A 72,089-nucleotide genomic window follows, 5' to 3' on the forward strand; every position below is an offset into this window, starting at 1 on the left:
ATAATCATCTCCTTTCTAGCTTAGTTTCAACAATTTGTCTCAACCAATTGCTCATTTACTTAACAGCCTGGGAAAATCCAAAGTAAATGAAGTGTAAATAAGTCATTGGAGCGGGTGAGGAAAGCATTGTGACTCTTTCTGCTCCACACTGGGACCTCAGTTTTGACTGAAGCATGATACAAAGGGAAGAAGTGATTCCACACCAAACGGTTGTCTTATACCCAATCATTTGAGAAGATGCACACAGCGAAGAGTCAAACACAACGGTTGTGGCCTCAACACGGCACACAGGTATACTGAGTTTCCTCCATGATTTGATTCTGGAGATTTTTAAAGCATTTTCTTTAATACACCTAACAATTCATGTTCCCATTAGAATGCTACGAAGCCTAATGGGGTTAGTTGTAGCTTTTATTGGGGGAGTTATGCTCTCACAAAATTATACAATTATTTTCAGTGTTGTCCTTTACCAATGCAAGTGATTTAGTGGTTTTCATTATGCTCAAATTAATATATAAATATGTGTATTGAAATTTTCTATGATATATTGTATTTTTATTTCTTATATGCTTTACCTATAACAAATGATAACTGGGGGCTGGAGAAATGGCTCAGTGGTTAAAAGCACTGACTGTTTTTCCAGAGGTCCTGAGTTCAACTCCCAGCACCCAAATGGTGGCTCACAATCATCTATAATGTGATCTAATGTGCCCTGTATACATAATAAAAAAAAAGATAACTGGGTGATAACAAAAATAGAAACAGAATAAACATTAGTTTGAAATAGTGTCAGTTTAGCAGGGTCACAGGACAGCATTCTGTGTTCAAATACAATTCTATATTGAGCTTTTACATAACTGAAATATAAACCTTTCATCTTCTGTAGGAGAAAACACATGGGTCGTTTAGTGAGGAGCAACCACAGGTGTTCTGCTATATGTCCCTTAATTCATGTCCCATTTTTTTTTTCAGTCACCCAATCTGAACAGCAGTGGCTGCCATTGGTATCCAGGTTCCTGATATCATCAATAGAAGAGAATCTCTTCAGAATCTGGCGGAAGGCCCCTCGTTCTTGGAATGAGTTTCAGGTTGTGCCCTCACAACTCTATTCCTTACATGTAAGTGTTTGCCACCCCTGCCCGGCTGAATAGGAACTGAACAAAGTTAAAAACTCCTTCATGCTGGAGCTACAGTGCCCAGTTTCCTCAGATTTATCAAAGAGGTGATCATAAGATCTTTCTGCTTCAGTGAGGTTCCTCTGGAAAAGTCAACTCTGAAGAAACCTGCTTGGGAGATGAGATAGCTAGGTCACCTGTGGGGTGACAAGACTGAAACCCTTTGGTGCTGTGGTTAACTTTGGAGCAGTGAATAGGGGATACAGCACCTACCTCAGAAAGGTCTGCTGCCTACAGACACAGGAGAGAAGCAAAAATACAGGCTTGCTTGGCTTCACAATTGCAGTGATGTTAATTAAATGTTTTGTAATGTGATGTTAACACCCAGCACTGTCTCAGCTGGCATTAAAGAATTTCTTTTGTTCTTTAATAAATTCAGCTGTTGTTCAAGAATTAGAATCTGAATAATATATGCCCCTCAACCTTCCTTATTTTTGAAAATAACCAATATATACATTGTAGATTTGATTTGTATGTTTTGAGCATTTCATGTGGACAGTTATAAAATATTTAGCCCTTTTAACTTGCTTCTTTTAGTTAGCATAATACTTTGTGGGACTCGTCTTCATTTCTTTCTTTCTTTTGGTTTGTGTGTTTGTTTGTTTTTCAAGACAGGGTCTCTCTGTGTAGCCTTGGCTGTCGTGGACTTGCTTTGTAGACCAGGCTGGCCTCGAACTCACAGAGATCTGCCTGCCTTTGCCTCCCCGAGATTCCACACCCAGATTTCATCTTCATTTCTTTATGTTGCTATGTAGCATCTCTTGGGCACGGCGGCTCATATCTGTAATCCCAGCAAACACAGAAGGAAGATAAACTCAAGGTCGAAGCCAGCCTGCTATACATACTGAGTTTCTGAAAAGTGCCCCCTAATGAGATCCTTTCTCAACACACACACACACACACACACACACACACACACACATACACACACACACACACCATTGTGTTGAGGCACCACCTACCTGTTCCTCCGTTGACAGGCATTGAGGTTGCTCTGCTGCTCAGCTCCTGCTAATGACTCTTACTCCACCAACTCTGTGACTTCTTATTTCCACGCTCCACGCTCCCGGGCTTTGCCCTCCCGCCTGAGTTCATGGCACCATCTCTCTGCCTTTCCTCATGCTGTTCTTTCTGGATTCCCTAATATTTTCTAATCTGGCCTCATTTATTTATGAATGGATCACCACCTTTTCTTCCATAAAGCCTTCTTTAACTGGACTGATTGCCCAAAGTCCATCCAGAACTTGTCTGTTTAGAACAGTTTATCAGTTTATCCTTCAACTTTGCATTGATTTAATCTGCATGAGAGAAAATATTACGTAAGTATAAATTGGGAGGAATATCAGATGATATATGACACTATTCTTAAATACATTAGAAACATTTACTTGAGTTATAGGATAAAATCTGTATCGTGCCAATACTTTTCCCTAAGGGCAAAGGTGTAGTGAAGCTTTTATTTTCTGAGAAAATATAATGTCAAATAAACCTAATGAAGAGGGGACATTGTTTAATCAAATATTCCTGTTTGCCTCAAAATGGAAAAATGTATACCTGTCTTTTTTCTTTATGTAGCCAACACGGCCTCACATGACTTAGCTGGGACAGACTGATTGAGGACGCTTGATTCCACAATAGAGCCCACCAGTGGCTTTAGCCTGACTCTGAGGGTCAGGTCACTTCCGCAGGCGCCATTTGCACTGTACTCTGCAATCACAGCTTGCTGAGTAGTCCTAAGAGCCCAGAAGGAAAGGACTATTCTGAGTGGGCAGGACTACTACTGTCCAGTTGTTGTGTGGCTTTCTCTGTGGAGCTGTAGCTAAATGTCTATTCATACCAGATACAGTGACATACCAAAGAACAAATCTGCCCGCGATGGGCTGGAATCAACACCGAGTTTGGGGGGATCACTAGAGAAGTGCAGGGGGACTTGGGCACCTGCATCACTGAAAAGCCCTCTGCCAGAGCATTTGAGAGGAAAACACAAACCTGAGACAGACGAGCTTGGACTGGGGTCTAGCTATAACATTCCCTGTTCTTCACTTTGGTTGCAGGAGGCAATGGAGGTGCTAAAAGCCGCTGAGAAGATGCGCTCTAGGATTCAGAGGTAATAGCTGCATGCAACTTGAAAGACAGCCAGAGCGTTTGTGAAACAGGCAGGCAGAGCAGTGTGAGCAGAGGTGCACATGTGTGAGGCCAGGGTGAAACCTGTGCTTCCGGTCACTTGACTTGGATTATATAATTGCATGGGGCAGAGAATTAACTCAGTGGCAGAGTGTATATTTGCCTGTGTGAGGCCCTGATTTCATCCCCAAACACCACAAAAATAAAAGGAGAACATAGGTATTCACACAGTCCCTAAACTTCACAACTAGCCGCACAACACAGCCAGAAAATGACACATTTACCAAAAACTAAGATGATAACTTAGAAATTATGTGGTGTTTAAAAAAATTCATCTGTGTGAATAATTCCTTTAAAATATTTAGAATTGAACTTGAAAATTCCAACATAACTGTCACAACTGAAAAACAAGCAAGAGAAATGGAAGCACTTGGTGAAGAACTGTTAAGTGCAGAAGTCGACGTGGTAAGTCAGTTTCATTGGTGTTGTTCTTTCTCTAGTAGTATTCCATAGGAGTACACTATCGAGTATGAAGAGGCTCCTTGATAAAAATATTTGTTTTAATCATGTTGCAACTATTTATTAGTAGATATGAAAGTCCTTTGGCTTTATAGATGTCCAGCAAATTAATTAAGATGTACCATATCTAGCTTATTCTTTTGTCTGTTTGTTTGTTTGTTTTTTGAAACAGGGTTTCTCTGCACAGCCTTGGCTGTCATGGACTTGTTTTGTACACCAGACATTATTTTTATAATTTCTCACATGTATACATTGCACACTAGCTGCTCTCACCCTCACTTCTTTCCCACCCCTGTTGGCTCTTCTCCCTCCCCACAAATCTTCGCACATTGCAGTCTGTTCATTTGATTTGTGACCCAGTGAGACTAACCAGGACCGTAAGTTGGAGCCTTGTGGGTTCACAACTAAGGGCAGGGATTCTCTCTTTCCAGGGAGTCTCTCTCTCCAGGGATTCTCTCTTCTTAGCTCCTTCTTAGGTTTGTGGTTTTATGATTAAAATTTCTAAATTTATTTTGTTATTTTGGAATTATGATATTACGGCAGAAAGAACACAAGGTGATTTATGGCTGAGAACACAACTCAGTTTGCCTAGCTGTGCCAAGGTTGGCTTCCAAAGCACAGCACTCTACACCCACAGAAAACACACACACACACAGGACTTCAGAAGCTGTGCCTATACACACACACACACACACACACACACACACACACACACACACACACACACACACGGGACTTCCAAAACTGCCTAATGCTTGGTAGTGAGTTTCAGCATCTGTTTCCATCAGCTGCTGGGCGGTGCCTCTCAGAGGACAGTTATGCTATACTCCTGTCTGTAAACACAGCAGAGTATCATTAATGGTGTTAGGGGTTGGCTCTCTCCCATGGGTGAATCCCAGGCTGGGCCAGGCATTGGTTGGACATTCCCTCGGTGTCTACTACTGTATCTTTGTCTCTGCATATCTTGTTCAGGAAGTTGTCTCCTGTGCCAATGGGCTCAAGGATCATCCTCACTTTCTCTTCTAATTTAGTGTATCTTGTGTTATGTTAGGGTCTTTGATTTGCTTGGACTTCAGACTGTGCAGGGCAATAAATATTGACCTATTTGCATTTCTCTACATGCAGACATCCAGTTAGACCAGCACAATTTTTTTGAAGATGCTATCATTTTTACACTTTATGGATTTGGCTTCTTTGTCAAAATAAAGTGTCCATAGGTGTGTGGATTTATTTCTGGATCTTCAATTCGATTCCATTGATCCACCAGTCTGTTTCTATTCAAGTACCATGGAGATTTTATTACTGTTGCTCTATAGTACAGCTTGAGATCTGGGATGAAGACACCTCCAGAAGTTCTTTTATTATACAGGATTGTTTTAGCTATTCTGGGTTTTTTGTTTTGTTTTGTTTTTCCATATGAAGTTGAAAATTATTCTTTCAAGGTCTGTAAAGAATTGTGTTGGCATCCCATCTGCAAGCATAGCAGAGTGTCATTAATAGTGTTAATGGTTGGCTCTCTTGCATGGTATAGCCAGGCATTGGTCGGACATTCCTTCAATCTCTGCAATTTCTTTTCCCTACACATCTCATAGGAAGGGTAAATTTTGAGCTGAAGTTTTTGCAGGTGGGTTGGTGTTCCCTTCCCTCTACTAGGGATCCTTCCTAATTAGAAGGTGCCCTCTTTGGTCTCCATAACCTGTGCTAGTAGGTGTCTCAGCTAGAGTCACCCCCATATCCTTCCCAGAGCCTATCCTTTTCTTTAAGCATGTCCTCTGTCTATTCTATTTCCCCTTTTATTTGCTTAACTTCTGTTTTTGTTGACCTGCCCTTTGGTGAGAGTGGAGTGGTGACGTCTCCTACTATTAATGTGTGGGGATCAATGTGTTTTAAGCTTTATCAATGTTTCTTTTACAAATGTGGCCTTGCATTGGGGGCATAGATGTTCAGAACTGAGATGACATCTTGGTGGATTCTTCCTTTGATGAATATGAAGTGTTCTCTCTCATCTCTTTGGATTAATTTTGGTTGAAAGTCTATTTTATTAAATATTAGAATAGCTTACTCCAACTTGCTTCTTGGGTCCATTTGCTTAGAAAACCTTTTTTCCAGCCCTTTACTATCAGGTAATATCTATCTTTGTGGCTGAAGTGTGTTTTTTTGTATGCAGCAGAATGATGGGTCCTGCTTACACATCCATGCTGTTATTCTGTGTCTCCTTATTAGAGAGTTGAGTCCATTAGTATGGATAGATATTACCAGTACTGTTAGTTCCTTTTATTTTTCTGATGGTTGTGGAAATGTATTTGTGAGCTTGTATTCTTTTGGTTTTGCTGTAGTAAAGTTATTTATATCCTGTGGGGGTTGTTTGTGTGTGTGTGTGTGTGTGTGTGTGTGTGTGTGTGTGTGTGTGTGTGTAGTTAGCCTCCTCAGGTGGGAGTTTTCCTTCTAGTATCTTCTGTAGGGCTAGACTTGTACATAGCTATTGTTTATATTTGGTTCTGTCACAGAATATCTTTTTTTCTCCATCTTCGGTGATTGAAAGTTTTGCTGGGTATAGTAGTCTGGATTGACATCTGTGGTCTTTTAGGGTTTGCAAGACATCTGCCCATGCCCCTGTGGTTTTATGGTCTCTCCTGAGAAATCAGGTGTGATTCTGATAGGTTTGCCATTATATGTTACTTGGCCTTTTTCCATTGGCCCTTTCAATAATTTTCTTTAATTCTGTATATTTAGTGTTTTGATTATTATGTGACAGTAGGATTTTCTTTTCTTGTCCAATCTATTTGGTGTTCTGTAGGCCTCTTTTATGTTTATAGGCATCTCTTTTTAGGATTGGGTAAATTTTCTTCTATGATTTTGTTGAAAATATTTTCTGAGCCTTGGAACTGGGAAATTTCTCTTTCTTTTATTCCTATTATTCTTAGATTTCATCTCTTTGGATATTTTGTGTCAGGAGTTTTTTATATTTAACATTTTCTTTGATAGATGTACCACTTTCTTTGATTGTATCTTCTACATCTTAGATTCTTTCCTCCATGTCTGTATTCTGATGATGTAATGCTTACCTCTGTAGTTCCTATTTTCTTCCCTAAGTTTTTCACGTCCAGTATTTTCTCAGTTTATGGTTTCTTTATTGTTTCTATTTCTATTTTCATGTCTTGAACTGTTTTATTCATTTAGTTCACCTGTTTGTATTTTCTTGTATTTGTTTAAGGAATATATTCATTTCTTCTTTAGAGGCCCCTATTATCTTCATAAGCATAGATTTAAGGTAATTTTCTTATGTTTCAGTTTTGTTATGGTATCCAGGGATGCTTGCAGTGGGATTGTGCCCTGGTTTTTGTTGATTGTGTTCTTACATTGGCCTTTAGCCACCTGGTTGTTTCTGGTGTCTGCTGGATTTCTTGGGGTATGGGAAAAGCCCTGGGAAGGAGGTGGAAGTTCCTGGACTAGCCCTTCTTGGGATGGTGGGTATGGTTATGGACTGACTACTAGATCTCAGGAAATAGTTTGCCATTCTTCTCAGGTGGCTGTGTCCCAATTAGACCCAGAGGCAGGGGAATGAACTGGGAGTGTCTCCTCTATATGATCCTCAGGAACACAGAATTCCTTCAGGGGGACTCCCAGAGCCAGAAGCCCCACCATTCACTCACTTGCTCACGTCCCTGGTCTCTGAGCTCAAGTTGCCCAGACACCTAGTGCACTCTGTGCAGCCGTCTGGAGCCTCAGAGCCTTTCCAGGGATGGCGGGAATAGCTGGAAGGCCAAAGGCTAGGACCACTCATTCTGGCTCCCATGGTCTCTCTTCTCACTTGGGAAACACAGATAGTGGTGTTTTGGTGTCTACAGCACAGTCTGCTGTTGCTGTGGTAATGCTACTCAGATGTTGTGGGAACTGCAAGCCACCATCTTGGATCTGACTGCAGTCCAGCTAATCCAACAATGGTTGGCTGTGAAGAGAAAGTCTAAGAATCCGGTACTTGCTCAGTCCATGAGGCTGGATGTTTCAGCTGGTCTTCAGTTTACATTGGAGTGCTGAAGAAATAGGCTTTAGTGCCAGTGAAGTAATGGGTTTGCCATCAAGGAGAGAGCAAATAGGCAAAGAGCACAGTGTGGCATTTTTATGTACACATATCGTTATCCATTGTTGTTATTACTCCCAAAACCAGTATGTTGTTTTTAATTATATGTATTATTAGTATTATCAGTATGCCCATCTAGCAATCAATTAAGACAATGGTTATATTTTAAAATGACCTTAGTTAGCCTAGGGCAGGACAGACCATTAATCCTCTAAACTACTTCCCACAGTGGGGCAGGTGTGGGATCCCTGCCCCAATCCTTTGCCATCTGCTTCCAATAACTTCTTTCAAGCTACTTCCCATTCATAATCCCAAATACTTGCTAATGTTCTTCATTTGGGCCGAATTCTCCATTCACGCCGGCCATGAGCTTCTCCTCCATCTAACCCATGGCTGTCTCCTTCTTTCTCCTCTCAGGACCCACTCCTGTCTTCCTTCTCCTTTCTTCTTCCTCAGATTCCTCTCTCTCTCTCTCTCTCTCTCTCTCTCTCTCTCTCTCTCTCTCTCTCTCTCCTAGCCCTGGAATCTTAGCCATGCCTTTATTTCCTGCCCTGCCCAGGTGGGATGGCTTTTTATTAATTAGCATCAGAATACATCAGACCATCCCCCAACACCAATATTCTCCCAATGGCCCCTTCCTTCCTTTTGCCGGTCACCTTATTTTCCCCAGAGTTTCCCTTTTCAAAAATGTATATCCCATTTCCGGCATACTTACAGATGGTGAGTCATGGGTGTAAACTGAATAAATTAAGGTTCATAAAGTTCACAGAAGTTACATTCTGATCTGTAAAAATCCACCCGTGTAATTTGTTCTAGGTGGATGCAGCCCTGGAGCTAGCGCCGGGGAAGGCGAGGGAGGATGCTGATGCAACAACGCCCAGTCACTCGGGGCTGATGAAGCGCACAGCTGAGCTCTCTAAAATAAGAATGCAAGATGATTCTTACAAAGTGGAAGTGGAAAAATACAAGAAACTTTATCTAAAAGAACTAAGAAGTAACAACGCCTTACTTTCCCTTCTTCAAAATAGGTAAATGGGAGAAAATGCTAAAAGCAAACTGAGCTCAGTGCCTGTCACTAAAGCACAGTTCTCAGTGAACTGAGCTCCTGGATTTGTAGACTATGAGAGCCGGATAGACATTGTAATTCTGGGAAGTTATGTTGGCAAAAGAACTTCCTTTGAAATGTAGATTCAGGACACTTCTTACTCCTCCAGCCTTCACTATACGTCTTTTCTCCACCTTAGTATTCTCACCTAGTTGCTTTAATCTATTGATTTCTAGGTAAGTGTTGATGTCCTTAGTTACCACCGATTATAACTCGATTATCTGTGCTTTTATAACTATACGTATTACAAGCTTAACTACTTTGGAAGCTGTCAAGTGCTGCTGTCAAGGGCACATCCTGGCACAGGTAATTTAAGTTTCCTGTGATTTTCAGTATCACCGCTAGAGGGCGCAGTAGAGTCACTTCCCTTCTGCCTTTCTCTTTCCCAGAATGCATTGTTGGGAAACAGGAAAAGAGTAACCTTGAGTTGAAAGGAAGCGAAAGTTCCTGCTGGTTACCATAACTCCTTGCTCAGTGTGAATGGGAGTGTGTGCTGGACAGAAAGGGCAGCCCCACCTCACGGCCATGGTAAGGGTGTTCTGAGCTAACTGCCCAGGCTGTTTCCTTCAATTTCTTATTCTCTCTTCATCTGGCTTCCCTTGAACACCTCTCCCGCACCAATGGCTCAGTTTCTTCCACTTCGGTGCAATGTACAGATGACAGAAGCAAGTGCTTGTGGGTGTCTTTGAGGGATTTTAAGCAGAATTATTAAGTTGTTGAGAATTTCATTCATGTATACAATGTATTTTGACCATATTCATCTTCCACCCCTGACATATCCAAGATCCACGGCTACCGTCACCCCCAGCCGCAAATTACTGTCTGTTGTTGTTGTTGTTGTTGTTGTTGTTGTTGTTGTTGTTGTTCATTAGCTTTAGAAAAATTCTGGTGGAATGTTTGGGGTCAGTTATGTCTAGAATCATGTGATCTGCAAATAGGAATCCCTTGACAGCTTCCTTTCCTGTGTGTGTCCTTCTAATTTCCGTCTCGTGTCTTGTTGATCCGGCCAAGATAACAAGCACCACTGAGCAGGAGAGGCAACAGCAGGCACTCACAGCCTCCTCTTGCTCTGATCTTAGTGGGAGCGATTCAGGTTTTTCTCCGCTCGCTATGATTGTGGCTATTGGTTTGCCGTACTTAATTAGCCGTTATTATTTTTGCCCATGCTTTCTCCAACCATAGTCTCTCCAGAATTTTATCAGAAGAGGATGTTGGATTCTATGAAAGACCTTTAATGAATCTAATAAGATGACCATGTAGTTTGTGTCCTTGGATATATTTATGTGGTAAATTGCATTTATTGGTTACATATGTTGAGCCATCTCTGCATCCCTGGGGTGAGGCCTACTTGATCATGGTGACACTGGCCTATCATTCTCTTCTTTTGTTGGGGTCTTTACTTAGTTTGGCTGTCTGATTCCATAAAAAAGATTTGGAAGTGTTTCTTCCTTTCTTTATGGAAAAATAAATATGAGGAGTATAGGTACTAGTTTTTTAAAGGTATGATAGATTTCTGTGCTGAGTCCATCTGGTCCCAGGCTTTTGGCGAGAAGACACATTTTAAAATTTATTTTTATGTATATGAGTAGTTTTCTGGCATGTATGTATGTACAACACATGTATACCTGTTACCCATGGAGGGAAGGACCTGTGTCAGATGCCCTGGAACTGGAGTTACTATTGTGAGAGACCATGTGCATGCTGGGAACTGAACCAATGACTGCTATCAGAGCAAGTGCCCTTAATCTCCAGCCGTACTTGGGAGATTTTTAGTTACTACTTCTATGTCATTGGTGTGTTTTTATCTGCTTAAACTATTTACTTTATCTTGGTTTATCTATGATAGGTCAAATACATTGAGAAACCCATCCAGTTCTTTCAGAATTTTTCAATTTAATAGAATATAATGTTTAACTACATCTTCATGATTCTCTGAATTTCCTCTGTGTCTATTGCAGTCTTTTCCTTTCTCACCCCTAAAGATTGACTCTTCTCTTTGATTCTTTTGGTTAGGTTGGTTAAGTGTTTGTTAATTTTGTTTATCTTCTCATAGACCCAGGTCTTTGTTTCATTAATTATTTTTACTGTTTTTGGTTTATTTCTACTTTATTAATTTCTACCCCCATATTAGCTGTTTCCTGTAGTGGGCTGCCCTAGGGACTGGTTTGCTCTTTTCCCACTTCCTTAGTGTTTGTCTCCTGGTTGGCTGTTTACTGTCTCAGATTTTTAAATGTCGGCACTTAGAGCTGTGACTGTCCTTCTTAAGGTGGTTTATCATATCCCGCCAATCTGGGTATATTGTATTGATGCTAGTTTTTAAACCCTGTTTTATTTGGGGTATTTACTGCCTCTACCTCCCTTCTCACCTCAATCCCGTCCAATACCCCAACACTAGGTATGAACAAGGTATGAGAAAAAGAAGGTTAGTGGAGAGAGGGGATGTAGATCTCTTTACTTTCCCTGCATGTTCTGGTTGATTGAACTAACTCTCTAACACACTCTCTCTATCTGTCTCTCTCTGTCTCTCTCTCTGTGTCTCTGTCTCTGTCTTTCTCTCTCTCTGTCTCTCTCTTTCTTAACTGCCAATCCACCCCTTCTCTGAGATCTGGTATTTATACCCTTCAGAGTCCTCAGGATTAAGCTAAATGCAACTGGCAAGAGGCAGTTATAGCTGTGGACAAACTAAAATCCCACACTTGGGATTAAAACAAAAACACATTCACATAACATGACTGAGTTTTTAAAGAAACAAAAACTCCCATTACAATATTGTGTTTTCATTTTCATTTAATTCTAGGATCTTTGAATTTTTCTGCTTGGTTTCTTCAGTGGCCCACTCATGACTGAATGCTGTGTTTCTTGATCAACACGAGTTTGTGTGTGTTCTCTATTCTTTCTGTAGTTTCCCATGCTGTTGATTTATAGCTTCATGTCCTCATGACCAGGTAGAAAGTGAGACAGTGTTTCAATTTTCTTAAATTTGTTGAGTCTTGCTTCTGTCCTACTATGTGACTTATTTTCAGAGGAAGCTCCATGAGCTGCTGAGAAAAGTGTCTTTTTTGTGGGTGTATTTGGGTAGAATGTGCTATAGATGTCTTTTAGGTCCATTTTGTCTGTGATGTCATTTAATTCCTGTTTCTTTATTCGCTTTTTGAACAGATGATTCATCTAACTATGAACTGTGAGAATTGGCATCAGCACTGTTACTGTGTTGGGGTAATATCTGATAATGTTTGATTTACAAAATTGAATCTGGTGTGTTTGTATTTATAGATGTAATTTCCTCTTGCTGGATTATTCTCTTGATCAGGATGAAGGACTGTTATCCCTTTCTCTCTTCTGACAAGATTTTAAGGTTGTTTTTTTCTATATTAGAATGACACTTATTTCCTTGTTTCATTGATTTGGAATACAAAATCCTATGATATCTCTGATGGTAAGGCATGTTTCTCAGAGGCAGCAAAAATGAGGATTCTGTTTTTTATCCAATCATCTAGTTTGTGTCTTTTGATAGGTGAATTGAGAACACTGATATTCACAATTATTATTGGAAGGTGTCTTAGTTAGGGTTTCTATTGCCGTGATGAAACATCATGCCCCAAAATCAAGTCAGGGAGGAAAGTGTTTATTCATCTTTTACTTCCATACTGCTCTTCATTATCAAAGGAAGTCAGGACAGGAACTCAAGCAGGGCAGGAACCTGGAGGCAGGAGCTGATGCAGAGGCCATGGAGGAATTCTTCTTACTGGCTTGCTTCCCATGTCTTGCTCAGCCTGCTTTCTTATAGAACCCAGGACCACCAGCGCAGGAATGACACCACCCACCATGAGCTGGACCCTCCCCCCCATCAATCACTGATTACAAAGAGACCTGAAAGCTGGATCTTAGGGAACCATTTTTTCAATTAATGTTCTCAACTTGATTAAGGTCCCCTGACTCTAGTTTGTGTCACGTTGACATAAGACACACGTAAGTCAGCACAGATGTGCTGCATCTTGTAATTTTGCTGATTTTGCAGTTTAGGGGACTTTCTCCGCACTCTTGTTTGATTTGTGTCCATCATTTTTCTTTTCCTCTTACAGTCTTTTGAGTTGCTCATCTTCCTTTCACATTGAAGTATTCCTTCCAGCATCCTCTGTGGGGCTGCCTTGGTGGTCATGAGTTCCTCTAGCCTGCTTTTATCATGGAAAGTTTTTTTCTCCACCTTCAATCAGACAGATAGTTTTGTTGGGTATATTAGACAGGCAGTGGGATCTTTCAGGGTTTTAAGGGTGTCAATTCAAGGCTTTCATGGTTTGAATTGAAAACTCAGCAGTCATTTTGGTGATCCTTCCTTTGTTTTTGATTTGGGTCTTCTGTTTCGCAGTTTTGAACATACTTTCTTTGTTCTGTACATTTAGTGTTTTAACTATAATATAAGGCATGGAGTTTATTTTCTGGTTCTGTTTGAATGTTCTGTGTGCCTCTTTTTTTCTGGGTGGACTTCTCCTCCCTTTGATTTGAGATATTTTCTTCTGTAATTTTCTTAGAACTATTTCTATGATTTTTGCATAAAACTGTTCTTACATGGCTATACGTCATGGGTTATGCCTTTTCCTGAGGTGGTAAATGTCTTTGACCTATTGTGTTTTTCCTTTCCACCATCATTTAAGTTTGGGTTTTCTTTGGTATTCATATATAGGTATTAAATTATTTTTTAGTGTCATTCAACTGTTGATGCTCTTTTGGAAAATATCTGAGTCTTCTTTGAGTTTTTTTTTTAACCTTATCTACAATCATTCTTTTTTATTCTTTTTCTGGAATTTCATCTAAGTCATTTTTATTTGGAGTGTTGTTGATGTAAAGTTGCTAATTTTTTAAGTGTATTTTTACTTTTTATGCATGTAAGTGTTTTGCCTGAATGTATGTATGTGCATCACATGAGTGCCTGGTGCTCTTAGATGCCAGAAGAGAACATTGGATCCCCTGGAACTGGAGTTACATATTGCTGTAAACTGCCATATGGGTGCTGGGAATGAACCCTTGGTCCTCTGGAAGAGCAAAAAGCACTTTTAATCTCAGAGCTATCTTTGCACCCTAAGGCTGGTAATTTTTAGAGTAAGTGAATCATCTTGGTTTTTCATGTTATTTGTGGGTTTTCCTTGGGATCTGCCAGTCAAGATGACTTCTTTGTTGTTTCAATTCAGGCAACCCACTTCCTTCAGTGGATTTTTGTACAGTGTTCAGGAGTGTCTAGGTTGTAGTACAGTTGTGTTTATCTATTAGACTGGTGTTCCAGGCACCAGACTTTATGTCTAGCCTACCCCTGTAGCCGAGTACTATCTGCAGCAATAGTCACTGTTGCAGAATATGAAAACAGATACTTGTCAAGTCTGATTGGTTTAGGGAGTAAGCAGGCCAAGATAGCAAGCACTCTGTATGTTAATATGCTAGAATTAGTTGGGGGGAAAAGAAAAGAAAGCTGGAAATCACAAAGAGACTAAGTGATTGGTCTCACATCATGTTAGATGGGAAATAATTAATAAATTATTAATTAAATTAATAAATAATTAAGGCAAAGGGGAAAGTGGGTGAATATACAGTCAACAGTAGACTATACTGAGAGTATATATAACATAATATAGTAATAAATTTTAAAAAGTAAATTATTTTAAATATATGTATGTGTATTGTGTGTACACGTATATACATACACACACACACACACACACACACACACACACACACACACAGCAGGCCAGCCTCTGGGCCTTAGGAGATGTAATAGTAAGAAGAATAGGTATGGTCCCTCAGTCAAAGAATGGATAAAGAAACTGTGGTACATTTACATTATGGAATACTACTCAGCTATTAAAAACAAGGAAATCCTGAAATTTGGGGGCAAATGGATCGAACTAGAAATGATCATCCTGAGTAAGTTAACCCAGACCCAGAAAGACTTATTAAATGTGAACTTGATAAAAAAAAATCAAAGTTGATTCCTTCCATAGGCCATGGTTTTAACTGTTAAGTAACATATCATTGATCTGTCCTATATCAGTTGATTCATTGCTTGGTTCAAATTTTCCCTAAAAATAGACATACTATTTTTGTTTTCTTCTTGTCTTTGGGACAAGGTCTCACTCTGTAGATGAGGCTTGCCTGGAACTCATAATCTTCTTGTCTTCGCTTCTTAAGTGCTAGGATTATAGAAATGTCCTGTCGTGACTAGCTGTTTTTCCTGCTTATAACTGTATGTGGTTGGTGCCCTGCCACAGCTTTAGTGTTAATGCCCCATCTGACTCTAAGATACAAGTCACGTAAGAACCTTGTGGTCATTTGGGAGGATGTAAGACATACTCAGTGTTTACGTTTTTCAATCTGTGCAGGCCTTGCCAGAGTCCAGAGCGGTCCAGTGCAAATCTTGAGGAGGAGCTACAGTGGAGCACCTCGGCAGTGGTGGCTCTTGGAGGGCCCCACCCTCAAATGGCACATCTAACAAGAAGCTGCATGGAGCCACAGGGAAATGTGCCCCGCACGCCCAAAGGCCCAGAGGCCGGCTATGAATTCCCGGAAAATCCTAGAAGCTGGGTGAGCTACATCATCATTCTTCCTTTGGGTTTTAACTTCCTTATATCACTCAGTGCCTAATGTCGGTGAACTACTGAAGTATTTAGTTGACTTCTGCTTAGTAACACAATAATGTGCATAAGGAAAAGAGAAAATTTATAATTAAAAACTTTACTCCAACCCAGCAGCAGATCAAAGCAGATGCTGAGACTCACAGCCAAACACTCGGCAAAGCATGGGGAGTCTTGTGGAAAAGCAGGGGGAAGGATAGAAGTACCTGGGGGGTGGGAACAGGAGCTCCCCAAGAAGACCAACAGAGCCAACTAGCCATGGCCCAGAGGTGCTTACAAAGACTGAAGCACCAACCAAGGACCATGCACAGACTGGACCTAGGCCCCCTACACAGATGTAGCTGATGGGCAGCTCAGGCTTTGTGTGGGTCCCTTAGTAAGGGGAGCAGGGACTGTCTCGTCAGGCCACAGAGGAAGAGGATGCACTCAGTCTTTACCTGACTTGATGTGCTGGGGTAGGGTGCGCCTCTCCACTGCTCTCCAGAAGGGAGAGGAGGGAGCGGGCTATGACCAGGATGTAAACTGAATAAATAAATTAAATAATTAAATATACCAACAAAAAATTATCCCTGGCTCTCACTGTCCACTGATACTGCTCATCACTTGTGTTAATACTTGTAAAAAGGCTGGGCGTGGTGGCACATGCCTTTAAGCCCAGCACTTGGGAGGCAGAGGCAGGCGCATTGCTGTGAGTTCAAGGCCAGCCTGTTCTACAAAGCGAGTCCAGGACAGCTGAGTCTAACACAGAGAGACGCTGTCTCGAAAAACAAACAAACAAAATACTTGTAAATAGACGGACACTAATTAGCTTTCTTAAATTCTACACCCACATTAGGTGTTAGAAAATGGGCATGAATGGGGTTTCAGGACTCCTAAAATGTTGTAAGAAAGATAAGCAAGTCTCCTTAATAAAATAATAATAATAATAATAATAATAATAATAATAATAATAATAATAATAATAACAACTTTCTCCTAATTTCTTTCCGAAGTCTGAAGATAGGAAAAGAGTGAGGAGAGAACTGGTCGACTCCGTACGTTCTCTGCTCTGTGCTTTGCACCGAGAAGCAATGAGGACTAAAGAGTTAGAAACAGAGCTAACTGAGTAAGACTTTTATATTTCCCATCTCTTCAACCAGTATTTGACTTAACTATAACTTCATGAAAACCTAAATACAAATTCACACTGAAAGCCCAGCACTGTAATATAGACTTCAGGCATGCAAAGTGCACTGCAAACCCTTCTTTTTTTTTAATTAATTTATTTAGATTACAACTCAATTGTTATCCCACCACTTGTATCCTCCTGTTCCTCCCTCCCTCTCGCTTTCACCCTATTCCCCTCCCCTAGGTCTATGACCGAGGGGGACCTCCTCCCCCACTATATGGTCATAGGCTATCAAGTCTCATCTTGGTATCCTGCTTATTCTCTCTTTGAGTGCCACAAGGCCTCCCCACCAAGGGGAGGTAGTTAAATATGGAACACCAGAGTTCATATCAAAGTCAGTCTCTGCTCTCCACAGAACCGTGGAGAATGTCCTGTCCGTTGTGTAGATCAAATAGTCCTATCTCTCCTATAGAAACAGAATCAAACCCTTCTAAATGTCAAAATATTACATTTACACTGTAATAATTTTTAAGACAGGGAGAATAATGCCAACTGCACTCTTCCTCATCTACCTCAAATTTTGTTTTTATCATCCATTTCCTTTCCTTTATCCTAATAATACCATCGCCATGCCTGATGTCAAAGCACTTCAGAGCTCCAGCTTTGTTGACTGCCACACACTTCTCTTCCTTGAGCTGGCTCCACACCCAGTCTGCTGCCTTCTTCAGCATCTTGGGGTCTCTAACATAATCAAGCTTTCCCTTTCACAGTTTCATGCACTGGCCTCTCTGGGCCACCATGCAGGGACACCCCTGACACATGCCTGGCCTTAGCAGCTTTCCTCTGCTGTAGAAGGAGGTTCCATAATCCCTTTCTTGTATTCTTTACTCTAAAGCCAGAACCTTGTGACTGAACCTGCCAAGTTCTGCTTCTTGCTGGGGCTGAAACTTGGACCCCTCGCTCAATTGCATTTGCACCAGCTTTCTGTTGTTCATCGTTTCACACTGGTTTTTTTTTTTTTTTTTTTTTTTTTTGTCGAAGGCCAGCTTTGACATCACAAGGCAAATTGAGGTGGGGTGTAGAGTCAGCAACTGCTAACTCAGCAGACTTTTATCTGAGGAAATAAAGCTTGATTCACTGGGGTGATGTCTCCCTGTAACCACTGAAATACTCTTGTGACTTACTGGAGCCAGTACTCTCTATGGCCAGCGAAATAGAAAAAGTAAAGGGGGAAACAATCAAACACACACACACACACACACACACACACACACACGCGCGCGCGCGCGCACACACACACACACAATGGATGAAGCAAGCTTCAACAAGCTTCAACAACCTCACACACAAACACACACACACACACACACACACACACACACATACACACACACACACATTTTGTGGATCGAGCAAATCTCCAACCATTTTACATATATACATGCAAATTCGCACATTGGGTGGATGGAGCAAAGCTCCAACCAACTTTACATATATACGCATATACATACATATATATTGGGTGGATGAAGCAAACTTCTGCGAGCAAACACCAACAACTGTGCATATACACATATATACATGTACACATTTGGTGGATGAATCATTCTCTGCTCCAGCAGCAATGCCTGAAAAAGATCAAGCTCTAGTGTTGTAAGTGCCAATGATACCACCCAGTGAGAGGATAGACGCCCCCTAGATGTTTCACACAACCCACATATTATGAGGGATGTAGTGACAGTGAGGACAGCAAGCAGAACAAAGCTCCACGGCAGCATGAAGTCCTCAGGACGCATAGTCCCTGGGGCTCTGCCTCTCTGAGGCTCACCTGCAGCAGTTGTGCTAACCGGTGGGCTGAATTCCATGCATTCTAAAGCTGTTTTGATGTTCCTCCTGCATGACCCTCAACAGTTTTCAATTGGGTTATTTGTTTTCTTGGTGTTCAGGGTTTTGTTGTTGTTGTTGTTGTTGTTGTTGTTGTTGTTGTTGTTTTAACGTCCTTTGTATATTCTGGACACTAAGGCTTTGTTGCGCGCATAGCTGGTAAGCGTTCTTCCCATTCTGTGGGTTGACTGTTCACTTGGGCGACAGTGTTCTTTGCTATACTAAGTCTATAGTTTCACGGGGTTGCCTTTATTAATTGTTGGTCTTAATGGCTGCGCTATTGTAGTCTCTCTCAGAAAGTGCTTCCTTGTTCCAGTGAGTTCAAGAATATTCCCCACTTTCTCCAACGTCAGAGTCAGTGCCCAGTCTCATGTTCAGGTCCCTGGTCCATTTGGTGTTGAGTTTTGTGCCTGGTGAAAATGATTGAGTTTCATTCTTCTATGTGTAGCTATCCAGTTTGACGGGCACCATTTGTTGAAAACGATATCTTTTCTCCAGTTTCTTTTTTAGGGAAGGAAGATTTCTCTGTATAGCCTTGGCTGTCCTGGAACTCACTCTGTACGCCAGGTTGGCCTCGAACTCACAGAGATCTGCCTGCCTTTGCCTTGCCGAGTGCTGGGATGACAGGCGTGGGCCACCATGTCTGGCTCCTAATAGTTTTTAGCATCTATTAAAATCAAGCAGGTGGCTGTGGGACTGTGGGCTTATACATGGGTCCTCAGTTCTATTCCAGTGGTTGGGGTCTGTTGTTATGCCCAGTACCATGCTGTTTTTATTACTGTAGCTCTGTAGTATATACCTTGAAGTCGAGGATAGCAACACCTCTAACAGTTCTTGATCAATATATGCAGACACTGGATTAGTTGCTTGAGTCTGAGTGTGCACCTGAGGTGATGGTCTGGGGATGGCTTACCTGTCAGTGTGGTAGCTAGGGGACCTAAATCTTATCCCCAGAAGCCACTATGAAAGGAGAGAACTGACTCCCAAAACTCACCTCCTAACCGCCACATGTGCGTGCACCATAGTACATATGTTCCCCCAATAATAAATGGAATATTTTTAAAAATTAGAAAACTCTTCAAATCCATCCTTTTAAAAAAGGCATTTAACTGTACTTATACGTTGTATAAGGACTTAGAAGAAAAGGTGTGTACATGTTTGGTTACAGATGCATTTCTCTCAGGTGTTTTTGGTGTGCAGTTGAGTCCTCGGTCAGAGAACTTACAGCCATGGAAGGCTGAGCTGTGTGAGGGGCCCATACACAAAAGCGCATGCGTGTCATAAATACAGGGTGAGACAAACTCTTATGCTTCCACTGCACCTCAGGTATTTCCTGGGGCCTCTGCAGACCCACATGGCTGCATTTATATATATTCACTGAGTGCTTGAGTTTGTCTGCTGAGTGTAACTGACAATCTCCCCTGCCCTGCCCCACACTTAACTGTTCCTGTGCACAGTTTTGTTTCCTGTGTTTAGTCAGTATTGCGTTAGCAAAGACATGTAGATTTTTTTCAAAAAATAGTCAAAATTCTTCACTTACTCTTTCTCTGTGGACTTACTTCCTCCAAACCTCTTCTGTCTCACTTTCCATCTCTTTAGAGATCTCAAAGACGTTTTCTGTTTGTTTCCCACTATGAATGTTCTCGATACCTGTGCCTTGTGCTGGCACTGGGCTCAGACTGCTACTCAGAAGCACAGCCTCTAGCACTAAGCTACACCTCCCAACCTCTCTGTTGTTTTCTTGGGTGTACTTTCTTCTTATAGATTGTATTCTACGGTTACCAAACCATATTTTCAGACCCATTTTTGAAAACATTATATAGAACTATGCTTTTCTTCTTCACCCTGGCTACTGACTTCTGGGCTATAGCTAATATTTCATATTAAGTTAAAATTCAATGTTAACATACTGAAATTGATAGTAATCATTATAAAGTTCTGTATATAGTTATAATATTAACCACTTGTCTGCCTTGCATATCAATTGGCCTGGTCTTATATCAATACTTAGTACAAGCTAAGAGGAGGAAACCTCAAATGGAAAAAAAAATGCCCAATAAGATCCAGTTGTAATAGATGAGTCTATATGGCATTTTCTGAATCAGTGATTGATGGGGAAGGCCCGGCCCACTGTGGGTGGTGCCATCCCTGGGCTGGTGTCTCTGGATCCTGTACAAAACCAGACTGAGCAAGCCAGGAGGAGTAAGTCAGTAAGCAGCACCCCTCCATGGCCCCTGCATCAGCTCCTGCCTCCAGGTTCCTGCCCTGTTTGAGTTCCTCTCTTGGCTTCTTTTGATGGACTGTGATTCAAGACACACATTCGAAGAAAAACCTCTCCTCCCCAAGCTGCTTTGTTCACAGTGTTTCATCACAGCAATTGTAACCCTAACTAAAACATCAATTATCTAAGATTATAATTTAGTCCAATTGATTTCAAATTAAGTTACTTGAGTCAGGATTTCAATTTGCAGATGTTCCTCACATTTGATAGGGTATAATGTTAATTTAAACAATTACTAGGTATTTACTCTTTATTTAAAAAAAAAAAAACCCTCTCCTCCTCTACCTTCTTGCAGAATGAAGAAGATCTTTAATATGTCTCCAAAGAAAGGGCATGGGTGTGAAGGCAAAGGGCACCATCTTCGTGAAGTTTCAAAAGCCAATCAAGCTGAAATGAGAGTTCCAGTTACCATGTTAAGCCTTGAAGTAATCTGTCACCAGTTGTGGGATCAAAATCACTTAACCTTGGGAAAAAGAAATGTCTGAAAACTTCTAACAGCTTGAAGACTGAACTATAGTATTACATACATGGCATCAGAGAAACACGTGTCTTTTTTACTAGAAGGGCACAGGATTGATTTCTCATCTTAAAACTGGCTTGTGGGTAGAGGCAAGCAGTACACCATGGCACTGCTAAGAAGTGCAAGTAGGAAGTCATGGAGCTGTAGTTGACACAGCAGGGAATGTAAGCGCTGAGTTACAGAACTCAGTAGCTGCCAGTGCGCGCACAGTGAAGCCATCCTCACCTTCCCCCTTTTCCATAGTGCCTAATTTGAGGGGAATTCTGGAGACACATTGGCATCCTAGGAATTTACAGGGGGAGCCAGGCGTGGTGGCGCATATCTTTAATCCCAGCCCTCGGGAGCTAGAGGCAGGAGGATCTCTGAGTTTGAGGCCAGCCTGGTCTACAAAGCAAGTCCAGGACAGCCAGGACTACAAGAGAAACCTTGTCTTGAAAAGAAAGAAAGAAAGAAAGAAAGAAAGAAAGAAAGAAAGAAAGAAAGAAAGAAAGAAAAGAAAGAAAAGAATTGAATTTACAGCAGAAAGGTTCTGTGCAAAATCTTCTACGTAGTCCTAGAATGTTTTTGTGGGCATCTGGCTCTTCTCATCAGCATTGCCTCAAGATGTTTGCTCACCACTATGGGCTGGTGCTCGCTCGCTCTTCCCCCCCCCTCTCTGTTTTCCAGTCTCCTCTTTAAAGACCACTAACTTCTGTGCAGGAAGTGGCTTTTACTGAGTCATTTTCAAACCAGTCTTTCCCTTTTTCCTATTAAGTTGCTCGATTTAGTGGCTTCAGAGATTTGTTTCCTTTCTGCATCTGTGATTTGGGAAAATTTGGGGGAACAGTTTGTCTCTGTGCCCATCAGCTGAGGTTGGGGCAGCTTTATGTCTCCAGTTGCTGGGAACGTTGCTGTTATCCTGGGCTACCACTTCAGCTGGGGAGGCAGCTGGAACTCCTGTCCTGGGACGCCTGGATTGCAGTGTCACTTGGGTAGTAGTTGGAACCCCTCCCCCACCCCCAAGCCATCTCTGCAGCCCTTAGGAGCATAAGCCCTATCACAGTTGTTACTGATTTCAAATATTCAAAACTACAAATACTTATTATGCCCTTAACTTGTTCTCTGAGTTACTGGTGCAAATCAAGAGTATTCCGCACAGAGTGAGTTGCTGGATTCTGATTTTAAATAATACAACGCTTTCATTTGTTTTAGGGAGAAGCAGCTACTGAAGAAAACTTAGTGTGCATTCGAGAGAATCCAAGTGCATCCTTGACCCAGATGAAACTTGAAATGAAAAAGATCGAATCTGCCATCGCTGAAGTGAACACCCAAGAGTACTTGGTTAAAAAAGAGCTGGAAGTAATTAAGCAGCTCTATCGAGGAGAGTTAGCACAAATAGACAGCATGTCATTGGAACTGAGTGAGTAAGTGGAAAAGAGCCAGAACAAGCGATGCTCATGCCTTGCCACAAAAGCACCAACACCCAGAGAACGCGGCTCATGAGATCCATAGACTGTGAATGCTCACTGCACAGTGTAACTCTGCAAAATATGTGATAAATGAGCATCTTTTAAAATGCTAGTCCAGAAAAGTTTAGTCGATTTAATCTTTATTTATTCATGAAAGTCTCCAGGTAACAATTTGCATTATTATAAGTTATATTACTACCAGTTAAATTTCAGAGTTCCCATAAGTATAAACATCAAAGGTTTAATTGCTTGAGGAAGATTATAACTAAACCCAAGCCTTCAAGTCCTGGTGACCCTACTCTGGGCACATTTTGACAAGGGTAATTTAACTTTCCTGTGATTTCCATTGTTACCACTAGAGGGAGCCTGGAGAGTGGCTGCCACCTGGACTTGAGTTTTGTGCTGGGTGATATATATGAATCTATTTGCATTCTTCTACATGCAGATATCCAAGTAGACCAGCACCATTTGTTGAAGATGCTTTCTTTTTTCCATTGCATGGCTTTGGCTTCCTTGTCAAAACTCAAGTGTCTGTAGGTGTGTGAGTTTATTTCTGGATCTTTGATATGATTCCATTGATCACTTTGCTAGTTTTTATGCCAACAGCATGTGGTTTTTATTACTGTTTCTCTGTAGGACAGCTTGAAATCAGGGATGGTGATACCTCCAGAACCTCTTTTATTATACAGGATTGTTCTAGAGATCCTGAGGGTTTTTTTGTTTGTCATATGAGTTTGAGTATTATTCTCTCAAGATCTATAAAGAATTGTGTTGTGATTTTGATGGGAATTGTGTTGAATCTGTAGATGGCTTTTGGTAGGACGGCCATTATTACTATGTTAATCCCACGAATCCATGAGAATGGGAGATCTTTCCATCTTCTGATGCCTTCTTCAATTTCTTTCTTCAAAGATGTGAAGTTCTCATAGTACAGGTCTTTCACTTGCTTGTCTAGAGTTACACCAAGATATTTTGTATTACTTGTGGCTACTGTGAAGGCTGGTGTTTCCCTAATTTATTTCTCAGTCTGTTTATCATTTGTATATATGGGAACTACTGATTTTTTTTTTTAGTTAATTTTGTACCTGGCCATATTTCTGAAGGTGTTTGTCAGATGTAGGAGTTCCATGGTAGAATTTTTGAGGTCACTTACATATACATCATATCATCTGTGAATACCGATGCTTTGACTTCTTCCTTTCTAATTTGTATCTCCTTTGACCTCCTTTAGTTTTTACTTGTTTGTTTGTTTGTTTTGGGTTTTTTAAAACTGTTCTAGCTATGATTTCAAGTACTTGAATATATATTTAGAGAGTATATAGCCTTGTCTTGTCCCTAATTTTAATGCAATTGATTTGTTTCTCTCCATTTAATTTCATGTTGGCTATTAGCTTGCTGTATATTGCCTTTACTGTGTTGAGGTAGGTACCTTGTATTCCTGATATCTCCAAGAATTTTGTCATAAAGGAGTGTTAGATTTGGTCAAAAGCTTTTTCAGCAGCCAATGAAATGATCATGATGGGTTTTTTTTTCTTTCAATTTGTTTATATGTTGGGTTACATTGATGGGTTTTCATATGTTCAACCATCCCTGAATCTCTAGGATGAAGCCTACTTCATCATGGTGTTTTTGATGTATTCTTGGATTCAGTTTGTGAGTATTCTATTGAGTATTTTTGCATCAATGTTCATGAAGGAGATTAGTCTGAAATTCTTTCTTGGTTGAGTTTTTGTGTGATTTGGGTATCAGGGTGACTACGGCCTCATAAAATGAATTTGGCAGTGTTCTTTTTGTTTCTGTTTTGTGGACTAATTTAAGGAGTATTGGTATTAGCTCTTCTTTAAAGGTCTGATAGAATTCTGCACTAAAATCATCTGGCCCTGGATCTTTTGGGGACCAGAAACTTTAATGACTGCGTTTATTTCTTTAGGGGCTATAGGTCTTTTTAGGTTGTTGACCTGATTTTGATTTAAGTTTGGTACATAGTATCAAGAAAATGATCCATTTCGTTAGATTTTACAATTTTGTGGAGTAAAAGCTTCTGAAGTAAGACCTAATGATTCTTTGGATTTCCTCAGTGTCTATTGTTATGCCCACCCTTCTCCCCCCTCCACCACCACCACCGCACGTCATTTCTGATTTTGTTAATTTGGATATTCTTTCTCTGCCTTTTAGTTAACTTGGCTAAGGGTTTGTCTATATTGTTGATTTTCTCAAATAACTAGCTCTTGGTTTTGTTTATTCTTTGTATTGTTCTCTTTGTTTCTATTTTATTGATTTCATCCCTGAGTTTGATCATTTCCTGCCATGTATCCTCTTGCATATGTTTGCTTCCTTTTGTTCTAGAACTTTCATGTGTGCTCTTAAGTCACTAATATGAGATCTCACTAATTTCTTTATGAAGACACTTAGTACCATAAACTTTCCTCTTATCACTGCTTTCATTGTGCTTCATAAGTTTGGGTATGTTGTGCCTTCATTTTCATTAATTTCTTTATTTCTTGCTTGATCCAGTAGTCATTGAGTAGAGAGTTGTTCGGTTTCCATGACTTTGTAGGCTCTCTGCTATTTCTGTTGTTGTTGAAAACCATGATGGTCTGATAAGATACAAGGAGTTACATCAAACTTCTTCTGTCTGTTGAGAGTTGCAGTGTGACAGAGTATATGATCAATTTTGGAGAAGGTTACATGAGGTGCTGAAAAGAAGGTATATTCATTTGTGTTTGGGTTTAATGTTCTGTAAATATCTGTTAGGTCCACTTGTAAAATAATGTCTGTAAGTTCCATTATTTCTTTGTTTAGAAGACTTGTCCATTGGTATGAGTAAGATATTGCAGTCTCCCACTATTAATGTATGTGGTTCAATGTGTGATTTAAGGTTTAATTATTATTATTTTTTTTTTTTACAAATGAATGTGCCAGTACATTGGGGACATCATCTTGGTGGATTTTTCCTTTGATGAGTATGAAGTGTCCTTCCCCATCTCTTTTGATTAATTTTTGTTGAAAGTTTATTTTATTAGATATTAGAATGGTGGCTACAGCTTGCTTCTTGGGTGCATTTGCTTAGAAACCCTTTTTTTTACAGCCCTTTACTCCGAGGTAATATCTATCTTTGGTGTTGAGATATGTTTCTTGTATGCTGCAGTATGATGGGTCCTTGTTTTGCACCCTGCTGTAGAAAAGAAAATGGCTATTAATGTTTATTATTAATAGCTTATAATACAGTAGCTACTATTAACCCGCTACCATATCAATAAAAGATGCTGATAGAATGTTAAATAAGCATTATTTCACCTGGGGCTGTGCAGATATAAACCCGCTAAGCTACCTTATTACCTGCCACCCCCACATCCCATGCCATTGGCTTTAACCATTCCTACCTGGGATACTTCCCATCCATAATGCTGTAAACACTTGCTTATTCTTTTCATCTGGACTGCTTCTCTGCACCACCACCTCTGAGTAAATTCCTCCCCAGCCATGTGGTTCTCTCCATGCCAACCCATAGTGGCCCCACTTCCTCTTCTCCTCTTGTACCTATCTCTCTCCTTCCCATGATCCTTCTGTCCTTCAAGCCTTCGAACTTTAGCTCTGCCTCTCACTTCTGCCCTGCCCATGGGTAGGCCCTTTATTTAGCCAATCAGGGATAATTTGGAGGCAAGGCTACACGGCATTACTTGGGGCATGTGATAGTCTGCTCTTAAAAGGCAGTAAGCAGACTTGGGGAGCAGAATCATTAACAATTAATGCAAAGCACCAGACCATGCATTAACAGCATCCATTCTGGTAGTCTGTGTCTTTTTATTGGGGAATTGATTTCATTGATGTTCAGAGATATTAAGGACCAGGGGTTGTTAAATCCAGTTACTTTTCTGACAGTGGTGCACATGCTTCCCTTCTTTAGGTTTTGCTGATATGAAGCTTTTTATTTCCTGTGTTTTCTTGGATGTAGTTTACCTTGTTGGGTTGTTGTTTTCCTTCTAGTATCTTCTGTAAGGTTGGATTGGTTTTTCTTGAACATTGCACACACTTCCATGAAGTTGGAAAATATGGGTATTTTGTTTTGTTTTTAATCCAAACTAACCCTAAGTCTACTAGCCTCACTGCACAAGACAAGAAACTTGAAAAGCCACAAAAAGGTACTTTACCAATAATGAATTAGTTGATAGCCCAGAAAATGAACTCAAAAGAATGACAGTAAGTATGCTCAAAGAAATCAAAGAAAATTCTGAATGAATTTCAAGAATTTGCAAACAAATGGCTGAATAAAACAAGGAAGTCCATTCAGGATCTATAAGCAATAGAAACAGTGAAAAAATCCTCCAAAATGTTGGAAATGAGAATTTTTATGTTAAAAATAAGTTTCATGGAAACCTCACCAAAAACTTGTAACCAAGGAAGTTTAGAATATCAGGGCTTCTTCACAAAATCTAAGTCGAAGTGGATCAAAGACAGCAACATAAAACCAGACACACTGAGTCTGTTAGAGGAGAAAGTGGGGAAGAGCCTTGAACTCATTGGCTCAGGAGACAACTTCCTGAACAGAACACCAACAGCTCAGGCTCTAAGATCAACAATTAATAAATGGGACCTCATGAAACTGAAAAGCTTCTGTAAGGCAAAGGACACTAACAACAGAACAAAACGTCAGGCTACAGATCAGGAAAAGAACTTTACCAATCCCACATCCAGCAAAAGTTAATGTCTAAAATAAATAAAGGACTCAAGAAATTAAACAACAAACAAAACAATCCAACTAAACAATGGGGCTCAGAGTTAAACAGATCTTCCTGGTCTGGGCTGCCTCCCAGGAACACGTTGATATCTAAGGGCTATGCAGAACTGGCTCCATCCCTCACATGCAGGAGAGCTAGCCCCATCTCTCATGTGAGGGAGAGCTAGCCCCATCCCTCACATGCAGGGGAGGTAGCCCCATCCCTCACATGTGGGAGAGCTAGCCCTGAGGGCATGAAAGCAGGAAAGCTGATCCTGCCCCTGGCCAACTTCAGTACTAGGGAGAGCAGCTCCCTAACATTGCGGGAGTTGTGGGTGAGCTGGCCCCAGGATATGAGCATGGCAGATCTAGCCCCATTACTTCCGTGCAGTGGCGTGAATGAGGGAGAGATACCCTTTCTGCCCCTCTCCCCTCATCACTGGGAGACCAGGCTCTGAGATCAAAGCAGGCGAGCTATACCTGCCCTTTACCTGTTGTAGCACTTAGGAGAGCAGGCCCTGCACCTTTCCTGGACAACAGGGTAGAGCTGGCCCTGGGAGTGGGGGCAGCAGTTATTGCTGCCGAGCTACCACGTAGGGTGTAAAAGTGGGAGAGCCACTGGGCTAACCAGCTCAGATATCTCTCAGACCCAGATCCAGGCCTTTGAGTTGGCCCACCCCAACATGTATAGCATCAGTGAACTGCTGGAGTGCATGAAGGGGCCGGTCCTACAGATCCAAACTTCAGGATCTCCATGGCACAAGGCAACAGCAAGATATCTGAGAGGAGTCCCAGTGAGATTCCAGTATTGATAGAGTAGCAGAAGCCAGGGGCCTCATACCTGACCAATGAGTCATTGCAATGACTATATGAAGCAAAGAAGCGTGGACTAACAGGAATACCCACACAACTGCGGCACACTACAGTTTCACAATGAGATTTTTTTCCTCTGTTGTGGGGGAGGTTGTAAGGGTGTAGGGTAGTTATGAGGGGAAGGGGAGATGAGTGAGGTTGAGGTACATGATGTGAAATTCACAAAGAACCCATAAAAATTACATAGAAGGAGGAAAGGAAAGGAAAGAAAGAAAGAAAGAAAGAAAGAAAGAAAGAAAGAAAACACAGTACCCATTGATTTGTTGCCTCCAAGAACTGTTTTTTGCCCATCAGAGATGCTGTGTCCCTCAGAATAGTGATCCACACTGGCCTGGTAGTTTGAGGAGACCACATAATATGTGTCCCTTGCAATGGCAGGCACAGCTTGTGCCTTGAAGGCTCACAAAAGCCAAGTTAACATCTGGAGCCAAGACACTTCAGATAACAGAATACGCTCTGGTGTTTTAGATGAAAGTTGTTGTCTGTGCCCCTGTTAATGCTCTTTGTTGTAAGACAATCAACACCTCAGATGCAATAAAACATTTATGGGTAGATATTAGAGTAGAAGTTCCCAGTCATGCGAATAGAACCTCTGGCCCGTGGGGAGACCTAACATTCCACTGGGACATGTTCAGTTGATTAAGGGACCATCCCTAGGAAGGGATAGGCACAATAATCAGTGCTTTAATGAGATACTATGTTTTCCTTGTTGGAGTCCCCACCCCCACCACCCAGTGCAGAAGCTTCGGGGCTGCAGTCATGTAGGGTTGTACGTCTGCCCACTCCTCTGAGTCACTCAGAAAAGCTTAGCTTTTCTTCTTCCATTCTCTTTTCTAAGCATGCTTTCCTTAACAGTTCTCGCCTTCATTGGCTTCCTCCTTATTTCTCTAGTTCCACCTCCCCCACCTCCTCCACCCCCCCCAACCCCCCCACACACACACAGTGTGGCCGGTTGTGTGGCCTCCACACCAGCTTTAGTAGCAAGCCTCCTTCCTGTCCCTGTTCCACTCTCCTCTGGGCAGCGCTGACCTTCACAGCTTGCCTGCCCGATAGCTGTTTTTCTAAACTCTAATAAAATTGTCCTTGTGGTTTCATTTGAATCCAATTTTAACTTCTTCTATTAACGAGACTAAGAATCCCAAAGGGAGACCCCCAATTTCCCCCATATCGTAAGCTGGAAAAGACAGCTAAGCTCCTGAAGAGCCACTCGCCGTGGTGGAACATGTACAATGTGAGAATACAAAGTGCTGAGTTGGAGCCTGCAGTGCCTACTGGCCCCTTCCTACCTGATGTGCAGGCGTTTTTATTTCATAAGTAATGTCTGTTGGAAAGAAGCTTAAATCCTTCTGTGTGGCCACTGTCCTGAAGAAGGCATCAACAAATGATTTACACTCAGCGAGAGATCTTTGCTTGCATCATCATCTGAAGGCTTCCCTTTTAAGACTGCAGGTGATGGAACATAGTGGCCAGCTGGAGGACTTTTAAAGGCAGGCGCCAGGGGCTGACAGGGCAGGAGGTCTCCTCCCTTGCAGATTGGTGTGGGTTCCATTCCAATGAGAGAATCAGTGGTAGGAGTTCTACTTTCTTCTTTTACCATACAGTTGTTTTTTTCCCTCCCTCCACAAGATTATCTTTCCCAGATAATGGAACCTATTAGTAATATTTTGATCTTGGACTTGCCAGCCTCCAGAAGCATAGAAAATACATTCTTGTTTTTTATAAAGTATCCACTCTCAGGTATTCCACTGTAGTTGAGCAAAGGAACTAAAGCATCCTCCTTAAAAAAAAAAAAAAAAGGCAGGGAGATGAGCGATAGAGTGCAGCCATGTGAAGACCAATGACCCGAGTCCAGGAACCCATGATGGAAGAGGACCAACTCCTGAAAGTTGTCCCCTGATCTCCAGACTTGCTGTGACACAAGTATGCCATCATTTCATTCACACACATATACACACACACATACACACACACACACACACACACACACACACACACACACACACACACACACACACTGACAAATATTAAAAGCAAATTTTCTCTTCCTGGAAGGGGGTGGTGGGGATAGACTGACAGTCCCTGTGGCTTTGGCTGAGGGAGGTCTGGAAGGGATAAGGAAGGCAGCCTGTTCCCATTTTAGCCTATGGAACAGTGCTTTGGTCAGCCTTCCCCACTGACTAGTGACAGCGAGAGTAAACCCACTCTCTGGAAGCTAGTCAGCATGGCAGCCACAGAACTCTGGGAGTTGGCAAACCAGCGACTGCTATAACTTGGGTAATTCTGCTCTCAGAGCCCAAACCCAGGTTTTCCCTAAGTGCTACTCAGCTGGCGGGAACCCAAAGCCCCAAACACAAGACCAGCGCCTCATGGACAGTCACCTAGCTCTTGTTTCTCTGTGATTTCACCTTTGTTCCTTCGTTGGGCGGGATGTTGGCTACAACAGGGTTGAACCTTGGGAGGTGATGACGGACAGCACTGGGACTTGTGGCTGGCTTTGATAGAGTCTGTGAGCAGGCGTGTGGGACAGAGGCATAGAACTTTCCATGTTCGTTATACTTCCTATGCTTAGTTATTTGGGTCGTTAAAAAGTGAGACGGGCGATTCACCAGTGAACATACAAAGTCTGTAGTTCTGAAGGAACTGTTGAGGACCCTGTGAGGGTGCTGGTCATTTTCCTGCATAGCCACAAGGTGGCGCCAATGTTCCATCTTAAACATTACACCTTAGTTTTCATTTTCCACAAGATTATAATCTGTTGGGTGGTTTGATTACAATCTTCCCTAGAATAGAGATTATCGTAATTTCGTTCACAAGGAAATTAGAGTGTAACACTCAAAGCCAGAGACGGGCACATTTTGAGCCTTTCTCCCACCAGGTAACTTATTTTTACGAAAAAGAGGAGCCTCCTGATGGCAGTTCCCAGGGAGGCGGTAAGCAAAGGCAGTGACTCCTCCCAGTGCAGCATTTCTGGGTTCCGATGCCAAGATCAACAGTCGCCGCGGGTTGTTTCTAATTACTCTTGTATTACTTTTTCTCGATTATTCCATAAATGGATTTCAGATTTCTGAGAGTGTCTACAAAATGAAATTTGGCTGACCACCGTTCTCTGATCACGTTGTGATGTCGGTTTTAAAGCAACTTTGAGACCGACCATCGAATCCTGCTGTGTGCACCCTCAGCTTTGAGCTCAAACCCCTGCTGATTTGGGCTGAGGCCTGGAGTGGGGAGATGGCTCCGGATTAAGCATGTCTGCTATATTCCCCCCCACCCCCACCCCCGTGTTAATTTACAAGCGTTAGAACATCTGCTCAAGTGACTTCGGCCCGAAAATGGGTTTTCTTTTTTTCACTCAACTGAAAGGTCCGCAGGTATCCTGGCATCCGGGAGAGTGGGGCTCTGGGCTTGATATCCTTAGGGCTTGATGATTTTTCCCTGTGTCCCTCCTCTCCGCCTCCCACTGCCTTGGCTTTGTGTTCAAGCAGCTCATTAGATCTTCCAGGACTTCAAAGCTCTCTCTTCGAGGCCAGCAAATGACTGAAGAGGTTCTAGTCTCTGAGGAGACCAGTTACGGTCTCCTGGGGACCAACAACCGCTCATATACACAACCATGAGCCCAGCTCCTGGGCCAGGAGGATGTGCGGGGTCACGGTCCAAGGCCTTGGGGTGGTGAGAGAGTTCACCAAGCACAAAGGGTTGGAATAGAGAAGCACTCCAAGTTAAAATGGGGGGTGGGGGGTGGGCACTGCTATGAGAACTGGGGTGTCAAAGGATCTTGTTTCAGAAAACTTGACCGTAACCCTGAGCCTCAGAATGAAAAATACTAGATTCAACGAGCTGTTTATAATTCCAAAAAGACTATTTTAGTATTTGTAAAGCTCTGGAAAATGACAAAGCTAATAGGCACGTGGCTAACTGCATCTCTTGCCCTGATGCTGACTTGGGGGAACCTAGGGCCAAGGCTAAGAGGCAGGGTAGGGTTCTTCATTGTCCTCCCATGCTTCCCCAGCCTGTTCCCGGCCCTCACTGTTGAGAGCATAGCTCTCCAGTTCTTCATCAAGGACATTTCAGTGTTCCAGAACTTTCTTACAGGCCTCTGGCCACTGTTGTGCTTCCTGCAGCTGAAGTGCTTAATATTGCCTACCTAGCTTTCAGCACTTTAACTCAAAGAAAACCCTGATAATAGCGCCTAATCCTGTGTCTGCTGGTTATCAGGAACTGAGTGTGCCGATGTCTTCCTCAGCTCTGTGACAGATGTGAAAGGAATGGATGCATGCGGAAGTCGGAATCTGAGGCACACTGTAGGGGTGTGTCGGTGTTTCCTTTCCTCTGAACATTTTCTGATTCGGACCAAGGGGCCTGCTTGCCTGATCCATACTCTGAACATACTGCCATTCGTGACCAGTTCTGCAGCCTGTGGCAGCACAAGTGTGCCTGGGCGTCTCGAGCTTCCTGTGACCATGTACCTGAAGACCTCCTGTCCACTCTGTAGAGAGCGCCGGGGACAGCCTTTGCTGCTCAGAGGGGCAGTCTGCTGCAGAGGCGGATGCGACAGGGAACTGCAAACTGCAGCTTATTGAGATTCTAATTAGAGCAGAATGTGAAGAGGCCTATCCATGGTTCTGGGGAAGAGCCAGCAACTGAAGGGATGGACGAAGAGCTGACTCTCAGAGGAGTATGGCAGGTCTAATGAGGCGGTGGCTGAGTTAATTTGTAACATATTTGGTGAGACAGTGTGCGATGTCAAGTATCATCTATAATTTATCAAAGAGTCTGAGGAGGAGATCCGTGGCCTAAATATGTCCATGGGTCCTAATCGTTCGTGCAGATGTTTTCATGTACTCGGGTGTCTCACAAAGGCAGTGCACAGCACATAGAAAACTGCTCTGGGACGCACGCACGTGCATCCGCAGGCTTTACCAGCAGACAGACAAGTGGATAGTTTAAATGGGCTGATAAGAATCAAGTATGAAGTGGTTGGGCTGGGCATTCCGTGCCTAAGGACAAAGGTGTGAGTTGGCTGAGCCCCTGGACGTGAGAAGGCCAGCAAGTGAAGAGCTGGCCTTAGAGTTGCATTCTGTGGGAAACAGTTGATGTGGGGGAAGAAAAAAAGCTAGTTGGAGATGTTAGCATGCCCAAGGCAGGGGCTGAACTACCGGGGATACTTTCAAGACACTGGGCTTTGGTCTCGCGCTGTTTCCAGATTCTGGCTTGGCAACTTTCTGGGGCCTTGAAGAGATGAGTGAAATGGGGGCAGATGTCGTGGGCCACCTCAGTCGGGCTATCGCCACTGTGCTGTGTGGCTCTGAGTTGAGGGCAGATCTGTACCTGCTGCTGTTCTGGACTTGATCGTCACTGACTTCACTCTCACAAAGTGAGTTGAGTGTCCAGCGAGCAAGTGCTCATCGGATGACGCTCTCAGCAGGTGTCTAGAAGAATAAGAGAAAAGCTCTGGACCCTTGAATAAGGGCATCAGCTGCCAAGCCTGAAAGGCCTGAGTTCCATCCTCAAGACTCACATGGCAGGAGCAAACCAACTCCTGAGGGTTGACCTCCGACTTCCACAGATACACAACACATGTTACTAACACACACACACACACACACACACACACACACACACACACACACACACACACACTGTTCTCAAAATGCTTTTAAAAAGAAAAGAAAGAAATCTAAGGCGTGTGTGTGCCCTGGGCATCCCTCGGGAGCAGCCATGATGACCAGATGACCACATGACCACAGCATCATGCTGACTTTACCTAATACTTGTCTATTCAGCTTTAAATGACAACACTCCCACTGATGAGAGTCTGCATCCCCTTGAGAGAGCTTGAGAAAGAAGCGAACGATTTTGTTTTTCAGCATTAGCTCTCAAGGCTATAGAAGAACATCTTCATTTTTAAAGTTTATTTTATTCGTTCTTTTGGAAACCTGTACAGTGTACTCAGATCATCCTTTTCCCACCCTCATCTCCTCCCAGAGTCACCAGTTCACCCTGGCCCTGGGTTCTTTATCTGCACCTGCATCCTGCTATTCCTCACCATCTCCTTCCCTTTTTCGTAGTGATTGAGTGAAATCGGAGATCAATCCCCACCTCACCTAATACCTTGGATTTTGCTTTGCTTGTTTTCTCCAGCTGTGGCTCGATCCCAGGACACGGTAGATGTTAGGTCAGGCCGCATCCTAGCTCAGCTAGCCTGGACCAGGCATCATTTCCAGACTCTTCTCTTACAGATGAACTTCTAGACATTGTTTCTTTCGTGTGCTTCTTAGGCTAGTTTTATGTCAACTACACACAATCTAAAGTCATTTGGGAAGAAGGAAGCTCAATTTAAAAAAAAAAAACTACCCACTGGATTGGCCTATGGGTGAGGCTGTGGTGCATTCTCTTAATAGAAGATTGATGTGGGAGGGCACAGGTCACTCTGGTTGGTGTCAGCCTGGACTGGTCATCCTGGATGTTATACGAAAACAGATTGAAGCCAGGCACCTGTAATTCCAGCACTCAGAGAGGCAGAAACAGGCAGATCGATACAAGTTCAAGGTCAGCCTGGTCTACAAAGTGGGTTCAGGAGAGCCAAGGCTACCCAGAGAAACTCTGTCTCGAAAAACAAACAAACAAACAAAGAGCTTGAGCAACCCATGGAGAGCAAACTAGTTAGCAGTGGCCTCCGGCTCCATTCCTGTGTCCAGGTTCCCACCCTGACTTACCACCACAGTGGGCCGTGATGTGGACATGTGTGTGAGTGAAATCAGTCCTTTGCTCCACAGGCTGCATATGCGCATGGTGTTTTACCACAGCATAGACACCATGATTGAGACACCGTCGTCTTATTAGTGCTGTATCAGACACCCTGTCAGAAGCTTAAAGCAGCAGCATTTTGCTGTCTTACACTTCTAGAATCTGAAATCAGCATCACCAGAAAAAGAGAGAGAGAGAGAGAGAGAGAGAGAGAGAGAGAGAGAGAGAGAGAAAGAGAGAGAGAGAGAGATTTTGGTAGACCATATCCCTTTCAGACACTCCCTGAGAGATCAGTTTGCCTGGCTTCTCCAGCTTCTAAAGGCTAGCTGCTCTCCTCGGCCTTGGGCCATTCCTTTGTTCTCAAAGCTAGAGTGTCTTTCCTGCATCCCTTTCCTTGATCCTACATCATCTCCTGCCCCCTGATCTGCTTTGAGGAGTTTTGTGATTGCATGGGAGACACATGTTCCAGCTTCAGTTCTTTTGCCAAAAGGTTGTGTCAGGTTGACCGTTAGCCTGGCCAGCGCTCCAGAGCATTTGCTTATAGGAGGTCTGCTGATTAGTAACATGATTCCATCTGCAACTTTAATTTCCTAGATCACGTGACATACACTACAGGTTCCAGGAATGAAGGTGTAAGCATTATGGAGGGACCATCATTTTGCCTAATGCAGCTATACGTGTGGTCTTCGTGGGGTTTGTTTGGTTTGATTTGTTGTTTGGGTTTTGTTGTTGTTGTTGTTGTTTTAGTTTTGGGTTTGGTTTTGGTTTTGGCTTTGTTTGAGTTAGGGTTTCTCTGTGTAGCCTTGGCTGTCCTGGAACTCATTCTATAGGCCAGGCTGTCATCGAACTAAGAGATCTCCCTGCCTCGTGAGCTCTGAGATTAAAGGTGTGTGCCACTACCCTGCTGCTCTTCATGTTTATACTATACAAATTCATCTGAAATGTATTCAAGAATTTACCTACTCAGGAAATGTGAGAACTTGCCATGGAAATCTAAAATGTGGCCTGCAATTAGACTAATCATTCAAAATATTTTTCATTAAAATTTACAGTTGTGGTGTTTAGATCTAAACCATAAGCTACTCCTGTACCTTAAGTGGAAATACAGAACATCCATGTCAGCCCCTCTCTTAAGTGTAGGCGCAAACATACTCCACACTGGCCCTCCTTTCATTTCTGTTGCTGTGGTAAAATACTCTCACCAAAAGCAACTTAGGGGAGAGTTTATATGGCTTACAATTCCAAGTGACAGTCTGTCACTGGGGGAGTTCAGGACAGGCACTTCAAGCAGCTGGTCACATCCACAGTGAACAGCAGAGAGAAATGCGTGCATGGATGCTTATTTGTGTTCGGGCCCTTATAGATCAGCATCACCTGCCTAGGGAATGGCGCCACCCACAATAGGTGAGCCTTTTCAAATCAATCAACGTAACCAAGACAGTCAGTCTCCCACAGGCTAAGCTGATCTACACAGTCCCTCGCCGAGTCTCTCTTCCCAGGTGATTCTAGACTGTGTCAAGTTGACACAATTAAAACTGACCACCGCACCCTCCAAGTGCTTCCATTAGCTCTTCTTTGTTGCTAATCGCCTGACTTGAAGATTTCTCTCTTTGGCTAGTTGAGGGTGGCTTAGCCAGATAGAAGCAAATATCTATTGTTGACTGGTACCTTTCAAGATTTACTCTTTTCTTCTAGCCAATAGCAACAAGGACAAACTGAGAAAAACACATGTGAAGGTTGGGGCTTTGCCCAGGAAATGAGCTGCAAAAAGGGCTTTACTCTCAGACACCATCATGAGAATGACTTCATTGGAATTAGAATTTGGATAAGGAAATCATGCAGCTTTTTTTCTGAGGGAACACAGGGTGCCTTTGAACATTCTTAAAGCTCACCAGAAACTATAATCCTGTTATCACATTACACCAAGAAAACAAGACAGAGGTGTTGGACTGTGGCTTGCTTGGAAAATACTTATATGTGGGTCCTGTGAGATGGATCAATTGTAAAGGCACTTTGCCACAGACTCTGATAAGCTGAATTCAATTCCTGGGATCCACACAGTGGATGGACAGAACTGATTTCTGCCCTCCATATGTGTGCCATGGTAATGCACTATGCATACACAGGGAAGGAAGGAAGGAAGGAAGGAAGGAAGGAAGGAAGGAAGGAAGGAAGGAAACATTTGTATGTAGATGAAATAAGTCAACAATTAGGCAGAAAACTTGCAAAGATTATTGGAAAAGAGTACTGAAATTATAGATAATACTTGTTATACCAGCAAAGAAATCATGTACTACATTAGCTTTTGTAAGTGTTATTATTAGGAAATGTTTGGTAGGTCCTCAATAGTGTGTTCCCCTTTAACTATGCCCCCACCAGGTTGTGAAATAAGCCATTGTTTCTTATTTAAGTTGTGGCAATTCTGTTCCAGAAATATTGTAACATTCATTTCAAATGGCATTGATACAGAAGGAAATGAACTATATTTTTGGGTCAGTAATCTGAAAAATTCATAACAGCCTGCCCCTTCCTTGACTCTTTGAGTTGCACTGCGGGAGATAGCTCACACGTCATTTCCATCCGTGCTGATGAAAGATGCAGGTGTGCCTGTCCAGGGAGGGCCATTTGGAGCTTGCTATCTGAATAACAAACATCCAAGAAGATGGCTTTGTAGACATAGCCAGTGTGGGCCGAAGACAGAAGTGAAGGAAGAAAGTTCTGTGTTTGCTAAGGTGGGCGTGTGTTTGTATGGTGCCATTAGTCATCTGCTCAGAAAAAAAACACTGATGGGAAGACCAACCTGTGAAAAAAGCAATCTAATAGAAAGAAAAAGGGAGGGGTAGCGGAGGAGATGTGTAAAGTGAAATCTTACAGAGCTGATAAACCTAGGGTCTCTAGGTTGGCATGGCAGTGTTGTGTGGTAGGTGTGACGGACGATTGGCTGTTACCTCCCCCAGTAACAGCTGAAAATTATGCATACCTACCAAGAGACTCCTAGGCTCGCTCAGTTTCACTCGAAAAGTCTGTTTCTTCAATAAATGATTTCAAACAACAACAAACCCCTCTCAATAGCTTCATCAGAGCAATTGATTCTTGGCTCAACGTTTCTCTGGCTTTAGGCTTTTATTGACTAGCTGTGTGTTTTTCCTATTAACATTTCTTTTATGATTTCCATAGCAGTTTAACACCTGGCCTGCAGTCCTGGCTGTGGAGGAGGAAGACTTGGTCGTTATTTCATCTCACTCATTTCTGGATCTTTTCAGATCAGGCCTTGATGATGTTCCTCCTCACGTCCTGGAGGGCGGCGATTCTCCGAGTGATCTGACAGTCTCGCCGGCTTCCTCCTGAAGCTGTACGCAAGCTTCACTCTGTTAGATCAACACTACTGGCGAGGAATGGGCTGTACTTTCTGAAACCATTTGGGATGCCTCTGGACGTCTGGCACCCCAGCACCAAACATCATCACCTGCTTTCCCTCAAGTCTAATCCCGTACTTTTTACTACAGTTCTCTGTTGCTAGATATTGCATTTTGCATATCCCTAAAGCCAGTCTATCTGGCAGTGACGTGTAGTGTCTGGTACAATAATTCCTCAAGAGGGGACAAACAGGCACTGACGTTAGGAAAAATGTGCCTTTGGGGTGGATTTTGGTGTCACAAGGCAGAATTCTTTCATTTTTCTCCTCTGTTTTCTTTAAAGAAAGAAAAAGTTCTCTATAAAACAAGTTTAATGACACCATATAAAAGCATCTCCCAGCCCTGCCCTGCGCACCCGAGGCCTGGAGGGCTTGAGCGTCTGCCGAGGGAGGACTTGTCACCACACTCTAACAAGCCACAGGCTGCTCCGCAGAAAGTATCCTCCAGGATATCATCTGGCTCTTATTATTTTCTACATCTTAAAAAAAAATCCCTACAGTGAGCCCTTGGATATAATAAATTCTCTTAAAGTAACTCAGTATATAATTTTTCATCCATAATTCATTTTGCTAACAAAGCTGAAGCTGACCCCAACAGATTTTGGCAAAGAGAACAACATCGTAACAGAGGTAGTCTGTAGGATGGTGGGCACGTCCTTTGTGCTAGCCCACTCTCTAGGCTAAAATGCGTTGCTGTGATTGTACGTTTCACTTCTCCCCAGTTTGCCCATAGCACCATAACGGCAGTGCCCCGCTCTTCCACTAACCCTTATGGTCCTCGATGCTGATGCCCAAGCACACACACATCCTCTCAGGATAGAGGGACCCGCTCTGCGTTCCTGGCCGCATGGGAACTGCCACTGCACCGATAAGATAGTTCATTCTGGGTCTTTGCTTACTTATCTTGAGCGTTTTCCTTATGGATCTGCCCACCATGGAGAAGCCTGGAAACACCTGTGAGATGAGCGGCCAGCACACTTTTAACACTGGCCATTGAGCCCCAGGAAGGCAATACTCCTGAGTCTTAAAGAGAAAGAAGTGTTGTGGCCAAGGGGTGGCTCTGTGGTCAACCGTGTTTAGTGTTCTTGCAGAGGACCTGAGTTGTTTCCCAGAATGCACATGGGAAGGCTCACGACTTGCCTCTCAGTCCTGCTCCAATGTTTCTGGCTAATGTGGACCCCTGCGCTTATGTGCTTACACACACACACACACACACACACACACACACACACACACACATACACACACACACAACCACACATACACACTCACACACACACACACAACACCACACACACAATTTTTTTTGTTTTTGTTGTTGTTGTTGTTTGAGACAGGGTTTCTCTGTGTAGACTTGGCTGTCCTAAACTCACTCTGTAGACCAGGCTGGCCTCGAACTCACAGTGATCCGCCTGCCTCTGCCTCCCAAGTGCTGGGATTAAAGGCCTGTGCCACCACGCCCAGCTCACACACACAATTACAAGTAATAAATATAAAGAACAAAATGCAGAAAGTGAGACCGACTTCCACCTGCTCCCTCTCTTCCCATGTTGTTTCTGCTCAGAGTCTCTTATCCTGACTGGGCTGGAGTGCCTGACAAGAAATGCAGTCCTGGAGGCTGGAGAGATGGCCCAGAGGTTAAGAGCACTGCCTGCTCTTCCAAAGGTCTTGAGTTCAATTCCCAGCAACCACATGTGGCCCATAACCATCTATAATGAGATCTGGTGCCCTCTTCTGGTGTGCAGACATAGATGCAAGCAAAACACTGTATACATAAATAAATAAATCTTTTAAAAAAAAAAAGAAAGAAAGAAAGAAATGCAGTCCTGGTGGCCCTGCCTGGACAGTCCCTACCCTGCCTCTTGAAGATGGTCCTAGCAGAGGGGTTTTGTACACACAGAGATCATGGTGCTACTGATTGCACTGCAAGCTGGTGACAAGACTTCCATTTCTCCCGAATTTGGTCATATCTGTGCTGGCAAACACCCTGCCCCCTCATGCCCACACAGTACACAAGTGCTGAGAAAATCCTGCAATTCTGAAGCTTTTTCTTTCCAGAGAAAAGAATACAGTCTTTCAAATTGTCTGCCTTAGAGAAAGCGGGCTCTGTTGTGTCTACTAGGATTAGAAGACTAATAAGTAAAGTTGCTTTGAATCAACAAATGCCAGAAACATCAGCTTCCCTTCTGCACAGCAGTGGATAGTATGACATATAATTTTTACTCACAGCATTTATAGAAACAACCGAGGATATGAACACGACAATCCCGAATGCTGTGCTGTGAGTACGACTAAGTTGTCACCTGGGTCTCATATGGCCAGCAAATGCTAACAGCTTGGAGTATTTAACTGTGTACTTTGACAAACACCAGCCAACCAACGTAAGTTTGAACTGCTCATCCACCTGAGGGTTCTGCTCCAGGAGAAGAAAGAATAGTGTGTGTGTGTGTGTGTGTGTGTGTGTGTGTGTGTGTGTGAGAGAGAGAGAGAGAGAGAGAGAGAGAGAGAGAGAGAGAGAGAGAGAGAGAGAGAGAGAGAGATAGAGATAGAGAGAGAGACAGACAGACAGACAGACAGACAGACAGACAGACAGAGAAACAGAGAGAGACAGACAGACGGAGACAGACAGAGACAGAGACACAGAGAGAGACGAGAGAGAGACAGACACTGAGAGAGAGAAATGAAGAAGGGTCACTATCCTTGCTTGCTTTCTATTGTTGTGATAACCATTGCTATCAGAAGCAATTCAAGACAAAAGGGTTTGCTTGGCTTACAGGTCCACCATGCAGGGAAGTTGGGACAGGAACTCAAGGCAGGACCATGAAGGCAAGAACTGGAGCAGACAGTGGAGGAACATGACTTGCTCTCCTCCCCACTGCCACGCAGGGCTTACTCAGCCTGCATTCTTACATGACCCAGGACCATCTTCCCAGGGGTGGCATCATTCACAGTTGACCCTCCCACATCAGTCATCTCAGGAAAATGCCCCCACATGCTAACCTGCCAGCCAATTTGATAGAGGCATTTTCTCAATTTTCTCTTCCCTGATGATTCCAAATTGTGTCATATTGACAAAAAACAAACAAATGAGCAAACCCAGAACAGTCACCTTACCTTTCAGGCTCACAGCATAAAGGAGCAGTATAGTGGTGGCTTGCTGTGGAAACTTGAGAAAAATGCTATTTAGGAAACTGTTTAGGAACTCCAGACAATTGATGCAATGAACTCCAGAATATTCTGCAGTAGTTAATTGTCTAAGAATATTTACTCAAAAAAAGTCTTTAAAAAAATACAAAGTGATTTCAGAATCCATTAAGCTCACGGCAGGAATAAATGAAGTATTATATTTGTTGAGTTATGAGGAGAAAAGAAAATTCCCACACATTTGGAATTACTGTACTGTGTTGCTTTAAGGAAATAGGTGTGGAAGTGGCTTCACTACAGTTGTTAGTGAATCTCCTACAACCCAAAACTTAGATTAAATGGGCTTTTCCTGCAGTGCTGCGGATAGAGTTTAGGGCCTGCACTCTGCCAGTGAGCTGCATGGCCAGGCTGACAATAATTTTAAAAATATAAACTGCTAAAGTTTACTCAAGGAGAAACAGATAGCTAGGTATTAATAAATAGCTGAATAATTCACTCTGTACTAAAGAAGGTGAAACATCACCAAAAGTACAGTTTTAAGTACAATTTTAAGGAAAAAAAACTGTCAGTTATCCACAGGTATTTTGGAGTCCAAGAGGAGAAGAAAATCTCTCAGTTCAGCCTATGAGGCCAGAACTGCTCTGCACCCTGACACTGAAAACATGAGCTGCCAGAAAGGAATGTGGCAAACAGACTACCACTGCACAAAGACACAGATGCAATACCTGAGGCAAAACACTAACTACTGCAAATGAGAAAGCAAAGCAAAACAAAACAAACAAATGAAAAAAACATAAGGCATCCATCATGGCCCTCTGGTTGGACCCTAGGAATGCAGCTTAATGAGTGCAGTTCACCAAATACCGAACAACCCTGATCGAATCTAGTATACAATCAATGTAAAAAAAATTCAACAACTAGGGAGAGAATGGTATTTCCAGAAATAAGAAGCAACGGGTCTACAAACCTGAAGAGTCAACAAATAATGGCTGAAGGCCTCCTTGAGACCGACAGAGAAGTCAGTACCACGCTGGAAATCCTATCTCTGCAAAGAGATGTGCACATGGGCAATGAGAAAAAGAAAAAGAAAAAAGGCAGATATGCAAAAAGACTGTATGGAAAAGCTAGGGTTAAGAGGTGGATTCAGCGATGTTATAGGCTCTTTATAAAGTCAGCTCTGTCTATCTATGCATAATTAGCGATGATCAATTAAAACTGAAGTTAAAAATATTCCATCATTCAGCATTGTGGCACGAAGCAGTAAATACTCGGGGAAAGACCAAAGAGAGCATGTTTAAGATCTATATACGTTATAAAATTTACACTAAAGGAATGGAAAGAAACAGCTAAGCGGCGCGATTGGCTGTGCCTGCAGATGTCGCATCACACTCAGTGTTAAGACATCAGGCCTTACCAGCCAAGGACAATACAGGCAGTAAACCTTAAGCCCCTACCCAGATCTAGCCAATGGACAGAATACTCTCCGCAGTAGAGTGGAGAGTGGGATATTACTTTCTCACATACTCTGGTGCCTCACCTTTAACCATGTCCCCTGGACGGGGAGACCTGGTGGCAATCAGAGGAAGGACAGCAGGTTACCAAGAAGAGACTTGATACCCTATGAACATATACAGGGGGAGGTAATCCCCCTCAGGAACAGTCATAGGGGAGGGGAATAAGGGGAAATTGGGAGGGAGGGAAGAATGGGAGGATACAAGGGATGGGATAACCATTGAGATGTAACAAGAATAAATTAATAACGGAGGAAAAAAACTTCAAAAAAAAAAAAAAAGACATCAGGCCTTCCCCTGCTACTTTATAAACTCAATGTAAGTGTAGCAAAATGCTCCGTGGATTCTTGTAGACAACTCACAAACTCAATCTAAAATATATACAGAGGGACTAGAGAGATGGGTCTGAGGTTAGGGGTGTGTCCTGCACTTGCAGAAAACCTAGTTCAGTTCCCAGCACCCAAACGGGGCAGGTCACAACTCCTTGTAGCTCCAGCTCCAGCTCCACAGAATCTGATGCCCTCTTCTGGCCTTTGGAGGCACCTACACTCATGTGCACCTACCTACCCAGCCTCCCAAATGCACATGATTAAAAATAAAAAAAATCCTTAAAGTATGGATAGAAAGGAAACCGGAGTAGAAAGGCAATTAGGAAACAGAAAAAGTGTAATGGCTCTGAAGAAAATGCCTCTCCCACCCCGAGCCACCATTACGTGCCTAGGATATAATGTTGGTGGGCTCAACCCCATGCATGTCGTATGCAGGTGATCGCAGCCTCAAGAGTTCTAGAGTTCAACTGAGAGCATTCCATCTCCTCCTCTGCCTTCCTGTTCCCCCCTCCACGACGCTCCCAGGGCCATGGCAGGAGCTGAAATAGAAGTTCTGTTTAGGCCTGAACACACAGCAGTCATGCACTCTCAGCGTTTTGACCAGTCATGAGTTTTTAGAGTAGACACAGGCACTGACAAAAAGAAGCTTCTGTGACCAAAGCTGACAGGATCTCCGATCAAAGAGAATAATCATAAATGTGTAGAAGGAAATTTGACAGGCACATCTTCTCCATGTAGGAAGGCCAGGGAGGGCTTATGAGATCCTGGGTCATGGGCTTTTGGCGAGGTCTAAAACTTCTTTTGAACTCACATCTGGATGGCAAGTATAGCTACTCTGAGGCTTTGGGGCCATGAGCAAATGAGACAAGGGAAGCCTGGACGCAGCGATGCAATCTGATAACTGAGGCAGCTGCTCTGGGAAAATGTTAGGCATCAGACACAGCAAGGATACCTGCACAAAGGCATGACTCACACCCAGTTCACGGTGCAGCGCTACATTCAGATTGTTTGGTCATGGTTAAATGTCTTCAGTCGTCACAATTCTTGGCACTACACATATCCCTTGGCACCTTTTCCGTGATTGGCAGCCACACAGCATCAGTAGTTTAATGTTAAGTGTCTTTTAATGTAGGTAGATGTAGAGCATGCATTTAAAAAAAAAATCTCCAGATTGTCAGAGGAGAAGACTAAGAGTCTAGGAAAATACACTAAATGGCCTTGAAGGAAGATATTTAGTGTTGGTTTCACAAAAAGAGGTTGTCAATTCAGCCTCAAGGTGGCAGCAGAGTTCTGCTTTGAAAGCTTAAATAAACTGGCAAAATTATTCTTTTTGGCTTCATTCAGACTCCAGTCCTGCTCTCTGCCTGGCCCACTAGACTGTGTCACATTTAAAGGCTGTGGAAGTGCTGCTGACCTGGGAACTCCGGTGGCTGAACCGTATCTGCCTTAGGAGAGAGTGGCTCTGCCTGGCTGGGATTTGCAGCACAATGTTAGAGCCTCCTCAAAGCACAGCTACAAAATAGCTACAATTGTTCACAACCCAGAAGTTGCAGTGCACTAAAGTTTTTAGAAAAATGTGTCTTTCCTAGTCTGGCTTTGTCTGGTCTCTTGGTTGTAGATGATGTGATTTATACATTGACATCTTAGCAATCCAGATACCCAGGCGCTGGAGAGCTGGCTCAGCGGCTACGAGGACTTGTTACTCTTGAACAGGACCTGAGTGCAGTTCCCAGCACCCATCTTAGATGGTTCACAACCACCTGTGATCCAGTTTTAGGGGATCCTGTATGCTCTGATGGTCGCCTCTGGCATCCACAAGTACCTGTGCATTTACACAGAAGCACACAGTGTGCATACATTCACACAGAGATGCACACACAAATGGATACTTTTAAAAAGATAACAATGTCCAGGGCCATCTAAACAAAGAGTTCATGTGGCCCTTTCTCTACTCCTTCTCCCTTTTTCTTTCTCTACACTCTCTTCTTCTCTGTCTCTCTGTCTCTGTATGTCTGTCTCTGTCTCTGTCTCTGTCTCTGTCTCTGTCTCTCTCTCTCTCTCTCTCTCTCTCTCTCTCTCTCTCTCTCTGTGTGTGTGTGTGTGTGTGTGTGTGTGTGTGTGTGTGTATGTTACCCCATCCCCTTTCTTTCTCCCCTCATGCTCATTTAATAAACTTCTCTATAACATTTAAAAAAAGATAACTGTTGTATGGCTTTTGGGTATCAATAATTCTTTCAATTAATTGGTGTCCTTGTGGCATTTTAAAGCAGAAATTGGCATTCTCACAGTGTCAGAGAAATAACATGAGGTCAAATGCTTCGTGTCTCCCTTCTTAGGTGAGAGTCCCGAGAGTCTCCGTCTCTCTCACGCTAGTGTCAGGACAGACATTGGATGCAGCTGTAACAAAGCAGAAGTGAGTTCTAATTAAGCTTTTCTTTGGGGTTTTTCTTTTTAACTTTAGCCAATTCTTTTGGCTTTTAAACCAGAAAAGGGTTCACTTTTCAGAATGGAATCAGTTTTGAACACTTGACCGTGAGCCAATCAGAGTCGGGGACTTTATTTATCTGAGTATTCAGTGCTCAATAGGAGGCAAATCCTGGCTGATAGGACATAGCCAGCCAATTACGCACAACTGGTGACGCTGTGGGATCTACAGGAGAAACTAGCCCTAGCACTTTCCTAAGCCGTTATAATCCCCAGCGGCATTCCCAACACTGCTCCTTAAGCCACAGAGAAGTGTGGCTCTCATCACTCATCAAAGCAGCTTCTTTATGCAGCAGACGGAAACCATTCCAACAAGCTACAACTGGTGAAAATGCAGGGAACAACTGGCCTTGCAACGCTCAACCCCAGCTGACACATCTACAGTATGACCTGAGGCTCAGGGAGTGTTGTAGAAGGCAGGTGTGTGTGTGTGTGTGTGTGTGTGTGTGTGTGTGTGTGTGTGTGTGTAGACCTTAAGAGTCTGATTCAAGGTGTATCTGCTACATAAGACAGGGAAGCTACAGTCAAGAAATCTCAACAGTATAGCTACCCAAGCAAGACCTGAACAAAGACCACCAGTTGACTGCCAAGACTCACATCTAGATGAAGAACTCTGCACAATTAACGGCTGCTGAGAGAGGGGCAGTTGGTCTTTCCGCAGGTTATTCAAAACCAAATGGTCAGCCCTAAACACCTATACCGTGAGCAACGCAAGATGGACCCAGCTGGCTGTATTTATATAACTATATACAACTTAATAATAACTATCAAAGAAAATAAGATGCATGACAGTACAAGGACGGGCTTGGGGGTAGAAGAAGGAGGAACAGTGAGAGAAGAGAGCAGGATATGATAACTGATTGAAGATGATCAAAGTATATTATGTGCACGTTTAAAGGTCATAATGAAACCCATTCATTTGTAAAAATTAAAAAATACTAATAAAATGAGGAAGAGATAATTCTGATATTATTCAAACTAGGGAGAAAGCAAAGACCTAGTGTATCTTTTTTGTTTGTTTGTTTTTTGAGACAAGGTTTCTCTTTGTAGCCTTGGCTGTCCTGGACTTGCTTTGTAGACCAAGCTGGTCTTGAACTCACAGAGCTCTGCCTGCCTCTGCCTCCCAAGTGCTGGGATTACAAGTGTGCACCACTGCGCCCTGCGGTGCTGCCTGCTCTTATATTCAAGTGTTCTGGCCAGTCTGCCTTAGTTCCTTAATTCATGTAATCAAGATACCACAGGCATGGTGGCTGAAGCAGGTTATGCAGATGGCGGAGGCTGAAGGCTCCTTTCAGTGCTAGGGTCCTAGCCAACACATAAGTATCTTTCTGCTCCTTCTTGCCTAGCTCGGCTTCTGCCTTCTGGTGTCCCCATCTTCCCTGGTAGGCACTGAGATAAAATAGGTGGGCCTCTTAGCTGGCAAGTGATCCACTACAGAGCATCATGGCTCCTTTCTCATTGGGGCATTAAAGATTGAAGGAATGCATAAACTGCATAAAGATGAGGCTTCAAACCTGCACCCTGAATCCTTAAGAAGGAGACCTGGGGGCGGGCCAGAAAGCTGGAAAGTGGTATGGGCTGACACTGACTGTAAGCCATGAATATAGAGCTCCTACTGTGTGAGTGCTGCACAGGGCCCTAATGTTGATGCATGTGAGTACTACAGAAACTCACGTGACTGAAATGCCTGTGAACACTGGAATAGGTGCAGGCCCACACTCATGACACCCATTGAACCATCGCACCTCAAACTCATGGTCTTCTGTGGTCCTGCCTCATGCTTCTGGTTGGTCACAGGACATAACTGCATATTGGGACGGAAGTATGTGTGGGCTGCCATTTGCTTTGGGGGAAAGCACAAGTAGGAAGGTTCTTACTGACAGACACGATGGAGGCTGTCAATGCTGAGAGTGAAACTTGTCAGGCGAGGTGACTTCGCGCTGGATTCCTTTTCTCCAGTAAACCGAACATCTCATTTCCTGTAGCACGGTAATGCCAAAGCCAGAAGGCCAGGGGAGCAAAAGACCAACTGCTGCTTAGGGCAGAGAAGATACAGGCTTCCTGTATAGAATCAGAATTCTGTTTGTCATATGGGGCAGAAAAGAAAGCTAGAGATCTTCAAGTCACCTTCAAGATGAAGAAGACGAGGGAGAAGCCAGGCTTGCTGTTCTGAGACAGCACTATACCAAGGCAGAGTGGTGTAACAGTCAACCTGGGCAGAAGTCTCACAGAAGAACTCCTCAAGGGAGTCTGATTCCCACAGGTTGCAAAGCACAAGCACTATTTTGGGTGCCTGTGTCGACTTCGAGACAAAGATATCTGGGTTCAGCTATCAGCTCTACCTCTTAGCATTTGTGTGATTTAGAGAAAGCTATTTAACTTCTCTGGGTCATATTTTTCTGATCTCTCAAATGTATAAAGTAATTCCTAGTGCATGAGATTCTTCTGATGATGAAGTTATTTTAAATGAGAAATTATTAATTATGCATGAAACCCAATAAGGACAACATGATACATAATTACTATTGTTTGAAACAGTTTTACCATTATGTTTTATTGCTTTATTACTTTAAGGAATATTTGTTACAAAGCACTTATGCCCCAGCCCCAGCCCCAATACTCAAAACAGGGTCTCGTGTGTCCCAGGTTTGCCTTGAATTCATTATATGCCTCAGTAGATGATGCATTTGAGTTTCTGGTCCTCCTGCCTCTACCTCCCAAGTCCTAGGATTACAGGCATCCACGACCACACCCATTTTATGTTGTGCTGAGGCTTGAAGTCAGGGCTTTGTGCATGCTAGGCAAGCACTCTACTGATGAACCACATTCCCGGTCCCAGATTTTTCTGCTCTAAGCACAAATGAATAAACTATCATCCAATTGTCTCTGTAAGACATTAGAAAGACTTGTGGGTTCTCCTTGAAATACCTAGAAAATGGCATCACTACGTGTTCTAATTTTGAAATGCATGTGCAGACCCGGTGTGGATTGGGCTGTCTGCAGAGGAGACTGGCCAGTGTTTTCCTTTTCCATTCGGATAAGAATACACTAGTCCACTAGGTAATAAATGCCTTCCCCCTTGCCAGCCTCTGCAGGAGTTTTAATATAATAAGGACTTAGAGGACTGCAGAAATTCATCTGGAAATTACCTGGGTTTGGTGCCTTCAATGAATAGAAATTCCAACCAACCAATTTCATTCATACTATATAGAGTTTATTTTTAAATTTCTTCAGTTGAGTTGGTAATTAAAAATGCCTCAATAATTCTTTTGTTGTTGTTGTTGTTGTTGTTGTTGTTGTTGTTGTTTTGAGACAGGGTTTCTCTGTGTAGCCTTGGCTGTCCTGGACTTGCTTTGTAGACCAGGCTGGCCTCGAACTCACAGCGATCCGCCTGTCTCTGCCTCCCGAGTGCTGGGATTAAAGGTGTGCGCCACCACGCCCGTCTTGCCTCAATAATTCTTATATCACTTATTCTTAAATTACTAATTCTATTTTAATTTGCTGCTGTTGTTGTTGAGAAAGGGTCTCACTATGTTACTCAGGCTGTCTTGAAACTGTGTAGACCAGGCTGGCCTTGAACTCACAGAGATCCACTTGCCCTCTGTGTGCTGGGATCAAAGGTGTGAGCCACCGTTCCCAGTTAATAACTGTATTTTAATATTAAAATATGTTCTGCTATGTTCTCTAAATACTTAAATTTTATGAATTCCAATTGTTAGTCTTAATCAGTTTCTTTTTTTAAAATCAAACTTTCAAAGCTTTTGACTTTGTCTAAAACTTATTTGATTTGTAATCTCTCTGTTTCTTTAATTTTTTGTTTTGTTTTTTTCAAGATAGGCTTCAGATATATAGGGTTCTTATGTATAGTTTTATAAATCAGCAATCTCCATAAGAGTTTCTTATGTAAATAATAAGGTTAGCATGAAGCCAGGGTGTAGTGGTGCATGCCTTTAATCCCAGCACTCGGGAGGCAGAGGCAGGTGGATCGCTGTGAGTTCGAGGCCAGCCTGGTCTATAAAGTGAGTCCAGGGCAGCCAAGGCTACACAAATATACCCTGTCTCAAAAAAGAAACCCCACATAATAGTGTTATCATGGTATATATTCACCTATCAAATTATAGGTGAGTCTACTGGAAATTGAATTTGCTAACAGAGGCTTTAAAGAAAGCAGTGCCTGGTCCAGCTATAGTTGACAACACAATGAGAGGAAGCAGTAAGGAAATAGTGACTCATGCATGTGATCAGAGCTGAAGAAAAAAAATTAAAGAAGAGGGAGGTGGTGCTGGTGTATCTGTGGGTGTGCACTCTTGTCATGGTATCTAATTAGGAAAATGCAATTTGTAGAGAGGCGATAAGAACGCAAAAATCACGGTGCTGGTGAGATGGCTCTGCAGCCACATGCACTTGCTGCTAAGCTTGACAACTTGAGTTTGAGTTTCAGAATCAACATTTGGCAGAAGACAGCAGATTGTCCTGTGACCTCTGCAAGCCGTGGCATGCTCATGCACTTCACCCCAATAAATAATTGGTTATATAAATAAAATGCAAAAAAAAAATCAACCTGTGGCTGTGGTCAAATGGCAGAGAACTTGCTGAAGCGGTTAGAGCCCAGCATCTTCATTGCTGCCTTCGCCATCAATTTTAATATGGGTTAAACCAGTCACTTATCTGGTAAAGAACACACCTTTAATCCCAGCATGCAGGAGGCAGAGGCAGGTGGATCACTGTGAGTTTGAGGCTAGCCTGGTCTACAAAGGGAGTCTAGGACAGCCAGGGCTACACAGAGAAACCCTGTCTCAAAAAAAAAAACCCCAAAAAAACCCAGCAACAACACAAAAGGAGAAATTCTGTGCCTCTGTTCTTTATTTCTTGTTCTTTTTCTCCCCATGATCTTGATATGTGTATTTCTTAGCTGAAGTGAGATTTATTCCTATTGTTCAAACTGTTTTTCAAATCAACAGACAACATTATCTTCTGAGATCTGGGTCCTTGTGACTAGAGGAATGGGGCTTTCTGAAACTGGCCAACCACAATGATGTCAAGAACCTTTAACAATGCGTTTGTACTAAATGCTAACTAGTGATGTTCCGCTGTTGTATTGGGCTTTGCTTCCTTGCTAGCTAAGGTCATGAAGGACCTATAAAAGAATCCCTCTGTTGTGGCTGAGGGCCACTTTCTTCTCCCACTCCAGTGGAGAGCAAGTTGGCCCAGCTGAAATAAACCTTTCGCCTTGCAGCATTACTCTCTCTAAGGGCATGTGGATCTCAACTCAGAAACTTAATCACGTTTCAAAAGTCCATTCTATTTCGTGTTGTTGCATGACAAACACTCAATGTACATTAGGGCTCAGTATTCATTTTGTCCCTTTCTGCCATCACTTCCAGGATAAAGACACTTACAAAAGCAGCTCAACCATTACAGAACGTCTTGTGGATGTTAGTCAGCCTCCTGGAGTGCACTGGCAGCTTAGCTTCAGGGTCTCAGACTACTGACTGGTGATAGAACATGGCTACCTTAGTCACAGACTGGTGAGACTCGTACACATTGTCCTCTGGCCTCTAGGAGCACACTGTGGCCTGTGTGTGAGACTGCCTCCACTACATAAAAATAGATATCATTAAATTTATTTATGTGTATAGGTATTTTGTCTGCATGTGTGTCTGTGTACTGCTTCCATGCCTGGCTCCCACAGAGGACAGAAGAGGGCATTGGGTCCTCCGGACTGGGTTACAGATGGCTCTGGTTTGTCACATGGGTGGGGGAGTCATGTTGTCTGGAAGAGTAGCCAGTTCTCTTAGCTGCTGAACTTTAACTCCATATGTTTTATTTATTTGTTTGTTTGTCTTAAAGGCCTTCTCTGTCTTGTTCCTTGCCTCTGGAAAGGTAGAACCCTCATGTTTTTAACTGATAGAACAGGATTAAATTCTGAAATCTGTCAAACACGGAAATCAATGGGGTAGTGTGTGGTTCCAAAGCTGTATGTGCCACAGGAAGTGAGGTATGCTCACTTGCTGTGTAGAGGAGGTGAGAAACTATGCTTGGTAAAGGGTGAGCTTACTGAAGCTCTTTTGCCTGGGGTGTTTTATGCTAATTTGCGCGTGTATTTACACGTATATGTATGTAGTCCACTTCCCTCTCCCAGAAATTGATCCTTCTCTACACGGCAAGTCCATCATTTCCCATCTTGCCACAAGACTCAAGTCTTTGTAGGTGACCTTCTGAATACTTGGCACTTTCAGCAGCAACATGCACATCAATTGCTTTTTAAATTAAGGATGTCTGTTGAAACTGTCATATTATGAACTCACAGCTGAGCTGTGGGAATCTTGTGCTGAATAGGACAGTCTTGGTGACTCGGCTGAAGGGTGAGAGCCTCAGAGGAAGTAGATTTTGCACAGAACCTAGCTAACTGCTTTTTCTCTTAGGAAATGAAAGAAAAAATGATTTGTCAGAGATTCTAGCATATGTGGCATTAACATTTAACTTTGCATCAAGCTAATGTAGTTGCATATATGATGTAAAGACTGTAAACATTTCCCACCAAGTTTGCCTTTGAACCAGCTACAGTAGTGATGTCTTACTCTGCGTTAAGAAATATTACAAATAAACTAGGTTACTGTATTGATTAATGTTCATCCCACATATTAGAATCTCAGATTTTATATTTTCAAGGATTTGACTGTGGTTGATTCTTCTTGCTTGGGTATATAAGCATTTGATAGGAGCTACACGACTGCTCCTCAGGCAGTGTGTGCCTGTGTGTGCCTGTGTGTGCCTGTGTGTGCCTGTGTTCAGTGTTTGCCCCACCCTCAGGCCTCCTGCCACATGTGGGATAATAAACTTAACCATTTACATTTGGTAATTCACAAAGTGTCATTGTAGGACTCGAGAGATGGCTTGGTGGGTGACAGTGCTCGCTACATGGATGGTTAGTTCTAATTGTCGCCTTGGAGGAGTCGAGTCACTTGGAAGAATGGCCTCTGGCCATGTTTGTGCAGAATTGTTCTAAATATGTGAACTGATACAGAAAGGCCCATATTAATTAAGGGAGGAACCATTCCCTGGGCAGTGCACCCTGGACTGTATAAAGTAGGGAAAGCAAGGTGACCACTAGCATGCATGCATTCATTGTTTTCTTCTGACGGTGGACTGAATTTTTTCTTTCTCTCTCTCTCTTAAGCTGTTTTGTCAGAGTATTTAGTCATGGCATCAGGAAAAGAAACTAAGGCACAGTGAAAACATGATGTCATAGTCATTGCTCTATTGCTGTGAAGAAATACCATGATCACCGCAACTTTCATAAAAGAAAGCATTTAACTGGGGGCTGCCTTACAGTGTCAGAGGTTTAGCCCGTTATCAACATGTTGCAAAGCATGGCAGGAGGCATGGCAGACATGGTGCTGGAGAAGAAATTGAGAGCTATATCCCGATCCACAGGCAGAGATAAGCTGGGCCCAGCATGTGTTTTTGAAACCTCAAGGCCCTCCTCAAGTGACACACTTCCTCCTAATCCTTCTAATCCTATCCAAGAGTTCCAATCCCTGGTGACTACGCATTCAAATATATGGGCCAATGGGCGCTGTTCTTATTCAAGCCACCAATAGATGAGGGCCTAAGTTCCAATCCCATTACTCATGGAAAAGCCAGGAACACCGAAGGGTGTCTGTAGTATTAGTGTTGTGTCTGAGTAAGAGATGGAAAGATTGCTGGAGCTTGCTGGCTATCAGCCTCGCTGCAGGCTCAGTGGGAGACCCTGACTCAAGAGAGTAAGGCTGAAAGTGATAAGGCAGGCACCCGACATCCTGCTCTGCTTGTGTGTGTAATACCCCCACAAGCATGCACACATCTAACACACACACACACACACACACACACACACACACACACACACACACACCCCAAAACATTCAAAAATATTTAAAGAACTGCCATTGTATGTTAAAATGAGCATAGGCTGTTTAGCCAGATGCTGTGCTCATATCCCACATCACCAGCATGCTTGGCCAGTAAGCTTGGACACGCTGACAGGGAGAGTTGAAGGCCTGTCTCAGGACAGTGCTGGTACAGTGTAAAAACTCCAAGCTGGGTTATTGTTTCCTGAACAGCAAATCATGCCAGTGTTCTTAAAGTGCCCATAGTGGTTCTAGCCATGGGAACCCATTCAGATGCCCACCTTTGTGCCCATCTGGTGAAACAGACACATTTAAAAGGAATTTGGGGTACCTCTGCGCTGTCCTGTACCTCTAGCACTTTTTTGAGAAGGACAAAGCAGGGTGGGGACACGGACCCAACACTCAGCTCTGGGCTCAGAGACAGTCTGTGGTGCATTGGCTTTGTAGTCATTAGACACCTTTCTCGGTTTTGATTTTTTTAGGAGGTCGAGGCCCGGTTTTGATTCTTTAGAGAACTAGTCTAGCAATTTGCTGGGGCTTCATTAAAACTAATTAAAGTTGGAGACTTCTAAACTCCCAGCTTAGTCCTAGAGAGTAGACGTTTAGGAGGGCGCCATTAGTTACGGCAGCAGTTCCAACTTCCCCATGACAGTGTATCTACTAAAAATAAATTAAAATAGTTACAGGCTTTGAAAAAAACAACTTTCCAGAGTGAAGCTTTGGAAGTGACAGCATCCAGGCACTGATTGTGATAACGGGCGGTGTGGAGGCATATGGTAGCTTTTACAAAGCCGTATAAGCAAAGAGGCCAGATGAACTCGTTAGACATTCTCATTCCTGCCCTGTGCGTGCCGCGTTGCTGCCGTAGTCTGCGGAGCCAAGGGTTCTTCTGGGGACAGGCCGTGTTACAGATGGAAAACATTATCCGCTATTTTCTGCTCTTGATGAAAATGTTTTGCAATCATATCCATATACATTGCTATGAAACCATAGCAAGGAAAGTATTCATAATAAAATGAACTATTGGTATGAAACGAGGTTGACATTAAAACAAAAATAAATAACTGCTGGATCTTGACTCGAGCAGCAATTTGAAATTTTAAATTGCTCAGAAATAACTGACAGTTTCCAATCTACCTTCTCGGGTATTTACTAGACTATTCTTTAGTCTGTCTTTTAGCCTCTAACAAGGAAAGATTCTCTCTTATCCTAAGAAATTGCCCCTCAGTGCTGAGACTAAGTTCTTACAAACACAAACTTATTAACTCACCAACAGTAAATATTCTGACCTGGTCACTCAAGAGAAGTCACTGGAGCTGTGTCAACTTTAAAAATTCTTTTCTTTTTCTTCTCTCCTTTTTCTTCTTCTTCCTCTCCTTCTCCTCCTTCTCCTCCTCCTTCTTCTTCTTCTCCTTCTTCTTCTTCTAATTGTTTGAGAATTTCATGTGTGCATGTCATGTATTTTAACTAAATTTAAAATTTTAGACCCCTTTCCCCAACTTCAATCTCCCCCTTCTTCCTCTTCCTCCTCCCTCTTCCTCCTCCTCTTCCTCTCCTTCTTCTTCTTTTTCTTCTTCTTCTTCTTCAGCTTCTTCTTCTTCTTCTTCTTCTTCTTCTTCTTCTTTTTCTTCTTCTTCTTCTTCTTCTTTTGAGACAAGGTTTTCTGTATAGCCTTGGCTTACTTGCTCTGTAGACCAGGCTGGCCTCAAACTCACAGAGATCCACTTGCCTCTGCCTCCCAAATGCTGGGATTAAAGCTGTGCACTGCCACCACCACCCAGCTGCTGCCTCCCCCTCCTCCTTCTCCTAAAGCACTTTGGGTGCCTTATGTGCATGAGTGTGGGGCCAGAGCAGGAACAACCTCTCAGGAGCTGCATCCTTGACGAAAACCAATTCCCAATCTCCCCACAGCGTCAGTTGCTAATAGTCCCTCAGCTGGATGTGGAACTATCTGACCCATCTTTCCCTCTGGGATCTGGGCTGCTTGATCTTCCTCAGGTTAAGACCTCTAGTTTTGAAAGTTAAATTCAATATGAAAATAATCTTTGTCATAGTCACAGATTTGCACTTTAAAAAATATGAATTGCAGTTGATATATTTAGCATCAGGAAGTTGCAAGGGGCTGGTTTATTCAGACTCTGGTAGGATAGGTGTCTCTGTAAAATGTTTAAATTGCTTTATTTATTCATTTATTATTTTACTTTTGTAAGGTACATTCATATGCCCACTACAGTGGATATGTGGAAATCAGAGGGTGTTCAGGAAAGCAGGTTCTCTTCTTCCGCCACACAGGTTCCAGAAACTGGACTCAGGACATCAGCATTGGCAGCAAGCACCTTTACCTGCTGAGCCATCTCACCAGTCCTTGCTTATGTATCTTGATGGATTATCACAGGTTGAATAATAGCAGCAACTACAGCTTCGTTTTGGGCCAAGCACCAACAGTGGACATTTGAGATTCCCTCCTCTTTCAATGTTCAGTATAGAGTCTTAATTTAGAAACTTATCTAAATGGAGAAAAATCACACACCATAGAGAACGACAGCACATACTATTTTATTTTCTGTGATTATACTTTAAATTTCTCAACAAAAAAGGTTTCACATTCTCTCTCTCTCTCTCTCTCTCTCTCTCTCTCTCTCTCTCTCTCTCTCTCTTTCATTTATTGATAATTTTTCTGAAGCTGAATTACAGATAATAGGGGGACTAAAAAGCACTTTTCAGTTGTGTCTGTTTGAGTCTTTTTATTTGCTGCTGATAATTGTAAGAATTTCACAAGCACACATTTTAGCAGCCGCGTGTCAGTGAAATCCCTGTGATGTTTTCAGGTTTGTTATCGCTTTCTGTCGACTTCTCTCAGAGTTCCTAAAGCGGAGCTGGCTGTGTTTGCTGAGGAGCTTTGTTACATCACGAAACGACTGCTCTATAGGCCTTCCAAGCGTACTTCCTCCTGGACTAACAAAGCAGCTTTTGATGGCCATGGGCTCAGTGCACAAGGGTACAATTCCAGGGGCGTCCTGTTCTGCCCTAGACTCGGTTATCAGATCACCTCCCCCTACTCGTCTTCCTCTTCCTCCTTCATCTTTTCAGTTATGAGAGTAGCTGAAAGTGGAATGTTTCCAGGTGAACACCGACAGTGAAATCTTGCTGACACAGGGAAACCAGCAGGACTGGCTTCCTCCAGTAAATGCGCATTGCATTGTAGACATTGCTGTCAGCTCCATTTTACAGATGAACAAATGGGCCTTCGAGAGGAATTCATTGTCCCTCATCTCTCCCGCCAGACTGGAACAGCTGGAAGTTCCACACAGGTTCTCCCTGAACCATTTCCATTAAACCACCCAGAGCAGCCCACGTGGCGTCCTTGGTGCCGCGATAAAGTGCGCATGTCTCGTCCTCAGCAGTGCCAGGGGAGACCCACTATGCTCTGGACCCTCGGGAGACCATTAGTGCACGTTCTGGGCTGTATCTCAGAGAGCTGAGAGGCAAAACTATGAGAGCCAGAGGGACTCAACCAGAATTTACCCTGCAAAAAATGCTCTGTGAGACAAAGGAAATAACAGTAACTTGCCAATAAAACTCCCTTCCCTGCCCCCCTCTCACTGACGTTTGGCTTGAATAAGGACGGAACATCTATATGTCACAACCTAGGCTTGAAAGGAGTCTCTAGGAGCAAACAGATTAAGCTGCTTGTGTGTGTGGTACAAGTAAATCATTGTCTCTGTTTTAACATTTTTATGTATTGTGAAGTTTCATAATAGCCAAATATAGCTGTTTTTCAGGTTGTAAGCTTCTCCAGCAGGAACATTTTTGTCTTGAAAGCTCTACTAGCTAAGAAACATCTACAAGCTCTGGCAAGTGCTCCTGCTCACAAACAACCTTGTTCTTTCTCAAACTATTCTCTTCAAAAGACATACATTTCTTCTTACGCCTTGCCAAGGCTTAGGTTCTCTGAACCCTCTGCCTCCCACAATTCCTCTCCAGCCCAATTTTCCTTGTCACCTCTCCTGATTAATCTTGGTTCTCTGCACCTGAGCAGGGGACACATGAGAGGCTGTGATGCACTAGGCGGTACTTTGGCTTTGGACTGCCAATCCCAGGCAGGCCCAGGTGCCCAGTGATTGAAGTTGAAATAAACTCTGGCTCTGTCCTAGCTGTTGGGTTGGATCTGTAGGAAAACTTCTTTGTAATGTGTGCCAGGGAAATACAATTTTTTAAAAAAGTAATCATATGCGGGGAATTGTGTAAGCGGCAGACAGCCCTGCAGTCCTTCCACTGGGATGTCTCAAGTGCAATATTACAAGGGGAAAGGTAAAGTGGAGGGACACGTTCAACAAGGTTTTCATATGAAACACATGCTTACTGAGACTGGAATTAAGCATGCCTTTTAACGGCCTTGGAAATCATGGGCCCCACAAAGCAGATGCTCTTGGAGTTACTGTTTCATCTGTGGCGGCGTCCTCCTAGGTCATAAAAACACTGAAGGTGATGCAGTAAAAGACAGAGCGCAGTCTTACAGCTTCCATCATCAGGAAATTTGGGGAGATTAAGAATGAGATTACATCATGAGACTACAAGGTCATGTAATTTCTTTAAAACCTATCTAAGGGCCCGAAGAGATGGCTCAGTGGTTAAAAGCACTAACTGTTCTTCCAGAGGACCCAAGTTCAAATCCCAACACCCACAGGACAGCTGACAACTGTCTATAACTCCAGAATCTGACACCTTCACACAGATATTCCTGCAGGCAAACCACCAATGCACATAAATAACAACAACAACAACAACAACAACAAACCTATCTACAAGAGTACTAGATGCTCGGCTCAGAGGTTTTCCATGGAATGTGTGAGGGCCTGGGGTTGATTACTGACACCGGGCCAGCAAGATGGCCTAGCAAGTAACAACACCTGCCACACTAGCCTGAGGGGGTAGGTGGGGGTAGGTGGATGGGAGTGGGAGTGATAGACCCTTCCTTCTTCAGTTTCTCTCAAGAGTTTGGTATATTGACTAAAAGCTAGCTGCCACAACAATGAACAGAATAATTATAATTTAAGTTGCCATACCAAGAATTAGCAAGGAAGCAGAAGTACAGGAAGCAGCGTGTGTATGGGCTGAGATTTAAACTGGTGTGACAACTTCAGGAGCTGGCTCAGCTTTACGGTAATGTTCAAGAAAAGCTCATCCCATGACTCAGAAGTTTCACTTTTTTTTCCATATAGCACCTCAAGTTTCCTCTCTCTCTCTCTCTCTCTCTCTCTCTCTCTCTCTCTCTCTCTCTCTCTTCCTTTCTTTCCTTCTTTTACATCCACATTGCAGTTTCCTCTCCCTCCTCTCCTCCCAGTCCCTCCCTCCACCTCTCCTGTCCCTGCCCCCATCCACTCCTCTTCCATTTCTCTTCAGAAGAGGACAGGCCTCCCACTGATACCGACCAGCCGTTGCATATCACGTTGCAATAAGGTTAGGCACCCCTCCTTTCCTATTGAGGCTAAACAACCCAGTAGGAGGAAAGGAGCCCAAAGGCAAGCAACAGCCTGCCCCTGCTCCCACTGTTAGAAGTTCCACAAGAAAACCAAGGCAGATCTCTGTGAGTTCGAGGCCAGCCTGGTCTACAACACAAGTCCAGGACAGCCAGGGCTACACAGAGAAACCCTGTCTTTAAAAACCGAAAGAAAAAAATTCACTCATAAGATTGACCAGAACTAGAAACAAAATGGCCAAGAATTAGAAGAGGAGGAGAATCTGGGTGCAATAGCATACACCGGTACTAACAGCACTCCAGGAGGCAGAGGCAGGTGGATCACTGTGAGTTCCAGGCCAGCCTGGTCTACAAAGTGAGGCCCAGGCAGCCAAGACTACACAGAAAAACCCTGTGTCAAAAACAAACAAACCAAATATAGCAACAACAAAACCCAAGGAGGAGGGGGAAAAAGAAGATGGAGTTGAGAAAAAGGTGAAGAAAGTTAAGTTTCACACAGGAATAAAATGGGATGAATACAAGACATCTGCCTCAGGAGGCAGAGGTAGGCGAACCTTTGTGAGTTCGAGGCCAGCCTGGTCTACAAAGTGAATCCAGGACAGCCAAGGCTACATAGAGAAACACTGTCTTGGGAAAAAAAGCCACCTGCAATCTTGATGTATCTTATGGACAAATTAAGAAAATATTACATATATAGTAAAATTATATTTTTAAAAAGGCACCAGCTATTATTACCATAGAAGTTGGAAGATCGGTGGCCTCTCATGGAGAGGTGTGGTGGGTTAGGACCACTGCTCAGGGGAGATGCTGGAGGGTGAGCAAGTTTCTGTCTTCGTGATACGTGGTGTGCATTTTTAGCTATTGGATAAGCACGCATGAGCATTTATGTATGGATAATATGTGCGATGAAAATGTATATTTTGTGATTGTGAGAGACAAAGACACAGAGATTGATTATTGGCTCAGTTCATTTGGAAGCAATAAACTTACTAACCAAAACAAAGATTTGCTTTAAAAAAAAACAGGTTAAAGATGAGAAAATACGCACTCAGTTATGAGAAGTTTTTACTATACAGCTCAAACCTAGGCAAGGTTTATGATGCTACAGCACCACTGATCTGCAGCATGCTGACCCAGTAACGGCCTTGTTCAGCTGCATTCTTGCTGAACCCTCTCGGGTCCATAGAGACTTCTGAAGCAACCACCCCCCCCCTGTTTTCTCTGAGAAGTAGAAAACTCCAGAACAAAATGTTTCTGGAATTTCTTCTAGCTGAATTTCCTGTGTGACAGAGAAGAGAATGACTCTTACCTACTCCCATGCCATTTGTCTCTGCCTCAGAAGTCAAGAACTTCTGAGGTATGGCACTGAGAGGGGAGAGTAGTCTGACTTTGGGTTATGTGTGTCAAAATTAGAGATAGGTGTCTGCTCTGCACAACTGCAGGCACACTCTCTTGGCTTTTTCCTGCATAGTTACACAACAAGCTATAATTTTACAGCTATATATAATCTAACTGTAAACAGTGCCGAGTTATTTGAGAATCTTTTAAACTCCTCCAAAGACAAGCAAAAATAAAACTTAAAACTACTGTCGAGAGCATGTGCACACACAAACACACACACACACACACACACACACACACACGCACGCACAGAGAGAGAGAGAGAGAGAGAGAGAGAGAGAGAGAGAGAGACAGACAGACAGACAGACAGACAGACAGAGACAGAGAGAGAGAGACAGAGTCAGAAAGGCACAGAGACTGATTTTACCAGAATTATTTCCTTTAATGGAAACAAACACATCTCTAAAATTCTAGTCAAGCAAAAAGATCTGTATGTTCTGGAAGCACAATTACAGTGAATAGTCAAGTAAAAGGAAGTTAAGGGAACTTGAGGAGCCTTTCTGGGAAGAATATGTAGCCGAGTCCATAAACAGAATAAATACATGCATTCAGGTCATGACATGACTGATTTGAAACAATCTTCAATTCTCTAATCATCTTGAAAATATGCATATTAGGTCACAGGATTTGGTTTTAAATATGACTAGCAGGTGAAACTAGGTAAGAAGAAATAGAGACTGCGTGAAAAGACCGCCCAAGGTGATTGGTTTATATGATAAAAACAATATTTTAGGAAATGAATTAATTCCATAAAGGCATTTTAAGCTTTTTGTTAAGTGTGCTCTTTGACAATTTCATAAACACGTTATGTGAATTCTGATTGCTATGAACACCTCCAAGATCAACACCCCCTAATCTCTATACCAGCTTTAATCCTAACACCCCATCAAAGCTCCCTCCTGCCTCTACTACCTCTCCTACGAGTCTTCTTCCTACATTTATGACAGTTTTCTTGTTGTTTGGGGGGGGAGGGGCACTGAGTTAAACCAAGATCACCTGTGTGAACATGGGCTCGGGACTGTTCATGGGAGCCTGATTGGCTCCTTAGTGGGCAGTGACACAGTAGTGTCTCAGAGTTTTCCAGGAGCCTACAGTTCAGCAGAAAGCAGGTAAGCTTTGTTCTGGAAAACTGCAGGGACGCTGTGCTCTGGTGAGGGACGCTTTGCCTTCTCTGTGGGTGTGAGCCATGTCACCCCAGGTCAGTGGCTTCAGTTGTCTTTGTGTTCCTGAAACAGAGGCGAGTGAACCAAACACAGAGAACAGGAGGAAACGCAGCATTTACGATGCTCGGGTTTTCTATACTGTAGCGTACAGAACTCTTAAAGGTTGGCAGTCTTGTCCTTGTCGTTGTCGTTGTCATTGTTGTTGTTGTTGTTATTGTTGTTGCTGCTGCAGCATAATATAGAATGAGACTCTCACACTCTATAAATCTGGGGGAGTTTCTTTTTTATCTGTTGATTAGGGGCTGGGGATATATATTTTTCCCCTATGGATTGTTGGAAAGATTAAAAAAAAAAAAAGTAATGACTTGTGAAAACACACACTACATCACAGACAAACTGTGAGTCTGCTAATGGTGGCACCCTGTTTTCCCAGCATCCTTTGTTGTGGACACACTTCTAACCTTGTTGTTGGATCACATGGCCCTATAATCAGTAGTGGTAGGAGGCGCAGTGGGAGAGGAAGAAGCTGAACAGGATCACATCAGCGGCTTGGGTCACAGAATTCCTTACCACACCCTCTGTTAGATTCATAACTGGGAAGAAGTTCTGAGCATTACTGTGTGGGAACAGACACGTTTCTAAGCAGCCCTGCCACGAGCCCTGAGTGCTGTCATTGTAGCTTAGAACTAAGGTACAGGATTAGTGTGAAGAAGGACTCTTACTCAGAAGCAACCCCCCTTTTTTATGGTAAAGCATCCGCCCACGTACTGAGTCATGGATACGTGGAGCTATTTGGTTTACTTAGTATTCCTAGAGACAAGCAGGACTGAATAGGCCTTCCACATGGCAATAGTTTGAGAAAGGTAATATATCCTTGAGTGGAGTGTGGATATGACAGAAAACACATCTTTTGTCAATATAAAAGGCTCATGATCTGAGCCAGTCGGTGGTGGCACACGCCTTTAATTTCAGCACTCGGAAGGCAGAAGCAGGCAGATCTCTGTGAGTTCAAGGCCAGCCTGGTCTGCAAAGCGAGTCCAGGACAGCCACGGCTATCATAGACAAACCCTGCCTTAAAAAACAAACAAACAAACAAACAAACAAACAAGATCTCACGATCTGAATTCATGAGCACATAAGAACACAGTCATAGTTAAGAAATGATCCTTTGCAGCTGAGAGATATTCATATGTGTGAAGGTGTTCCACAGAATGGCAGCCAAGGGTGACCAGACTAACTTGTCTCACCACTAAAGGGTTCCAAGGGACCATTTGAGTTGGGATAGCTCTTTGCTGTGGGAAACTACCCTGCTCATTGTAGGATGCTTACAGCATCCTGACCTGCCAGAGCTGTTCCACAAGTTGTGATAACACAAACTGTCTGCAGACTTTGCTGAACAATCCTTGGAAGATGAAATTGCTCTGGATTAAAAATTGCTGCATGAAAGTCACTCATTTAATTTACTTCTCAAAAGTGTTCTGCCTGCTCCTTAAAAGGCATGGCTAGGAAGGGAATGTGGTCTGCCATATAATCAGCTAGCACATTTGAAATATCAGTGACATTTGATAATTTATAACATATTTCTGCATTCAATCCTGTGATGGAGAAGGAAGAAAAAATTGTAGGGTATTTATTATGAGTTATCTGCTAAAAGGCTTACTTCAAATACATTTTCATTGCCTACCCAAGAAGCTTTCTTCATGGAGTCACCTCCTTTACTTTTTTAGAAGAACCAGCTTAGAGACATTAGGTAGCACCCCCCTAGGGAGTCTGCTGTGCCCATCTGTCTTGGAAACTTACTACTCTTCATCTCATACCATAGTGCCCAGGGCACACCGAGCCAACTGTCTATGTGTCAGGATTAGGCATATTGTAATATCCAGAGTCATTATATGGCAAAATTGTACTCTTCTATCATACTATTTAAGAGTCTATCTGTAATACCAACTTGCAGCATATGCTACTATTGTTGAGTGCCTCCTGAAGCTGCACATGGAGCTAGATCCTCAGCAGGGCAGCATTGATTTCTGGTGTCTGACTTTAAGGGGTGGGATCTAGTGTGTGCTACTGTCAGTCATCACAGGCACCAGGAAGACGTGGGTTTAGTTCTCCTGGAACCTCCGTTAATTTCTGGAAGAAAGTTGTGACAAATGAACAACCTCCTGAACTGATGAGTAACATGGCTTCATTGTTCGTTATGGCTGCATAAACTCTGTGATAAATACTCATTTTCATAAAAAGTCCTATGGCCAAAGCGTCTTCAGGATGATGTGCTCTCAGTCCTGTGGCCAGGGCATCTTCAGGATGATGTACTCTCAGTCCTGTGACCAGGACATCGTCAGGATGATGTGCTTTCCATCCTGTGGCCAGGGCATCTTCAGGATGATGTGCTCTCAGTCCTGTGGACAGGACATCTTCAGGATGTGCTCTCAGTCCTGTGGCCAGAGAATATTCAGGATGATGTGCCCACGGGCCTGTGGCCAGGGCATCATCAGGATGATGTGCTCTCAGTCCTGTGGCCAGTGAATCTTCACGATGATGTGCTCTCAGTCCTGTGGCCAGTGCCTCTTCAGGATGATGTGCTCTCGGTCCAGTGGCCAGGGCGTCTTCAGGATGTGCTCTCAGTCCTGTGGCCAGGGTGTCTTCAGAATGATGTGCTCTCGGTCCTGTGGCCACAGCGTCTTTAGGATGATGTGTTCTCAGTCCTGTGGCCAGGGTGTCTTCAGGATGTGCTCTCAGTCCTGTGGCCAGGGCATCTTCAGGATAATGTGCTCTCGGTCCAGTGGCCAGGGCGTCTTCAGGATGATGTACTCTCGGGCCTGTGGCCAGGGCATAAACAGGATGATGTACTCTCAGTCCTGTGGCCAGGGCATCTTCAGGATGATGTGCTCTCAGTCCTGTGGCCAGGGCATCTTCAGGATGATGTGCTCTCAGTCCTGTGGCCAGGGCATCTTCAGATGATGTGTTCTCAGTCTTCTGGCCAGGGCGTCTTCAAGATGATGTGCTCTCTGTCCTGTAGCCTGGGCGTCTTGAGGATGATGTGCTCTCGGTCCTGTGGCCAGGGCTTCTTCAGGATGTGCTCTCATTCCTAGTCCAGGGCGTCTTCAGAATGATGTGCTCTTGGGCCTGTGACCAGGGCGTCTTCTAGATGATGTGCTCTTGGTCCAGCGGCCCGGGCGTCTTTAGGATGTGTTCTCAGTCGTGTGGCCAGGGCATCTTCAGGATGACGTGCTCTCCGTCCTGTGGCCAGGGCGTCTTCAGGATGATGTGCTCTTGGGCCTGTGGCCATGGCGTTTTCAGGATGTGCTCTCAGTCCTGTGGCCAGTGCATCTTCAGGATGATGTGCTCTCGATCCTGTGGCCAGGGCGTCTTCAGGATGATGTGCTCTCGATCCTGAGGCCAGGGCATCTTCAGGATGATGTGCTCTCAGTCCTGTGGGCAGTGCATCTTCAGCATGATGTGCTCTCAATCTTGTGGCCAGGGCATTTTCAGGATGATTTGCTCTCGGTCCTGTGGCCAGGGCGTCTTCAGGATGATGTGCTCTTGGTCTTGTGGCCAGGGCATCTTAAGGATGATGTGCTCTCGGTCCTGGGGCCAGGGCATCTTATGGATGATGTGCTCTCAGTTCTGTGACCAGGGCAACTTCAGGATGTACCCCCAGTCCTGTGGCCAGGGCATCTTCAGGATGATATGCTCTCGGTCCTGTGGCCAGGGCATCTTCAGGATGATGTGCTCTCGATCCTGTGGCCAGGGCATCTTCAGGGTGATGTGCTCTGGGGCCTGTAGCCAGGCCATCTTCAGGAAGATGTGCTCTCAGGCCTTTGGCCAGGGTGACTTCAGGATGTGCTCTCAGTACTGTGGCCAGGGCATCTTCAGGATGATGTGCTCTTAGTCCTGTGACCAGGTCGTTTTGAGGATGATGTGCTCTCGGTCCTGTGGCCAGTGCGTCTTCAGTATGATGTGCTCTTGGTCTTTTGGCCAGGGCGTCTTCAGGATGATGTCCTCTTGGTCCTGTGGCCAGGGCATCTTCAGGATGATGTGCTCTCAGTCCTGTGGCCAGGGCGTCTTCAGGATGATGTGTCCTCAGTCCTGTGGCCAGCACATCTTGAGGATGATGTGCTCTCGATCCTGTGGCCAGGGCTTCCTCAGGATGATGTGCTCTCGGTCTTGTGGCCAGGGCTTCTTCAGGATGATGTGCTCTCAGTCCTGTGGCCAGTGCATCTTGAGAATGTTGTGTTCTCGATCCTGTAGCCAGTGTGTCCTCAGGATGATGTGCTCTCAGTCCTGTGGCCAGGGTGTCTTCAGGATGATGTGCTCTCAGTTCTGTGGCAAGGGTGTCTTCAAGATGATGTGCTCTCAGTCCTGTGGCCAGGGCATCTTAAGGATGATGTGCTCTCAGTCCTGTGGCCAGTGCATCTTTAGGATGATGTGCTCTTGATCCTGTGGCCAGGGCTTCCTCAGGATGATGTGCTCTCGGTCTTGTGGCCAGGGCTTCTTCAGGATGATGTGCTCTCAGTCCTGTGGCCAGTGCATCTTGAGAATGTTGTGCTCTCGATCCTGCAGCCAGTGTGTCCTCAGGATGATGTGCTCTCAGTCCTGTGGCCAGGGTGTCTTCAGGATGATGTGCTCTCAGTTCTGTGGCAAGGGTGTCTTCAGGATGATGTGCTCTTGATCCTGTGGCCACGGCATCTTCAGGATGATGTGCTCTCTGTCCTGTGGCCAGGGTGTCTTCAAGATGATGTACTCTCGGGCCTGTGTCCAAGGAATCTTCAGGATGATGTGCTCTTGGGCCTGTGTCCAGGGCATCTTCAGGGTGATGTACTCTCGGTCCTGTGGCCAGGGCGTCTTCATGATGTGCTCAGTCCTGTGGCCAGTGCATCTTCAGGAGGATGTGCTCTCGATCCTGTGGCCAGAGCATCTTCAGGATGATGTGCTCTTGGGCCTGTGGCCAGGGCATCTTCAAGATGATGTGCTCTCGGTCCTGTCGACAGGGCGTCCTCAGGATATGCTCACAGTCCTGTGGCCAGGGCATCTTGAGGATGATGTGTTCTCGGTCCTATTGCCAGGGCATCTTCAGGATGATGGGCTCTCAGTCCTGTGGCCAGTGCATCTTGTGGATGACATGCTCTCCATCCAGTGGCCAGGGCATCCTGAGGATGATGTGCTCTCAATCCTGTGTCCAGTGTGTCTTCAGAATGATGTGTTCTCAGTCTTTTGACCAGGGCATTCAGGATGATGTGCTCTCGGTCCTGTGGCCAGGGTCTCTTCATGATGATGTACTCTCAGTCTTGTGGCCAGGGCGTCTTCAGCATGATGTGCTCTCAGTCCTGTGGCCAGTGCATCTTGAGGATGATGTGCTCTCGGTCCTGTGGCCAGGGCATTTTCAGGATGTGCTCTCGGTCCTGTGGCCAGTGCATCTTCAGGATGATGTGCTCTCGATCCTTTGGCCAGGGCATGTTCAGGATGATGTGCTCTCTGTCCTGTGGCCAGGGCATCTTCAGGATGTGCTCTAAGTCCTTTGGCCAGGGCATCTTCAAAATAATGTGCTCTCAGTCCTGTGGCCAGGGCGTCTTCACGATGTGCTCTCAACCTGTGGCCAGTGCATCTTCAGGATCATGTGCTCTCGATCCTGTGGCCAGGGCATGTTCAGGATGATGTGCTCTCTGTCCTGTGGCCAGGGCGTCTTCAGGATGTGCTCTCAATCGTTTGGCCAGCGCATCTTCAGGATAATGTGCTCTCGGTCCTGTGGCCAGGGCGTCTTCAGGATGTGCTCTCAGTCCTGTGGCCAGTGCATCTTGAGGATGATGTGCTCTCAATTCTGAGGCCAGGGCTTCTTCAGGATGATGTGCTCTTGGTCCTGTGGCCAAAGCGTCTTCAAGATGATGTGCTCGGTCCTGTGGCCAGGGCATCTTCACGATGTGCTCTCAGTCCTGTGGCCAGAGCATCTTCAGGATTATGTGCTCTTGGGCCTGAGGCCAGGGCATCTTCAGGATGATGTGCTCTCGGTTCTGTGGCCAAAGCATCTTCAGGATGATGTGCTCTTGGTCCTGTGGCCAGGGCGTCTTCAACATGTGCTCTCAGTCTTCTGGCCAGTGCATCTTCAGGATGATATGCTCTCGATCCTGTGGCCAGGGCATCTTCTGGATGATGTGCTCTCGAGCCTGCGGCCAGGGCGTCTTCAGGATGTGCTCTCAGTCCTGTGGCCAATGCATCTTCAGGGTGATATGCTCTCGATCCTGTGGCCAGGGCATCTTCCCGATGATGTGCTCTCGATCCTGTGGCCAGGGCATGTTCAGGATGATGTGCTCTCTGTCCTGTGTCCAGGGCATCTTCAGGGTGATGTACTCTCGGTCCTGTGGCCAGGGCGTCTTCATGATGTGCTCAGTCCTGTGGCCAGTGCATCTTCAGGAGGATGTGCTCTCGATCCTGTGGCCAGAGCATCTTCAGGATGATGTGCTCTTGGGCCTGTGGCCAGGGCATCTTCAAGATGATGTGCTCTCGGTCCTGTCGACAGGGCGTCCTCAGGATATGCTCACAGTCCTGTGGCCAGGGCATCTTGAGGATGATGTGTTCTCGGTCCTATTGCCAGGGCATCTTCAGGATGATGGGCTCTCAGTCCTGTGGCCAGTGCATCTTGTGGATGACATGCTCTCCATCCAGTGGCCAGGGCATCCTGAGGATGATGTGCTCTCAATCCTGTGTCCAGTGTGTCTTCAGAATGATGTGTTCTCAGTCTTTTGACCAGGGCATTCAGGATGATGTGCTCTCAGTCCTGTGGCCAGGGTCTCTTCATGATGATGTACTCTCAGTCTTGTGGCCAGGGCGTCTTCAGCATGATGTGCTCTCAGTCCTGTGGCCAGTGCATCTTGAGGATGATGTGCTCTCGGTCCTGTGGCCAGGGCATTTTCAGGATGTGCTCTCGGTCCTGTGGCCAGTGCATCTTCAGGATGATGTGCTCTCGATCCTTTGGCCAGGGCATGTTCAGGATGATGTGCTCTCTGTCCTGTGGCCAGGGCATCTTCAGGATGTGCTCTAAGTCCTTTGGCCAGGGCATCTTCAAAATAATGTGCTCTCAGTCCTGTGGCCAGGGCGTCTTCACGATGTGCTCTCAACCTGTGGCCAGTGCATCTTCAGGATCATGTGCTCTCGATCCTGTGGCCAGGGCATGTTCAGGATGATGTGCTCTCTGTCCTGTGGCCAGGGCGTCTTCAGGATGTGCTCTCAATCGTTTGGCCAGCGCATCTTCAGGATAATGTGCTCTCGGTCCTGTGGCCAGGGCGTCTTCAGGATGTGCTCTCAGTCCTGTGGCCAGTGCATCTTGAGGATGATGTGCTCTCAATTCTGAGGCCAGGGCTTCTTCAGGATGATGTGCTCTTGGTCCTGTGGCCAAAGCGTCTTCAAGATGATGTGCTCGGTCCTGTGGCCAGGGCATCTTCACGATGTGCTCTCAGTCCTGTGGCCAGAGCATCTTCAGGATTATGTGCTCTTGGGCCTGAGGTCAGGGCATCTTCAGGATGATGTGCTCTCGGTTCTGTGGCCAAAGCATCTTCAGGATGATGTGCTCTTGGTCCTGTGGCCAGGGCGTCTTCAACATGTGCTCTCAGTCTTCTGGCCAGTGCATCTTCAGGATGATATGTTCTCGATCCTGTGGCCAGGGCATCTTCTGGATGATGTGCTCTCGAGCCTACGGCCAGGGCGTCTTCAGGATGTGCTCTCAGTCCTGTGGCCAATGCATCTTCAGGGTGATATGATCTCGATCCTGTGGCCAGGGCATCTTCCCGATGATGTGCTCTCGATCCTGTGGCCAGGGCATCTTCAGGATGATGTGCTCTCAGTCATGTTGCCAGGGCGTCTTCAGGATGTGCCATCAGTCCTGTGGTCAGGGCATCTTCAGGATGATGTGCTTTTGGGCCTGTGTCCAGGGCATCTTCAGGATGATGTGCTTTCAGTCCTGTGGCCAGGGCATCTTCATGATGATGTGCTCTCGATCCTGTGGCCATGGCATCTTCAGGATGATGTGCTCTCGGTCCTGTGGCCAGGGTGTCTTCATGATGATGTGCTCTTGGTCCTGTGGCCAGGGCATCTTCAGGATGTGCTCTCAGTCCTGTGGCCAGAGCATCTTCAGGATGATGTGCTCTCTGGCCTGTGCCCAGGGTATCTTCAGGATGTGCTTTCGGTCCTGTAATCTGGGCATCTTCAGGATGATATGCTCTCAGTTCTGTGGCCAGGGCGTCTTCAGGATGTTGTGCTCTTGGTTTTGTGGCCAGGGTATCTTCGACATGTACTCTCAATCCTGTGGCTAGGGTGTCTTCAGGATGTGCTCTCAGTCCTGAGGGTCTTGCCCCTGGGCTTGAATCCAGCACAATCCGCTTCATCTTTTTCTTCCTTGTTAAACCTTCCTCCCTGGTCCCTGCATCCTTTGCCCTTCAGGGCTTAAAGAATAAGGGAGTATCTTGCCACTCTCTCCTCATGTTCAATCTACATCTGCATGTTTGGCGGCCTGTTCATCACTCTGACAAACAAGAAGCTATCTTCCCCCACTCTTATAGGTCTGAAGAGCTGCCAAAGACTCTGCAGTTTCTCTCTTTTTTTCATTCACTGTTTTTAATGACTCCTCCTAATCTTTGTAAGAATTCAGTATAGACAGTTGTTTTTCCACTAAGATTCCATAACCAACTTCCATATATATCTTGAAACTAAGAAATTGCAATATATATTTCAGTATTTTCAAATACTGAAACACAAATTATATACTAAAAAAAGCACACAGTTCACCGGGGTGGGGGTAGGGGGTGGGTATGGCTATTAACTTTTATTACCTGGATATACTTGTGTAGCCAGCATCCAGAACAGGAAGTACAACCTTACAAGCACTTCAGACGGCTCTTCTCTTTCAATGACACAGAGCTTTGCACTTAATAATACAGTTTTATGACTGTCCCATCTAGTCACAAGCTCTAGCCAACCCAGGCTACACAGTGAGATCCATGTCCAAATACAAAGGCTCATACACCAGCCACACCTACGTATTTAAGTCTGTACTCCAGTCATTGGGAATGCTGTTGTATTAGTATTGTTGATCAGGGGTTCAAGAGGCAAAGAGAGATGCCTGGTTTTGGGTTTGTTATTAGAGCGTCCCAACATCATTCTCAGGTGGGGTTCTTTCCCCAGCACTAAAGAACCTCCCATTGTTTTCAGGTTCTGTTCATCAGTTTCCCATCACTGTGACAAAACTTCCCCAGGACGGAAGGTTAATTGTGGCTTATGGTGTCAGAGGTGCCATTTGATACCTTTTGGAGTGTAAGAGTTCAAGTTTGAAAGTGTCCCTTGCTCTGCTCCCTAGTCCCTACTTTTTAAAATCTTGGGCTTCTTCCTAATCATTTGTTTTAAAAGGAGCCCTTCTTGTGTTGTAGTTAACTAGCCACGGGAAGACCAAGTTCATTGTAGTGTGCCTGCCTAGGAAGAGAGAGAGCAAGGTTCTCTGAATGAGGAGCACCTCCTTGCCCAGTGCACTGACTCCCCATCACCACACACACACCATTTCCTAGCATAGCTCTTTCTACACTGGAAGCCCTGAAGGTAGAGATTTTCATGAAAAAGTCTCTTCTGGTTTCCTCAAAGCTGCCTTGAATATGTATTTCCTTCCACCAGCTTGAGTCAGCCAGGTTTTTGGTTGAGCAGAGAGCCGTGCACATTTTAAGCTCCCAGAACAGGCCTTTGGGGGCTGTGATGAGTGAGGCATGGCATCCTGGTTAGGATCTCAACTCATGGAAGCCAGGAGAGGGGAGGAGGAGGATGGGATCCCATCGCCACCTCACTCGGCTCTTTGGTGTTTCCCATGCTAGCCTTTGCTAGTTCTTGCAAGAGAATTGCTATAGAAGGAGCCACCCAGCCCCCTCCACAGTCTCTCCACTGTTAGTCCCAGCTGTAAGATACCTTTTCTTGCCCATTGTCCCACTATTGCCATCCACACCTCAAGATCATGCTGCCTTGTCATGAAATTTTGTTATGATGTTGGGACCTTGAGCACCCTGCCCCAAAACTGAGGGCTAAATTGCAGCCTGTACTGGGC

At 44.0% G+C, this 72,089-nt stretch overlaps 1 protein-coding gene across 1 annotated transcript; it reads left to right on the forward strand.

Annotated features, from left to right (window-relative positions):
* The first annotated feature begins 251 nt into the window (after positions 1 to 251).
* On the forward strand, positions 252 to 37,197 carry ANKRD26 (ankyrin repeat domain containing 26). Its single transcript, XM_084784046.1, has 10 exons — positions 252 to 291; positions 973 to 1,118; positions 3,230 to 3,282; positions 3,665 to 3,764; positions 8,716 to 8,927; positions 15,373 to 15,574; positions 16,617 to 16,729; positions 21,193 to 21,322; positions 22,609 to 22,816; positions 36,895 to 37,197. The coding sequence occupies exons 3-10, from the start codon at positions 3,236 to 3,238 to the stop codon at positions 36,957 to 36,959; spliced, it is 1,077 nt and encodes a 358-aa protein (XP_084640172.1). The 5' UTR covers positions 252 to 291; positions 973 to 1,118; positions 3,230 to 3,235; the 3' UTR covers positions 36,960 to 37,197.
* The last annotated feature ends 34,892 nt before the right edge of the window (positions 37,198 to 72,089 follow it).

The sequence above is a fragment of the Acomys minous genome, assembly GCF_964271855.1.
Source record: "Acomys minous genome assembly, chromosome: 5".
In the NCBI taxonomy this organism is placed as follows: Eukaryota; Metazoa; Chordata; class Mammalia; order Rodentia; family Muridae; genus Acomys; species Acomys minous.

Bases quoted from the DNA above. Each gene is read 5' to 3' on its own strand.
- ANKRD26 (XM_084784046.1), top strand. From the start codon at position 3,236: ATGGAGGTGCTAAAAGCCGCTGAGAAGATGCGCTCTAGGATTCAGAG. The intron at 15,575-16,616 runs GTGAGCTACATC...TTCTTTCCGAAG, and splicing joins CGGAAAATCCTAGAAGCTGG to TCTGAAGATAGGAAAAGAGT. The intron at 22,817-36,894 runs GTGAGTAAGTGG...CTTTTCTTCTAG, and splicing joins CAGCATGTCATTGGAACTGA to CCAATAGCAACAAGGACAAA.